This window comes from Cornus florida, unplaced genomic scaffold (genome assembly GCF_030987335.1).
Source record: "Cornus florida cultivar Cherokee Brave unplaced genomic scaffold, ASM3098733v1 CherokeeBrave_3.0.0_Hap2_Chr10, whole genome shotgun sequence".
Classification (NCBI taxonomy): domain Eukaryota; kingdom Viridiplantae; phylum Streptophyta; class Magnoliopsida; order Cornales; family Cornaceae; genus Cornus; species Cornus florida.
In genome coordinates, this window is record NW_026775580.1 from 12,960,899 (window position 1) to 13,032,987 (window position 72,089).

The following is a 72,089-nucleotide window of genomic DNA, read 5'->3' on the forward strand; positions in this document are numbered from 1 at the left end:
AGTTTTCTTGGGAGGGCATTTTGGGCATTTCACTTTGCGTATTTTTCAATTTTCCTCTTGAGTCACGTAGAAAACTCGATTTTGAGGGGGTTTCTTCTTTGAGTTTTTCCAGAAAATGTCATCTTGGCCCTCAAATTTCCATTTTTCCCGAAAAAACCCCGGTTGCCAGGTTTTTGAGCTGCCCATTCTGCCTCCTTCACATGTAAACGGTTACGAGGGGTTTCGTAATTGGTTACATGTGCATGGGCAGTGTTTTCCTCGTGATTTTTGGCCTCCTAACCGGTTAGGAAGGTCTCCTAACCGGTTAGATGACCTAGGGTTTGCACTTTTTGACCGTTTTGCCCCTTCTTCTTCCGTAAGCCATATCTTCTTCATCCGGACTCCGAATCAAGTGATTCTTGAGTCTAAATTCATTAATTTTTCGTTGTCTTTCCAATGGTGTGCTTAGTGGCACCCACTTTTAAGCTATAAATTACATTTTTTCCCCTAGGTTCATTCTCGTTTGTTTTTGAAACGTTGCTTCCGCATTTGATTCCTTTGGGTTCCGTGACCTCGTTGAAGGTCACATTGGCATCTTAGAGTCATGTTGTATCTCTAGAGACCGTTGTTTATCTTTTACTTTCGTATTTCGGATCCGTTATTGGGTCATCTTTTGGTTCATCACTGACGCACCGGGTTAAAAAACTTGGGCCATCACATGCATTGTTATCCACAATACTATACAACTACGGATGCGATGTAATGACCCGAGTTTTTATTCAACCTGGTGTGTCATTGATGACTCGAAATTTACCCCAGTAACGGATCCAAAGTGCTGAAGAAAAAGATAAAATAATGGTCTCAAGAGACACAACACGTCCCTAAGACACTAATGTGACCCTCAATGAGGTCACGGAACCCCAAGAAAATAAATGCGGAAGCGACGTTTCAAAAAGGGACAAGAATGAACCTAGGGGTAAAATGGTCATTTCTAAAATGAAATTGGGTGCTACCGAGCACACCATTGGAAAGACAACGAAAAATTAATCAAGATGAACTCAAGAATCGTATGATTCGGAGTTCGGACGAAGGAGAAACGGTAAGACGAAGAAAAACGAGCACTTAAGGCTAAAAGGATAAAATGGTAATTATCCAGGAATATCTAGATGCAACCGAGTACTCCGTTGGATAGACGATGAATAATTAGTCAAGTTCAAAAAAAAATTCACTCAATTTAAAGTCCGGACGAAGGAGATATGGCTAACGGAAGAAAAAGGGCAAAACGGTCAAAAGTAGCCAACCCAAGAACATCTAACCAGTTACCAAACCTTCTTAACCGGTTAGGAGGCCAAAAATGAAGACCACAACACTGCCCACGCTCATGTAACCGGTTACGAGGAAGCCACTACTCGATCACTTGTGCTACAACTCAGCAAAAACCTGGCAACAGGGGTTTTTCGGTAAAAAATGGGTTTTTGAGGGCTAAGATTACATTTTTTGGAAAAACACAAAGAAGTAACCCCCCTCAAAATTGAGTTTTCTACATAACCTTGCAAAAGGAATTGAAAAAAACTCACTGTAAAATGCCCAAAATGCCCTCTATGAAATCTGGTCATGAAGGTCAAAAAGCTGCTAAATTGAAAAACAGAATGCTGAACTTTGCGATGGATTTCCGGTACCAATATGACATTTTCTAGAAAAACATGAAGAATAAACCCCTCCTAAAATCACATTTTCTAAGTGAACATGTGAAGATCGGAATTTATTTCCTAAAGGAAAATCTCATAATGCCCTTAAACCGGATTATGCAATAAAAATACAAAATGAGTCCATAGGAGGCTCAAATCACCAAGGATGGGGTTTTTCTTGAAAACGATTATGCACGCAAACGTAACTTACCTATTAGGACGTGCTACAATGGTCCATGGCTTAAAAATACCATCGATGCAAAATTCGACCCCCCAATAGCCAAAAAGGTGAAAATGGACATAAAATGGAAAACATGAAATCCAAAAATATAAAATGGAGTCAAATAACCGTTTGACCCTTGGCCACACTTCATACATGATTAATGAAACCCTATGAAAGAATAATAATGGAATTCCTACACCCGATGCAACCATGGTGAGACAATGACTTGGCATTTTTCAATAATTTTATAATTTTTCATGAAGTTTAAAAGTTACATAGAATACAAGATACATGTCATTAGCCTCTAGCCTCATCTCATACATGTCAAATACATTGTAAAGAGTGTACTTATGTACACATTACACAAATGGAATCAAATATACACATTTTGACAAATAAGGCTACAAGTGGCATTTCAAGCTTCAAATCTACAATCATCCAAGCAATGATGAACATCACGAACTAAGTCTTCGGAACTGAACAAAACCTCAGTAACTTCGGGGTGAGTAAACAAGTTTACTTATAGAGAATAAGCATGCATAGACTCAATTTCTTTGCAGATTTTTACATTAACTTGAAACAATTCAAAAAGGTCATGCCACCTAACATCTGTGTCAAAGTGAAACTCAAGGATCATCCTAAGCTCCTCATGCAATTGAAATGAGATATACGACATGCAAGCATACCGGTTACAAGTGTATTAAACAAAGATGAAAACATGCGAGGTAAGTATACAAAACACAGGTATACTAAACGAGATCGGAAACACACAAAGCAAGTATACAAGACACGAGTATACTAATTGGAATTCTAGATACAAGAAGCAAGTAAACAGTTTCAAGTATGCCGAATGAGGTCTAGATACACGAAGTAAGCATAATGTCTATGCAATTTAAACAAGGTAGGAAATATTCCACATATCACGACAAGGTTTTTAGATCTTCAAGAGATAACACTTGAAATCTAAGGGTTTAAAGATTTTGCATGTTGATATAAATCATTACATGTTGTAATACCCCTAATTTCAGAAGGATAGTCCTGGTATTTAATTTATTATTTTAATTAAATTTTTAATTATTTAAATTGTTTAGTTGCTTGTGTGTTAGACTTAATTAATTATTTGATTGTTAATCAATTACATACTTGTTTGTCTTGTGTTGTTTAAATTACTTGTGGATTGGTTTATTTAAATGGTGTTTTATTTTCTTTTATTATTATGGTTTTAATGGAATTATTTTAATTGGTTATTTAAATTGTGTTTTGTTTTTTAACTTAATTATATTCTAGCGTTTTAATTATTTATGTGGCTTTGTGATTTAAATGTAATTTAGCTGCTTCATTATTAGGGTTTTATGTTATACATTGTAGTTGGGTTAGAGCCGACTTGTTGTTGGTTTAGGATTTAATGTAGGGTTTAGATTAAAACCTATAAATACATAAGCATACGTCTGCCAAGGGTTACAAAACAAACCCTATTCAGCCTATTCACGAATACTGTGAAACGGAGAATTACAGAGAGGAATATAGAGAGCAACAGAGAGGGAACTTTGAGGGTTTAATAGAGAGGCTCAAGGAGGAAGGAGTGGGTTGCTTCTGGGTTAGCCAAGAGTAACAGAGGCGTGGAACAAAGTTGGAAGTTCAGAGACGTGGATTAGAGTTTCAAATTTGAAACTCAAAGGCAAGTTTCTGTTCTTGCTCTTTCCCATTAATTCGTGTTATGTGCATGCCTAGCTAGACTCCAGGGGTTTAAATACATGCTAAAACTGATTTAATCATGCATGCTTAACTGGATTAAAACATAGGGTATATATTTTTAGTTTCAGTTTCTTATTTTGAATGGTTGTGGAAGTTTTGATGCATAATTGTTGTTTAAGATAAATCTTTGCATGTTAAAATACCTATAATAATTTAGTATGGACGTATGGGACGTAGGTTGAAGCTTAGAGGCCTTAACAATGGAGTTCTGGGGCTTACAGGGGCTGAACGGACGAAGAAGACGGCTTCAGCATCAACTTAGCCGACTCAGTTGGGAACTGAGTTGACTAAGTTAGGAACTTAGCTGACTCAGTTGGCAATTGAGCCGACTAAGTTGGGCCGCGACTTGGATTTTAGTTTTAATTGCCCAGAATTATGTTGGAACCTATTTTGATTAATCTAAATGGGTTAAATGGACTTTGGAGGGTTCTAGGAAGCATAATACACTTCTTATATTAAAGGAATTGAGCAATATGGATTTATAAATAATTTTTATAAATTATTTAAGGGATAGTTTGTTGTTTAATTATTTAACAGTTGTGTTAAATTGTTCTAAATGATGTATATTATTGTTTTAAACCTTTAAGATTATAGGTAAACAGTGATTCATAAATGGATTAAGTTATGGACAGTGTACAGTTAGGGGCGGATCCTACATGTTGAGCTTTGCAAATGCTAATCAGTTTACACTTTAGAACTTGGAGGATTATTTTTTATGAATTAATTTTAATTAATCATATTTGGATAGGATTATAAGTAACATGGATTACCTGAATTTAACCATGCTTGTGTTGGATCAAATTAATATTCACTTTGCTATTCAACTGCATCAGTTTATGGATATTTTGGAGGATGTGAACGCTTATACTTGTTTAGCTGTTTACATTATTGGAATTAGATTTTTATGCTCTCTAATGACTGCCTAGTATTAATATACATGTGTTAATTTATATTGATGCATGTTTTAAAGGATGGTTGTTGGATGTATATAATAGTGTCATTTATTTAACTATGCTATCTGGAGGATTATATGTACCAGTATGGGACGGTGACATACTAGGTATGGACTAGCTCAAACACTGTGTTCTACCTAACTTCGATTGAGTTATGGACTAACCATAAAGGTTAAGTACATCTCATATTTGAGTCATATCAATTGTGAATTGAATGACCTACTATGGTTTCAGGGTGGATTTGTTATACATATATTAGACCACTACACAGATGGATGGTATTTTGTATTAGGAGGAGTACGGACTTTATATATATATTATATATATGCCATGGTATGAGCCTGAGTCTCAGGACCATGGTTAGGGCGCGTATATCACCTAGGATGGATAACTGGACATAATTGTTGTTCCCTGGTAGGTCTAGGTACTCATACCCACCTTAAGGTGCGTATTCGCATGTTGCCTTCTATTCAGGCTAAGACAGACCTATTGGACTAGCGAGCGTCCTATAGTATGTATTGTATATACATATATGGACTACTCTAGAAATTGTTGAGTCTATTTAGGATGTATCTGCGTATCGGATTACTGTATGGGTCGTAGTAGAATAGGACTTGCATGTGGGCCTAACCCACTCTCTTATTTTTCAGGTGTTCGTCAGTTCCAGAGTTAGAGCTTGGATGTGCGGCACAGATACAGATCTTCATTCATCCAACTATGTAGGAATCTTTTCTATGTTTAGCTTTAGATTCTTTCTCAGTATTTTATTTACTTTCAGTTTGGGATTTTTATTAGGGGTCCACTAGAGATGGATTCCCAAGTTGTTAAATTATTGGAGGGTTCTATTTTAAGGAAGTTTTGGATTGTTAGATCTTAAGTATTCAAATTTTTAAGGATTATGTTTTAGTATTCTTTTCAGCTTTTAAACTTTTATTTCTTAAATTCCTTTTACATTCTGTGTTCATTTTAAAGTATTAATTGTTTGATATCCCTCGGGTTTGGGCCTGGGCCTGATCAACCCGTGTCTTGGAACCGAGGGGTATCACACATGTGGTCCACGCCACCTAGAATCTAAGTCAAGTTACATGTATAGGATCATTCCTAAGTCACGATAGCTTAAAGTAACATGAAACGAGATAACTAAGAAAATTAACAATATTGAAATAATTCAATTAACATGACAAGGACAAGGAGTGAAATCAAGGATAATGCATAATATCTATGCAATTAAATAAGAATGGAACATTCCACACAACATAACAAGTTTAATACATGAAATCAAGAACAAGACATAATATTTATGCAAGTAAACAAGATTGGAACATCCCAATTGACACGAAAAGGTCTTAAATCTTCAAGGAATACATTTGAAATTAAAGGAGTGAAATCATGGATGAAGCATAAAATCTATGCAATTTACAAGATTGGAGCATTTCACATAACATGACAAGTTTTAAATCTTCAAGGAATAACAACTTGAAAATTAAAGAATGAAATCAACCAATGTGGAAACTCGGATATCTCCCGGATTAAAACCGTACTCTTGGAATCACTTTAGGGCTACTAACCCATTGGTACCTTCCCCTAGTGCGCACTATAATGTAGGGAGCTCTCTATCTCCCTTACTAGAACCAAGTCCTAGCCATGTCAATTCTTGATTGATATCCCAAGTTCCAAAATCAATAAGTTATACAACCAAAAGTGTATCAAGATACAATTAATGCATTAAACCACATTCCATGCATAACCAAGATTTTGGAACACACGAGTCATGCCCTAAGTTCTCAACTATGATGGCATGTGAAATGTTAAGAAATTATGGTATGCATCTACATAGATTATAAACTAGTATTTATAGCACAAGGAACCCATTGTTATAAATATACCTCTAGTATAAGATTAATGATTTAATTATTTATTTAACAACTCTTGAACAATTAAATCATTACAATGTAAGGGTGCAAGTTCATTAACTACATTAATGGAGCTAAGTTGCAACAAGTCATAATACATGATAAAAAAGTAAAAGCCCCATGAAATAGATGTCCAATTCATTAGAACACTAAGTAGAAATTAATTAACCTAATTAATTAATTTCTCTAAAAATCAAAGTTATCCAAAAATTCTCAAAATAATATATGTAAATGTCCATTCAATGGTGATTGCAAATATCACATCAATTTCACAAAGTGAGCAAGATAACATCATGTGGAATTTAATTAATTTAAAATTAATTAAATCTCTAGATTTCAAAAGTTGTTCAAATGATCCAAAATTAATATATGTTAAGGATTAAGTCATGGTCATGTCATATATCAAGTCAAAAATGGAAAACAAGCAAGGTACAATGAAGTAGAATTTAAATCAAATTTAAGTTAATTTCTAAAACTTGAAAAAAAGCAAGCATACAAGTTGTATAAGCATCAATAACATGTAAGACAATAAGAATATAAACTATAACACCCCCTACCTCAATTTGAGATGAAAATCTCAAATCCCCACCGAAATGAAACCACTCCAAATCCGACGAAACTTCGAGGTTTTGTCAGGCACAACACGGTGAACAAGAATTCCAAGGAAGCCCCATAAAAATCACGACTTGACTTCAACCCCAAACTTGAAAAATGGTCAGAAATGGGTTCTAATAAGGGGGAAAGATATAATACGACGAGGCTTACGATAAATGTTAAGGCGGAAGACTTTTCACCAAGGAAATCAAGTAGAGGAGAAGAAAGAGTAAAGGCAGCCCCTTGGGCTCCCATGGCTGCCGGCCAAGAGGGGAAGTAAGATAGTGAAAAGGTAACTTTTCACCTTAAGACATTCTATTTATAGGAAAACCCTAAAAGTGCCCCGAAAGGGTCCCGCCGGGTCCGGAAAAGTGGAATTTGAGCAAACGCACTCAAACGGCAAAACTCCGTGAATGAAAAAGAGCCAAGATGAGAAAATATGAACAATAGAGGAAACAGCGTAAAAAACTAAGTCCCGAGCAGAGAGATATGCCCCCAACAAGTTCGGCGACAACCGGGGTCAAAAATCCTTAAAACTGGGGAAAACGACCGAGAGGAAATTCTTAGAGTTGATGAAAAGGATCCAGGCTCAAAACGAGACATTTTTGCAATAACTTTCATTAATTGCACAACGGCCCCTCCAAAAAGGGTTAACTGCACAACTGGCCCAGATTGAAAATATCTTCCAAAAATATTTTCTTAAAAAAGCCCTGAAATAAAATATCTTCAAAAGATATTTATAAAAAATATCCCAAGAGAAGAAAAAGATTCTGAAAAACTATGCATCCATACCTCTACGAACACCGAGAGCAACCAGAGTACTTTTCTACAATAATAAAGATACGTATTTTGTGAAAACCACTTAAGATGGAGATACGTAAAGTCAAAAACCAACTCTAAGTATGAAAAGTGAGGTTGTGCCAAAAAGTGACAAATGGGGAAAAGATAGAATAGGGAAAATGACGAAAAGTGAATAGTATCCAAAAAGTGAAAATGTGGAAACGACTCAGTCCTTAAAGGAAGTTGTCAATCCAAACGAGGGAGTCTCGGAAACCATTTCCAAGCACTCGAGATGATACCCAGTGACAAGAAACAGAACTCGGAAAAGAAAATTAAACGGAAAAAAATTTATTTGTAAAATTGGAGAAAAGGGAAAGGGAGAAAAATTACTAAGTCATTACACGCGAATCCTCTGAAGTGTAATTTCTATGCGATTCCTTACAGTGTCTTGTAAGTGGTCTATATTTGACCATATGTTTCTTCATTTAATAGCTCCTGATATTGTGTTTGCAATTGCACCACCATTTATAAGTAACATTTCACCACCATTTATAAGTATTGTAATGACCCGGTCATTTCCCTTCTTTTCTTTTTTCGATAAATTTCTTTTTTCTTCTTTTTCCTATTTCGTCCTTTAGTCATTTTCCATTTTTCCTTGCATAACCTCACTTTTTGTGCTTGGATTTGATTCCGGCTTTGCATAGATCCATGATATTTCATTTTCATGATATCTACATTTTCACTTTTGTAGAAAAGTATGTTAAATATTTACTTTTCTTGTAAAGGACATAAACGTAAACCTTTTGGTAATTACTCTAAACTTGAGGGGTTTTTGCGTAATTAAATAAAGTAATTATTTTTCGTCTTAGGGACCATTTTGCAATTTAATTTGGAAGATATTTTCAAAAATGACCTTCTTGCAATTTTTAGAAAATGTGACAAGTGTCACATTCCTAAGGTGCCACTTATTGACATTATGGAGGAACCACTTGGAGGCTTAATCTCATGACACATGGAGGGTGGAAATTCACCCATTTGTTGACCTAGGATTGAAGCACTTGTTGGCATGGATGGTTGACAAGTGTAGGTTGGATATTTAATCTTAGAAGTTTACTTAGATTCATGACAAATGTAGGCTTCACAATAGGTTTTGCATTAGTGTGTGTGTGAGAGGTAGTGCAAGAGCACCTAGTGAGTGGAGAATCCCACCATTTTAACTTAGGGTTTTCACTTTCAATTCAATTATCTCTTTCTTCTCAAGAACCCTAACTTAGCCACCATTGGAGCAAAGCTTGACTTAGAGCTTAGACTTCATTTTTGACACCCTTCCCCTCACCTTAAACCATTAAGCTTGGAATACAAAAGCCTTGCCTCATCTTCCTCTTCATAACCCTAGAAGGAAAACTTAAAATTCCTTTGTTTCCCTTGGATTCAAGAGGAACAATCCTCTTGTGAGGTAAGGGTGGTTGTATGTTTATCCTCTTTGGGTTTTATATATATTGGAGCTTGATATATATTGATTACATGCTATTTAAATTCTTGTAATTGCATATAATTATTATGCTTGACTTAGGATTTATGAATTTAAAACATGTATATGACTTTTAAATGGAATAGGTAAATTATTGTTTAATGACTTACCTAATACTTGTGGCTTCATTGAGGGTTTATTATGGATTTCTTGGAGTTGGTACTTATATTGTTAAGTAATAGAAATTTCATTGAAGATTTAGTGTAAAGACCTTGTATGTAGCACTTGTATTTACTTGTAGATAAATTACTATATTGCATGATTAGTAATTATGGCCTACATTGATGGTAAATTGCTTTAGTGTAATGTGTAGTATCATTAACTTGTCATTTTAGACATGTAACCTTGGGGCATGGTTTGTGTGGTTTCACCCTATTTGTGCTTGTGCTTAGTAGATAGTTTCATGCATTGAGATTGCATAAATGTCATGAACTTGTTGATTTTTGGAAGCTTGTAAGGATATGAAATGTTTGATGGCTAGGGTTTGTCTCTAGTACGGAGGATAAGAATTCTCCTAAGTCATAGTGCGCACTAGGTAGTACCTTGTGGGTCGTAATTACCCAAAATAACTTGTATGGTCTCGTGGCCACATATCCTAGTCTTTCCATTATTTGATTTCGTATTACTTTTCAAGTTGTAAATCATGGATTTCTTGTAGCTTGTGATTTGGTAATCTTAGTTTTAATGTGGTTAGTGTACTTGTCTTGTATACTTGGATGCTATGTGTTTATCGTTTCAAACATTTGTATAGCTTGATATGATCCCTTACAGTACCATGGAAATATAGACGTTAGGTGGAATGCACCCTTGTGATGGTCTATGTTTGGTTCACATTATACTTAAAACTATAGGGTATGCACATGCACCACATCCTACAAGTAACTTGATTACTCACCCTAGTTGTTTGGGTTATTTTGCAAGTAAAGAAACCTTATTTTGGGATGCATCACATCCTTAAGTTGCTTTGAAGTCTTGATGTATTTTGTTGTATTTTTTAAAACATGCAAGTGTTAGCATGTAGTATCATTTTGGTGTAAAATGCTATTTTCGTCTTGAAATATGTAATGTGTACCTAAGTACACTTTTTAATGCTTAAATAACATGTATGTATTGAGGCAAAGGGCCAAGCATATTTAATTTAGCACTTGTAGTCATTTGGTAGCATTTTTTGCTTTAAGAATGTATTTAAACAAACTTTGGAGGTTTTGCATGTGAGATTCGTGTAAATGATATGTATGAGGCCATAAGCCGTTTTTCTATGTATAAATAATTCATATTAAGGTTGTTGGCATGTCCACACATCCATATCTCATTGAAAATCAGTTTTAAAACGTTCAATTTTAAACCAAATCATCATGGGATTTAAAGCATAGGTTGAACCTTAACACTTTAGGCTTATAACAGGCCTTATAGCTGCTTTTGAGGTGTTTCGGTCGATCGATGGCCTATTTCAGCGATGCCTCAACTCGGTCTACCGAACCAACCAACCCTCAAAAACATGATTTTAGAAAAGTTTCTTTGAGTTTCGGTCGACCGAAACAGCCCTCACATGCCAACCTTCCAGGTTAGGTTTCAGCACTGAAGTTCCAACTTCAAATGATCATAACTTCATCATTTCTAATCCAAGTGGGGTGATTCTTAAGCCTAAACTCAATGATTTTGAGTCATCTTTCCAATGGTACCTATGCTATTCTCAGATTCAAATCAAAATGGGAGTTATTAATGTTTTAGTGGGACAGTATTAGTTTTTGCTTAAACCGGGAAAAGGCAATTTGTGGGATTCTTGGCCAATGTTCTTGGAACCTCTTGGAATATTGTGAAATAATTAGATTAGGTTTTATTAACCTTATTTGACTTGTTTAGAGTCAAATTTCCCTTCTCAATTGTAAATTGACCATTTTGCCCTTGATTGATGAATTTTACCCGTTTTGACTCCTAATTCTTTTCTTTGCTCTCTTTGACTTTCGTGGCTTCATGGAATGTCACGTTAGTGTCTTAGAGATGATTTATGTCTCAAAGGACTTTAGTTTCATCTTTTGCTTCCGCATTTTGAATCCGTTATCGGGTTAACTTTCAGGTCATCACTGACGCACCGGGTTGAAAAATTTGGGTCACAACAAGTGGTATCAGAGCACCTAGCTTCGAAAACCTTAGGACGATAGGTTTTAGGTGCATATCATACTTTTGTTGACATGCTTTGATATGTTTACGTGTTCCTTGATAACATGTTTTGATTTAATAACCTGTTTACGTGTTTATATGGTAGTATGTTTTGGAGTATACCTTAAATGTTTTAATATGTTGTATATGCTTGTATGCCTTAGCATTTTGTATATGCTTGTTGGGTGTTAGCATGTTGTATATACTTGTATATTTAGCATGATTGTATGTTGCATACATTTCTTGCTTGTATTATATGCTACTTGCTTCGTGCATTCATGCCGTGAGCTGCATTAGGTCTTAATGACTAACATTATTGTTGACCTTGTCCCTTATGTGTGTAGCACCATGGTCTTAACTTGCGGAGAGTCTTATCATCACGTTGGAGTGGATGAGCAAGTTGAGGAGCACGCTGCAGACACCGAACTCGCACATGGTCCAGGGAGGCCTAGGGCTCGACCTCGTGGTGTGGATCCTAATCCACCACGAGCCCCGACTTATAAGGAGCAGATTGCGTAGGGAGTGGCTCTGGGGATGTCAGAGTCCCTTTAGTAGATGTTTCGTCAGCATATGGTAGGGATGCAGATTCCGGTACTGGCACCAGTTGCTAATGAGGCATTGGACCACTTCATGAAGTTACAGCGGGTTAAAATCAACCAGTTTGCAGGGACTATAGATCCGCTTGCCTCAGAGGCATGGCTTAATCTCATGGTACGCAAGCTCGATAGCATGGCAGTACCTACGGATCGATTGAAGATCTCCTTGACTGCCTCTATGTTCTTGGGGGATGCCGATATCTGGTGGAGGTCCATAATCAATATCCACGATGTGAAGGTGATGACATGGGAGGAGTTTAGGACATTATTCTTTGACCATTTCTTTCCGAGGGCTATGAGGCAGGACATAAGAGTGCAGTTCACAAGTCTCTATTAAGGCAGGATGAGTGTCATTGAGTATGAGACATGCTTCACTTCTCTTTCCCACTATGCACCGGAGATGGTAGCTACCGAGGAGCTCAGGACGAGGAAGTTTCAAGATAGGTTACATTTTGATATTAGGCTACGGATTTTAGTATTGGAATTGAGGACCTACGGGGAGGTAGTATAGAAAGCTATGTTGGTTGAGGCAGAGGACCGAGATCAGCTCAGGATCAAGGGTTCATATGAGCAGTCTCATGGAGAGGCTTCATCAGTATCTATTGGGGGTCAGTGGAAAAAGGCTAAGGCAGGGGACAGTTCACGTACTCAAGGACAGTCACAGCAGGCTCGGTCTATACCTGCAGCTCCAGTATCTTCGGGGTCAGCCCGAGGAGTGATTTGTCACCACTATCAGCAACCGGGGCATATCAAGCCTCGCTGCCCACAGCTTCAGCCATAGGCCAATTAATCATAGGCTAGTAAGCCTACAGCTTCAACGAAGGGGGTTCAGGAAGCTTGTCATTATTACAAATAACCAGGTCACTTCAGGAGAGAGTGCCCAAAATTACAAGGCGGGACACAGAGTGGCATAGGTTCACAGGTCGCACCGGCACAGTCAGCAGTTGTGCAGTCAGGTTTCAGGGTGCCTCAGGCACCGCAGTCAGCAGCACCACCAGTTGGTTCTTATCCGGTCAGAGGCTCTACACCTACTACTTTAGGACATCAGTCGGGCCACTAGGGCAGTTTACAGCAGTCTGGGGCTCAAGGACGAGCTTACGCACTGCCACAGGCCGATACCTCTGCTGGGACTTCTACAGTTCGAGGTATCTTTCCAATTTTTAGTTCTTGGGCTCGAGTTCTTGTTGACACAGGTGCATCACATTCATTCATATCTGCTTCATTTGTACATTCATTGGGTCTGGAAGTCACGCAGCAGGATGGTTTCTTTTGTGTTGACACACCAGTTGGGGTCCGGTGTTTTTGGACAGTGTTTGTCAGGGTTGTGCTATCGAGATAGCTGGGCGGACTTTAGAGTTTGATTTTGTTGCTTTCGACATGACGGGCTTTGACATCATTCTCGGGATGGATTGGTTATCCTTCTTTCGTGCTACGATCGATTGCTTCCGCGGGAGGGTGACTGTTTGCACTCCCAAAGGAGATTGTTTTCACTTCATGGGAGATTAGAGTGATTCCCACTCAACGATGATTTTTAGTATCGGTGACTGGAGTCACCACAGGTCCTATTTGGCTAGCCTATTAGCTGACGAGGATAGCAGTTCAGGACGCATTTACCCAGCAGTTGTTGTGAAGCTCTTGGATGTTTTTCCAGAGGAGTTGACGGAGCTTCCTCCTTTTTGGGAAGTTGTCTTTGTCATCGATGTCATTCCTGGTACTACTCCTATCTCTATGGCACCGTACTGCATGGCACCAGCAGAGCTTGACGAGTTGAAGGCTCAATTGGAGGATTTAAAAGCTAAAGGCTTTATTCGTCCTAATGCTTCACCCTGGGGAGTATCGGTTCTTTTTACAAAGAAGAAGGATGGGTCTTTAAGACTTTGCATCGATTATCGTAAGCTGAACCACGTCACAATTAAGAACAGGTATCCTTTGCCTATGATTGATGACTTATTTGATCAGTTGAAGGGAGCCACTTATTTTTCAAAGATTGATTTAAGATCAGGTTACTATTAGTTGAGGGTTAAGGATGAGGATATATCCAAGACCGCTTTTCATACATGGTATGGCCATTATGAGTTTCTGGTGATGCCATTTGGTTTGACCAATGAAGTGATCATCTTGATCAGTTCATTATGGTTTTTGTTGATGACATTCTCGTATACTCAACTTCGGTGGAGGAACGTGAGCATCATTTGAGGATAGTATTGCAGATCCTTAGGGATAATCAGTTGTACGCCAAGTTTGAGAAATGTGAATTTTGGCTATTAGGAGTGAAGTTCCTTGGACATGTTGTGTCAGGGGGCGGAGTTGCAGTAGATCCGTCAAAGATTGAATCGATGATGGATTGGGAACGTCCGAAGATAGTGTTTAAGATTCGGAGTTTTCTTGGCCTAGCCGGCTATTACCAGAGATTTTTTCGGGATTTCTCTCGTCTAGCGGCACCTATGACTCGACTTACCCGCAAGGGGGTCAAGTTCGTATGAAACGAGGCCTGTGAGTTTGCTTTTCAGGAGTTGAAGGTCAGGTTGACATCAGCTCTAGTGTTGATGATTCCTGAACGTGGTTTGGGTTATATGATCTTTTGTGATGCTTCGCGGGAAGGTTTGGGTTGTGTCTTGATGCAGACAGAACAGGTGGTTGCTTATGGGTCTCGACAGTTGAAGACTCACGAGTTAAACTATCTGACACATGATTTGAAGCTGGCAACAGTTATCTTTGCCCTGAAGGAGTGGAGACACTATTTGTCTGGAGAGAAGTTTGAGGTTTTCTCTGACCACAAGAGTCTCAAGTATCTTTTCTCACAGAAGGATTTGAACTTAAGACAGCACAGATGGGTTGAGTTCATGGAAGACTATGACTTTGAGTTGTAGTATCATCCAGGTAAGGCCAATGTGGTGGCCGACGCGTTGAGTAGGAAGTCACGGGGGACTCTTGCTAGCATTTCCACTCACAGATGGAGGATGCTGGAAGAACTTGCTGATCTTGGTTTACAGTCTTGTAAGGATGTCTTACCTGCTATTTTGTTTAGTCTTGTGGCTCAACCGGCTCTTGTTAGCAGAGTTATTGAGGCACAGTTGGAGGATAGGGAGATAAAGGCCATCCATGTTCGGATTTCAGGTGGTGAGAATGTAGAGGGTTAGACCTTACATTCAGACGGTGGTCTCAGGTACAAGGGGAAGATGTTTATTCCTTTGTCTTGTCGTGAAGACGTTCTTCGGGATTTTCACCACTCTCGACTCGTAGTTCATCCTGGTGGTACAAAGATGTATCACAATCTACGATGACAATTTTGGTGGCAGGGCATGAAATGGGATATTTCACAGTTCGTGGCTCGATGCCTTACTTGTCAGCATGTGAAGGCAGAACATCAGCGACCGGCAAGATTGTTGCAACCATTACTAGTAGCTGAGTGGAAATGGGAGCATATCACCATGGATTTCGTAATGGGACTTCCGAGGTCTCAAGCAGGGAATGATGTTGTTTGGGTCATAGTTGACAGGTTGATTAAGACAGCTCACTTCTTGCCCATGGCAGTGATAGATAGTGCAAAGAGACTGAGTGGACTGTATGTGAGGCAGATTGTCAGGCTTCACAGGGTTCTTGTATCTATTGTTTCGGATAGGGATCCGCGGTTCACGTCTCATTTTTGGCAGAGTTTTCAAGAGGCTCTTGATATGGGGCTTCACTTCAGCACAGCATTCCATCCTCAGACTGATGGCCAGTCAGAGTGCACCATTCAGATACTGGAGGATATGCTACGGGCTTGTATCTTGGATTTTAGAGGTAATTGGGAGGACTACTTACCTTTAGTTAAATTTGCTTACAACAACAGTTACCAGACCATTATTGGCATGGCACCTTTTGAGGCATTGTATGGCAGACCTTGTAGATCTCCAGTTTGTTGGACGGAGGTCGGTGATACCGTTGCCTTGGGTCCCGACATTGTCATTGAAACTAAAGAGAAAATCAAGTTGATTCGACAACGGTTGGCTACCGCACAGAGCAGACAGAAGAGTTATGTTGACAGGAGGAGGTGATCCTTGTCTTTTGAGTTAGGGGACCGTGTCTTTCTTAAGATTTCTCCGCACAAGGGACTTCTGAGATTTCGACAGATTGGCAAGTTGTCTCCTAGGTTCATTGGACCATTTGAGATTTTGGAGCGCGTCGGTGAAGTTGCTTATCGTTTGGCGTTGCCGCCAGACCTGGATAGGGTTCACGACATCTTTCATGTCTCTATGTTGAGGAAATACGAGCCAGATCCATCACATGTTTTACGGTGGATGGATGTTGTTGTTGATGAGGATGTGACCTATGAGGAGGGTTCGGTCCAGATTCTTGAGGAGGGAGTAGGTCTTACGGACCAAGACCATCCCATTGGTTAAGGTGTTATGGAGACACCACGGCGTTGAGGAGGCTACCTGGAAGCTCGAGCAGGAGGTTCGCTCTCGGTATCCCTATTTGTTCTCTCTTTCAGGTACGATTCAATTTCGGGGACGAAATCCTTTTAACGAGGGTAGGTTGTAATGACTCGGTCATTTCCCTTCTTTTCTCTTTTCGGTAAATTTCTTTTTTCGTCTTTTCCCTATTTCGTTCTCTAGTCGTTTTTCATTTTTCCTTACATAACCTCACTTTTTGTGCTCAGATTTGATTCCGGCTTTGCATAGATCCATGATATTTCATTTCCATGATATCTACATTTTCACTTTTGTAGAAAAACATGTTAAATGTTTACTTTCTTTGTAAAGGACATAAATACATAACTTTTGGTAATTACTCTAAACTTGAGGGGTTTTGCGTAATTAAATAAAATAATTATTTTTCATCTTAGGGATTATTTTGTAATTTAATTTGGAAAATATTTTCAAAAATGACCTTTTAGCAATTTTCGGAAAATGTGACAAGTGTCACATTCCTAAGGTGCCACTTGTTGATATTGTTGAGGAACCACTTGAAGGCTTAATCTCATGACACATGAAGGGTGGAGATTCACTCATTTGTTGACCTAGGATTAGAGCACATGTTGGCATGGATGGTTGACAAGTGTAGGTTGGATATTTAATCTTGAAAGCTTACTTAGATTCATGATAAGTGTAGGCTTCACAATTGGTCTTGCATTAGTGTGTGTGTGAGAGGTAGTGCAAGAGCACCTAGTGAGTGGAGAATCCCACTATTTTAACTTAGGGTTTGCACTTTCAATTCAATTATCTCTTTCCTTTCAAGAACCCTAACTTAGCCACCATTGGAGCAAGGCTTGATTTAAAGCTTTGACTTCATTTTTGACACCCTTCCACTCACCTTAGACCATTAAGATTGGAATACAAAAGCCTTACCTCATCTTCCTCTTCATAACCCTAGAAGGAAAACTTGAAATTCCTTTGTTTCCCTTGGATTCAAGAGGAACAATCCTCTTGTGAGGTAGGGGTGGTTGTATGTTTATCCTATTTGGGTTTTATATATATTGGAGCTTGATATATATTGATTACATGCTTTTTAAATTCTTGTAATTGCATATAAATAGAGATTTATTATGCTTGACTTAGGATTTGTGAATTTAAAGCATGTATATGACTATTAAATGGAATAGGTAAATTATTATTTAATGACTTGCCTAATACTTGTGACTTCATTGAGGGTTTATTATGAATTTCTTGGAGTTGGTACTTATATTGTTAAGTAATAGAAATTTCATTGAAGATTTAGTGTAAAGACCTTGTATGTAGCACTTGTATTTACTTGTAGATAAATTACTATATTGCATGATTAGTAATTATGGCCTACATTGATGGTAAATTGCTTTAGTGTAATGTGTAGTATCATTAACTTACTATTTTAGACATGTAACCTTGGGGCATGGTTTGTGTGGTTTGACCCTACTTGTGCTTGTGCTTGGTAGGTAGTTTCATGCACTGAGATTGCATAAATGTCATGAACTTGTTGATTTTTGGAAGCTTGTAAGGATATGAAATGTTTGATGGCTAGGATTTGGCTCTAGTACGGAGGATAGGAATTCTTATAAGTTATAGTGCTCACTAGGTAGTACCTTGTGGGTCATAATTACCCAAAATAACTTGTATGGTCTCGTGGCCACATATCCTAGTCTTTCCATTATTTGATTTCGTATTACTTTTCAAGTTGTAAATCATGGATTTCTTGTAGCTTGTGATTTGGTAATCTTAGTTTTAATGTGGTTAGTGTACTTGTCTTGTATACTTGGATGCTACGTGTTTATCGTTTCAAACATTTGTATAGCTTGATATGATCCCTTACAGTACCATGGAAACATAGACGTTAGGTGGAATGCACACCCTTGTGATGGTCTATGTTTGGCTCACATTATACTTGAAACTATAAGGTATGCGCATGCACCACATCCTACGAGTAACTTGATTACTCACCCTAGTTGTTTGGGTTATTTTGCAGGTAAAGAAACCTTATTTTGGGATGCATCACATCCTTAAGTTACTTTGAAGTCTTGATGTATTTTGTTGTATTTTTGAAAACATGCAAGTGTTAGAATGTAGTATCATTTTGGTGTAAAATGCTATTTTCGTCTTGAAATATGTAATGTGTACCTAAGTACACTTTTTAATGCTTAAATAACATATTTGTATTGAGGGCAAGGGCCAAGCATGTTTAATTTAGCACTTGTAGTCATTTGGTAGCATTTTTTGCTTTAAGAATGTATTTAAACAAACTTTAGAGGTTTAACATGTGAGATTCTTGTAAATGATGTGTATGAGGCCATGAGCCGTTGTTCTGTATATAAATAATTCATATTAAGGTTGTTGGCATGTCCACACATCCATATCTCATTGAAAATCAGTTTAAAAATATTCAATTTTGAACCAAATTATCATGGGATTCAAAGCATAGGTTGAACCTTAACACCTTAGGCTTATAACAGGCTTTACAGAAGCTTTTGAGGTGTTTCAGTCGACTGATGGCCTATTTCGGTAGACCGATGCCTCAATTCAGTCTACCGAACCAACCAACCAACCCTCAAAAACATGATTTTAGAAAAGTTTCTGTGAGTTTCGGTCGACTAAAACTCTATTTTGGTCGACTGAAACAGCCCTTACATGCCAACCTTCCAGGTTAGGTTTCAGCACTGAAGTTCCAACTTCAAATGATCATAACTTCTTCATTTCTAATCCAAATGGGGTGATTCTTGAGCCTAAATTCAAGGATTTTGAGTCAGTTTTTCAATGGTACCTATGCCATTCTCAAATTCAAATCACAGTATTCTTGGCCAATGTTCTTGGAACCTCTTGGAATGTTGTGAAATGATTAGATTAGGTTGTATTAACCTTATTTGACTTGTTTAGAGTCAAATTTTCCTCCTCAATTGTAAATTAACCATTTTGCCCTTGATTGATGAATTTTGCTCGTTTTGACTCCTAATTCTTTTTTTTGCTCTCTTTGACTTCCGTGGCTTCATGGAATGTCACGTTGGTGTCTTAGAGATAATTTATGTCTCAAAGGACTTTAGTTTCATCTTTTGTTTCCGTATTTTGAATCCGTTATCGGGTTAACTTTCAGGTCATCACTGACGCACCGGATTGAAAATTTTGGGTCACGACAAGTATCATAGAAGTCTAAAAAGTAACATCATCATTTGTAAAAGGGTAACATCACTACTTAGGTAATATATAAGTGTGTGTATATATATATATGTATATGTATATATAAGAACGCTTTGAGACCAAGGCACTAAATATATATAAGTATATATATAACATCGCCATGTTGAATTGAGTTAGTTTTATGTGTGACTATTAGTTTTTCAGCACTATGTGAACCATAAGAGTATTCAATTAAGCACCATGCCTTGACCATCACTAGATTAACAACATTAACACACATAAACATACATCAATTTCATTAAATCTAGAGCAAAGCATATGAACATTCATTCTAGCATACATAGACATATGGATAGAACTAAATGATCAATTGAAAGCATTAGTTCATATAAATCATGTAAAAATCACAAGATCTATATTTATTTATAGTCAAAACATCAATTACAACTAAAATCCCCAAAAATACACAAAAGCTAGGTTTAGGAAACAAGCTTATGGGCTATCTCTAGCTCTAAGAGAAGGATTTAGCCACTCATTGTAGTGGTCATGGAACCCTCAAGGGCTAGCTTAGAGGTTGGCATCTTCATCTTCATCCTTGCTTTCTTCCTAAAATCCTAGTTCTAGAGAGAGAAACTATTTCTATAATTAGTAAAATATCTATTCTATCAATGATACATTTTTTTTATGGAGGTGGTGAGTGTGACAATTAATATTAAATTTTATCAAATTTTTTCTTTTAATGGTGAAGGTGGTGAGTGTGGCAATTAATATTAAACTTTGCCAATTTTTTTCAAAGATATGTTAAATAATTTATATCTAAGTATATGTTTTTTTTAATATTTGGAAGAAAAAAAAAAAAAAAAAAAAAAAGACGTGGCTCTATTCTTTATTTTTGAAAATATCAAGCGTTTTGTTTGTTATCTAAAATTAATCCAAGTGACTTTAATTTTAGTTTAAATTCTTTAAATTAACATGTTGAAGTGTTTTTAAAATACTTTAATTTCAAAAAATAACATAAATGATATGTTCAATTGAGTTACGTTTATATGTTACATTACTTAGTGTGCATTATGTGCATACCTTATTTTAAGGGTAAAGATTGTTTTCACTTTATGAGGTATTTGATTGTCAACAACTTTTATTTTAAGTGGTGATGTTATTCTATTATAAATAATGGTATTACTTTTTAGACTTTTATGATGTTACTTATAAATGGTGATGAAATGTTACTCATAAATGATAATATAATTGCCAAACACAATCTTAGAAACTATTAAATGAAGAAACGCATGGTGAAATATCGACCACTTACAAGACACTGTAGGGGACCGTATACAAATTGCACTTTAGAGGTTTTGGGCCCATGGGCGTAAATCCTCTGCAGTCTGTTTTTCCTGCAGTCCCCTGCAGTTTACATTGTTAAGGCCTTGCTTTGGCCACGTATTTCATTTTAACAATTAAAATCACTTCCTCCAGGTTTACATTGTTGAGGCCTTGCTTTGGCCACATATTCCATTTTAACAATTAAAATCACTTTCTCCGTTAAGGGAACTTTATATTAAAAAAAAGAAAAAAAAGAAAAAAGGAAAAAGAAATAACAAGAGTCAATACATTAGTGACATTAGTTAATGAGCACTATGTCAATACTTAGTTTTAATAGTGAAGGTGATCAGTGTGCCTATTTATTAAACTTCACAATGTTTTTTCTCTCATAAATATCAAATAATAACCTCTGGAATGTATAATTGCCGCATACATTTAATACAAAATTTTTTGGGTAAGACATTGGTTCCTAATGAGGCCTACTCAATTCAAACAATCAATTATGCAAGATTTTACATTCACTATAATGCTTATTGAAGATTATAGAAGAAAACTCTACAATTATCCTAGATTTCAAAAACACTAGAATGCCTAACCAATGTCAATTTCAACTAAAAAAAAAATCATAATTTAGACTAACAGATGACAAATGAAAGAATTAAAAATTCTTAAATTTATTTGTGCCATTACTTATTCAGCACTGTGTCAATACTTAATTTTGATGGTGAAGGTAATCAGTGTGCTTATTTATTAAATTTCATAATGTTTTTTCTATCATAAATATCAAATAATAACTTCTGAAATGTGTAATTGCCGCATACATTTAATACCAAAAATTTTGAATAATACATTGGTACCTAATGAAGCCAACTCAGTTAAAAAAAAAAAAAAAAATTATACAAGATTTTACATTCACTACAATGCTTATTGAAGATTATAGAAGAAAACCCTACAATTATCCAAGATTTCAGATAAACTAGAATGCCTAATCAATGTCAATTTCAAATAAAAAATATCATAATTTAGACTAACAGATGGAAAATGAAAGAATTAAAAATTCATAAATTTATGTGTGACATTAGTTAATTAACACTGTGTCAATACTTAATTTAGATGGTGAAGGTGATTAGTGTGCCTATTTATTAAACTTCACAATGTTTTTTCTCTCTCAAATATCAAATAATAACATCTGGAATGTGTAATTGTCGCATACATTAATACCAAATTTTTTGGATAACACATTGGTACCTAATGAAGCCAACTCAATTCAAACAATCAATTATGTAAGATTTTACATTCACTATAATACTTATTGAAGATTATAGAAGAAAACGCTACAATTATCCAAGATTTTAGATACCCTACAATGCATAACCAATGCCAATTTCAACTAAAAAAGATCATAATTTAAACTAACAGATGACAAATGAATGAATTAAAAATTCATAAATTTATGTGTGACATTAGTTAATGAGCACTGTGTCAATACCTAGTTTTGATGGTGAAGTTCACTACAATGCACAATATTAATAACAGGTATTAAGACTTACCAACCATGAAGCATTAATTAGGTCAATTGTAGATACCAGCTTAGGTCAATTTTTAATTCTTTCATTTGTTAGTGTGCCTATTTTGGTATTAAATGTATGCGGCAATTACACATTTTAGAGGTTATTATTTGATATTTAAATAAGAAAAAATATTGTGAAGTTTAATAAATAGGCACACTGATCACCTTCACCATCCAAATTAGGTATTGACACAATGCTGAATAACTAATGTCACACATAAATTTATGAATTTTTAATTCTTTCATTTGTCATCTGTTAGTCTAAATTATGATATTTTTTAGTGGAAATTGACATTGGTTAGGCATTCTAGTGTTTCTAAAATTTTGGATAATTGTAGGGTTTTCTTCTATAATCTTCAATAAGCATTATAGTGAATGTAAAATCTTGCATAATTGATTGTTTGAACTGAGTTGGCCTCATTAGGAACCAATGTCTTACCCAAAAATTTTTGTATTAAATGTATGTGGTAATTACACATTCTAGAGGTTATTATTTGATATTTATGAGAGAAAAAACATTATGAAGTTTAATAAATAGGCACACTGATCACTTTCACCATTAAAACTAAGTATGACACAGTGCTTGTTAACTAATGTCACTAATATGTTGACTCTTGTTATTTCTTTTTTTTTTTAATATAAAGTTTCCTTAACGGAGAAAGCGATTTTAATTGCTAAAATGGAATACCTGGCCATTGTAAGGCCTCAACAATGTAAGTCCGGATAAAGTGATTTTAATTGTTAAAATGGAATACGTGGCCAAAGTACGTCCTCGACAATGTAAACTGAGGAAAAACAGACTGCAGAGAATTTACGCCCTGGGCCCATACAACTACTTCCATTTCGGCTAAAAACAGAATCGGAAAACTAAAACGGCACCAAAAAGGACCAAATTGATTTTGGTTCCAAAGAAGTGCTAGGCGCGTACGCTTGTACTCGCACAATTTTCCTTTCCTTTCCGGGCAGGTCGATTCAAAACTCGCGCAATTCATTCCAGTAGAGAGGATTGTGTGTGTTTTTCTTCTACTAGAGGGCGTCAAATTTTAAGGCCCATAGGGGATGGAGACCAAAAATATAATAATAATAAATAAATAAGTTAGGGTAAGTTTTTCAGACGACACAATCTGCTTCGACACTCCGCCGGACGCAGCCTCCGCTATCGCCTCAGGCTCAGGTGACAGCGTGACAAGGTATGTTCATCCTCTCTCCCTCTTCTCTCTCCTTTTGCATGAATCGATCCTTTTTTTTTTTTTTTTTTCCCCCTCCCTAAGTCCACTCCAGTCTCACAACAGCAGCAACCATACCCCTTTTCCTCATAATTTTTTGCATTTTCACATTCAATCCTACGAAAATAAAGGATCCCTTCTAGTGGGTTGAGGACGTGAGGTAATAATTAACTTTTTCGATCTCTAAATTATGCTCATACTTAAAAGTGCCAAATTAAGGGGTTTTTTTTTTTACTTTTATTTTATTTTTATATGAAGAAGATACATACCACCATTATTGATGTTATTTGAAGTTGGCTCAGCTAGAATTTCAGTTAATAATACTGTCAAAGGCTCAAAGCACTTGCCATCAGAATGTACAGACACAGGGAAATCAAGAGCAGGCTTTAACAAAACAAAAGTTAGTGGTTTTTTCTATTAATTTGCACAGGTTTTCTGTAGCAATGATCAATCAATCACTGCTACTAAATTTGATTCCTCATCCTGAAATCAAGAAAGGGGTAATTGGGTCCCAAAAAAAACACACAAAAAGCTCCAGTGGAAACTCCTGCCAGGAGATCATTCGACCAAACTGCTTGATTTTAGATTTTTTTTATTATATTATATTTATCGTATGATCGGCAATGCTTAGTTATTATTGTTTCCGTTTGATTCTCCATCCGTTTTATGTTAATTGTGATCTATTTCACATGCTAGCAGGACACTCTTCTTAGGGTCTCGTGAGGTTATTTGCCTTGAACTTGAATCAAATCATTGCATATTGAGGACACTCTTCTTAGGATCTCATGAGGTTATCTGCCTTGAACATTTACTTTGATATTAAGTTTAATTTTGATTTTTGTGACTAAGTTATGTTGAATATTCATTTTAATTTTTTTATGTAAACTGGATCATGCCCTTTTTAAAGCACCAAGACCGGGTTTCTTTTTAAAGCACCAAGACTGGGTTTTCTTCTGTGTGTTTTCAACATTAATATATTTTATGTACTTATCATCCCATATTAATGAAAATTCCGCATTCTTATAAACTTTTTTTGCCTATGAAAATTTCGTACTCTTTAATTGATGGATTTATTGTTATTAGTTACTTATCTTATGCACACTGTATAGGCGCACAATTATTTATTGGTGGTGATAGATTTGTAGTTATTAGTTAGTTGTCTTATGCAAACTGAACATGTGCACAATTATTTATTGGTGCTGATAAAAATTTAATGTTCTTAGTTAGTTGTCTTAAGCACACTGCACAGGCGCACAATTATTTATTGGTGGTGATAGATTTATAGTTATTAGTTAATTGTCTTATGCACAATGCACATGCACACAATTATTTGTTGGTGGTGATAAATTTATAGTTATTAGTTAGTTGTCTTATGCACAATGCACACACGCACAATTATATTAGCTATAGAATTTGAAAACATCGTGTTAAAATTCCGCACTCTTATAATTTTTTTTGCGCATGTGAAACTTAAGGGCCTCACATTTGAAAGTTCGCCTAGGGCCTCTCAAAATATTTGAAATCTTAGGGCTGGCCCTGTACTAGAGCTGTCTTCAATTTACAGTTCCGATGGATTCATTATCATGTGTAAAGGGGGATGAGAAGTTGGGGCCAGAATACAACAGCAACAACGTGAAGAAGGCCAAGTTGCATTCGACTCTCGCCGCTCTCCTCGACGATCCTTTGCTCGCTGATGTGCCAACGAAACCCACCTTGTCTGATGTCGAAATCCTCATCAGCTTGGAACTCGGCAGCGCAATGCGCATCTCTGTCCTCAAATTGGATCGCACTTCCTTCGGTACGTTCTAAATCATTATTATACTCTCATCTAGTCATTTTCACAAACATTTACCCTACATATATTAACAATCTTTTGGGTTTTCAATGGTAAAGATGTGGTCGTGATGAATTCTGCCACTTTAAAGGATTTGAAATTGGCCATCAGGAAAAAGGTTAACGATATGGAGCAGTCCAAGATGGGTCATCGTCAAATTTCTTGGTATAACTCCCCCTTCTTTTTAATCATGAACATATGGAGTCACTTTGCAATCTTTTTGAATTGATTTTGATAACTCTCTCTGGATAATGTTTTACTGCAATTTGGTTGACTGGGCCCTCACTTTCTCATTAAAAGGTAGATTGTGCTTTAAATGACCATGGTAAAGAATGAGTTCTAAAGCTGTATATATGCATATATAAAAATATTGATAGGTAAAGGTGTTTGAACCCTGTCATCTGCTCTTTAGTAGCATCTAAATCAACACCAGGCAAGGCATCATTTCACGGTTTATAGTTTTTTCCTCCCCTTTTAGTTGGAACAATTTAAATTAAACTTATTCCATTCAATTCAATAAGTTGGAGTAACTCTGGAATATTTAATGAAAGATTTCATTCATTCAATGATTTGGTCCTTAGGATTATCAATTTATCAGGTACTTATCAAAAAAAAAAAAATATCAGGTACTGCTTAAAAGTTTAATGACGTCTATACTTTCCCTAATATTAGGTAATCATGATTTTTGATGATTTATTTATTTATTTTTAAATTTTATTGCATTTCTTCACCACAACTATCATTCGAAATTTTATTTTTCTTTCTTTTGTTCTTTCTTTCTTTTTTATTTTATTATTTTATTTTTTTTATGACATTTATCCTCGGTCAAATGATTCCAAATAAAAGTTAGTACTTGGTGTAGTCACATTCCGCAAATTATGTCCAATGTTACATGGAAGTAAGTTATGTTGAGTAGACCGTATGGTTGTGTCTCCAAGAGTCAAATACATCAAATATTCGAATAGATTGATACAAGGACACTGCTAAATGTGTCAGACACATGTTCCATAATCATGCCTGAATGTCATGATTCCTACACGGGTATTTCATGTATTCTTGAAGAGTCCATGTAGCATATTAGACTTGTGTCTGGTCTATCACTTCTAACACACTCAAGTAATAGGGACCTCTCGCAACATCCTGAATTAATGAGGAACAAAAATGGATAGTGGCTTTTGCTAAATGATTTAAAATATTGAATTCATTAATATGGTTTATGTATATCTCTATATATTTTCCCCTAAACACATATATCTCTATCTTTTACCTATGATGTGAAACTAAAGTATTTAGGCATGTAACTCTTGAAATATGTGCATCTTTTACACTCAAATATTGCTTCAGTGTAATCAAAGCCAACTTAATGACCAATTAAATTTAACAAACTCTTATCTCAACTATGTTGTGTGGAAATCTAAGACAGATTGAATGTATTTTGTTTTATATTCTGCTTTGTATTGTTAGCCAATAACATTTTCACCTTCTTTTTTATTTTAAACTATTGTTTGCAGGAAGCATGTTTGGGCGAATTTTTGCCTTTCATACCATAATGAGAAGTTACTTGATGACAACTCTTCGCTTCAGGATCATGGCATACGTAATAATTCTCAGGTATGATTTCCTGCCATTACATATCATTTGATTAGAGTAAGGAAAGAGTAAAGAGAAATCGTGAAATTCTCCTTCATAACTAGGAGAGAAAAGATTGGAGGGACTAGGATGGAAAATATTTACTTTTTGGTCCAAAAAAATTAACACCTCAAAAATGTTTTGATTTGATTGATTTGAAGAGAAGTACAATATTCAGTACAAATTGCTAGTAGATGAAAAAAATCGTATGTAAGTGCCATTATTTCTCTTCCCATCCTCTCTACACTCGTTGTCTCTAACCAAAAAAGTGGAAAATGTTTAACTTTTTCTTCTATTCTTCTATATATATATATATATTCGTAAGCAGGTATTGTATTGACGTCAAAAAATATGGCAATCAGTACAGAGAAGATCAGAGGGGGCATACCCCCATACTACAGACTCCAAGAGATCAGACAAGTACCACTTCCAGTACATAACAAAAGTAAGAACAACATTTATGAAATTACAGCAAATAATAAAGTATCTAGTAACCTAAGGCCAGCAGCATCCAAACATTGGAACCGTGTTTTCCTTTCTCTTCTTCGATCTTCCTTACTCCTTGTTTTCCTTTCTCTTCTTCTCTTAATTATCAAACAAAAGGTGCTTTAATATTCTAACTATAAGTTATCTCTATTTGCTAAAAAAGCTGTTACTGATGTTGCTTCCCGTTAATCAGTGGTGATAGGAGGGATATATTGGGTATTGAGGGTTGTAGGACCAAAACACAAGGCCGTGATATAGACCTAGAGGGGCTGTGAATAGGTCTTTGATGAGCTAGTTCATGGATTTTAACTAATTTTTGAATCTTAACTAAATGAACAACTTTTCAAAAACTAAACTAACTTTCTACTAAGAAATCCAATCAATCTATCATGCAATCAAGTAGATAGAGCACAATCAGTTAATAGGCACAGAGATTCTTACATGGAAACCCTTGAAAGACCACGGGACCTAGTCCAGATAGATCAAATCCACCATACGAGAAACAAATATTAAAATTAGGTTAACAATTTTTCAAACTTTGGCAACCTCTAGTTACCTCTTGACTATAAACCAATCACCAATTCTTCACTCGAGTTCAGAGCCTTCAGTCCACTCCATCAATAGATATGATACTCGCAAGATGTGCTTCTTCACTACTTTGATCTCCAAGATAGTTGTATAATCTGAGTGATCTGTATGACTATTGCTTGCTTGGTGTTGAATTGGTTGTAGTCTTAGAAACAACAGATGATCAACACCCTATATGCATGCCCATCGGTCTATGTGGGACGCGTTCCCCAGTTGAACGCTTTTCTTTCTTAATTGAATTTGCTTATAAAAAAAAATCCCTCTATTTGCCCTAGTGTGCTCTAAGAGATCAATCTGTAGCATGCATGCATAGGCTTTCTGAACGTTTTGGGGCTTTATATAGAGTTTAGAGTAATGAGAATCTCAAGACATATAGAAAAAAATAATAATAAAACAAAAACAAAAACAAAGAGTAATGAAAATCTTAGGGTTTTAAGAAATTCAATTCAAAAAGGAAATTGCAATCTGCATAGCTTAATGTCGATCGATCGACACCAGTTCAGTTCTACCCTCAATTGATCCTACCATTGAATGGAGTGCCCTGTCCTATATTTAAAGAAGTTTCCAAGAACATTTATATGTGTTGAAATATATATATATATAGTTCAACAATGCATCATCAAAAAGGTTTTTAATGCTCCAGCTGATTCTAACAAACGCTAAAATTTTTATCTAAACATAAAAATAAAGTTACAGACTCTAGTTGTTGACACAAAATTTGCCAACCCAATTCGTATCTTGTAATAAAACTTTAGAAACTGAACATAACATTTTTTTTTTTGATAAGTAATAATAAATTAAAAAAGGCGTTCAACAGGGGAACGCGTCCCAAAGACGTAAAAGAAACCGGGATCTAAGGCCCCAAGGAATCGAAAAAAGAAATTAAATCAACAGAAGAGGAACAATAACTTCTGTTCACATAACTGTAGAGAGAACGAATAATAAAAAGTTTCAGTGTCGCTGTAGACGACTCCTTTCCTTCAAACATTCTACTATTTCTTTCCCTCCAAATGCACCACCAAATACAATGTGGTACAGATCTCCAATAGTCACGAACACTCCTACTCACATGACAACCTCTCCAAGCATGAATCAGCTCCTTAGTAGAACGTGGCATTACCCAATACATGCCAAATAGCCCAAGAATAAGATTCTAGCAGTCGTGCGCTACAGAGCAATGCATTAGGAGATGATTGACTGACTCCCCATCCTGCTTACATATGCAACACCAATTAACAAAATAATTTCCCCTTTCCTCAAATTATCAATCGTCAGAATCTTACCCCAAATGGCGATCCATACAAAAAAAGCTACCCTAGTAGGAGCCATAGAGCGCCATATAGTCTTCCATGGAAAATCATAGGGTGCAAAATTAGACAAACATAAGAACAAAGACCTTACTTCAAAATGACCGTGAGAAGAGGGAATCCAAATCAAGTTGTCATAACCTCTACCTACTCCTTCCTGCCGATACAAATGATCCAAGAAAATGCTCACATCTTCCAACTCCCAATCCTGAAAAAAACGTCGAAAAAGAACATTCCACGTAATTCCACTATTATCAAGCTGATAACAGTTAGCTACGATGGCATGTTTATCAACTGCAATACAATATAATCTGGGAAAAGTACCAACATAAAGGCTGATTCCCACACCAAAGATCTTCCCAAAAACGAACGCAACTACCATCACGAACTCTGAATCTAACATGAGAAGAAAAGGCATCCCATCCTTTCCGAATGGATTTCCAAGCCCTAACTCCTCCCGCAATAGAAACCGGACGTGTAGTCCATCCGCCAACATCATCCCTATACCTGCAGGAAACTAATCTACGCCAAGGGCGATGTCTTTCCTTCCCATATCTCCACAACCATTTACCCAGAAGAGCTTGATTAAATGGAATCAATCGTCTAATACCGAGACCCTCCAATTTTATAGGCTTGCAAACTTGCTCCCATCTAACAAGGTGATACTTGAACTTTTGTCCTCTTCCTCCCCAAAGGAAATTCCTTTGAATTTGTTCAATTCTATCAGCAACGGAGCTTGGAATTTGGAACATAGAAAGAAAATAAATGGAAAGGCTTGATAAAGTTCTCTTGATAAGAGTAACTTTACCCCCTTTTGACAAATATTGCTTCTTCCAACCTTCCAACCTCTTTGCATACCTATCAATCACAGAATCCTAACTCCCCACTAATCTGGGAGAAACCCCTAGGGGCAATCCCAAATAAGGGATAGGAAAGGAACTCACCCTACACCCAAGAATTGTAGCTAGAGAAGAGATGTCCTGAACATTCCTGATCGGAACAAGCACACTCTTGGGCCACGTTAACCTTTAGCCCGGAAACTGCCTGAAAGCAAGCCAGAATGCATCTCAAATATATAAGTTGAAACACATCTACATCATAAAAAACCAGAGTGTCATCTGCAAATAACAAATGAGAAATCTCCACCTGATTTGCAATATCTCTTCCCACCTGAAATCCCTTGATGAGACCAAGATTCTCTGCTCGATGCATAAGTCTGCTTATGCCCTCCATAACAATAAGAAAAAGAAAAGATGACAATGGATCACCTTGTCTTATGCCCCGAGAGCACCCAAAGAAACCGGATGGAGAACCATTCACAAGAATTGAGAACTTAACAGACGAAAGACATGTCTTAATCCATGTCCTCCATCTACTTCCAAACCCCATTCTTTGAAGCAAATAGAGAAGGAAATTCCAATTTACATGATCATAAGCTTTCTCAATATCAAGTTTACACGGAACTCCAGGAACACCATTACGCAACCTTGAATCCACACATTCACCAGCGATAAGAACTGAATCAAGAATTTGCCTTCCTCCAACAAAGGCATTCTGGGAATCTGAAATAATTCCATCCATAACTTCTCGCATTCTTTGAGCAAACACCTTAGCTATGATTTTGTAAATACAACCCACTAAGCTAATAGGGCGAAAATCCTTAATATCTGAAGCGTTTCCCTTCTTAGGGATGAGGGCAATAAATGATGCATTAAGCGATTTCTCAAAAACACCTATAGAATGAAACTCCTGAAAATTACTCATCACTTCATTTCTCACAACCGCCCAACTTTCCATCAAAAAATGCATAGTAAACCCATCAGGCCCTGGGGCTTTATCCCCATTGCAACTGGATAAGGCCTTTAGAACTTCTTCTTCAGTAAAAGGAAGCTCTAACCCATCTCTCTCCATCTCAGAAATAGCCTCAAAAGGAAGACCATCAAGCTTGGGTCGCCAACCTAAAGGTTCTGTATAAAGTTTCTGATAAAAAGAAACGATCCCACTACGCACCTCTTCCTCCCTCCACAACTCCACGCCTTCTACTCGTATACGTCCTATGTGATTACTCCTTCTATGGGCATTAGCAAGTCTGTGGAAAAATTTTGTATTACGGTCTCCCTCTTTTAGCCAAAGAGCCCGGGATTTTTGTTGCCACCAAATCTTCTCCATACAAGCAATTTCAGTAAGAACTGCCTGACAGGAAGCTCTCCTAGTACAAAGAGACTCCACATTCCCACCCGCCTCTAACCGATCAATCTCAGAAAAATCAGCAAAGACTCTATTCTTCCTCCATTCAAGGTTCCCAAAAACATCCTTATTCTACTGCTTAAGAGCGAGTTTGAGAGCTCTTAATTTCTGTGTTAATATGAAGCTGGGCGTACCTGTAACGATCGCTCCCTCCCACCATGAACGAACTGCCCCTTGGAAGTCCTCCACTCTCAGTCACATATTCTCAAAACGGAATGGGGTTTTCCGACAACACAAACTCCCACAATCCAAAACTAAAGGAACGTGATTAGAGGTAACCCTTTCTAATACCGCCTGAACAACATCTGGGAATTTTTCTTCCCACTCCCCAGAGATCAAAAATCTATCCAATCTTGAGAGAGTAATTGGGTCTTTACCATTAGACCAAGTATAGGTTGCACCTTCCATTGGTAGATCAATGAGAAGGTGCTCATCAATAAAGTCAGAAAACTGATCCATGTCTATGGACCTTCTTCCCCTAGACCTCTCTGACAGGAATCTGACTGAATTGAAATCCCCACCCAAACACCAAGGTAAAGAGCATAGACCTTGAACGTGGCTTAGTTCCTCCCATAAAATAGGTCTCTCATTATCAATGACCGGTCCATAGACCCCAGAACAGACCTATCTGAAATTATCCTTTACCATCTGAAACTCACAGGAAACAGAAAATCTCCCCTTCCACACATTCATTCTGGACGACCACCTACTGTCCCACATAACTAAAATACCACCCGAAGAGCCTATAGCATCCAAAGCCTCCCATTCCACAAACCTTCCTTCTAACAACCCCGTTAGTAATGGATGTCATCTTGGTTTCTTGCAAACAAACAACCTGGGCCCCCTTAAAGCTACCTTCACCACCCTCCTTCTATTTGGGTCATTGAGACCACGAACATTCCATGTAATGATTCTTAGCTTCATTAAAAACCAGTTGAGATGAACTCCCCTCCCCCTTTCTTCAAACTCTTGCTCCTAGTCCTACCCCTTTCCATCACCACGTCTTTCTTCTTATCGTAGTTGACGTCAGAGATGAGATTCTTAATCTCGTGAATCCCTTTCCAAGAAGATATGGGCTTCGTGTTTATAACTTCATTAGTGACTGCTATCTCAGTTCCGGTCACAATTGCTTGAAGAAGAGATAAAGTCTGAGCGTTCTTACCTTCTGAAGATACTCCTAACAACTCACTAGTAGCTCTAATGTTATCGACCACCCAATCCCTCCCCAAATCAGTAACCTCATCACCAGGTCTCACCACTGCCAGGGATTCCACCACTGATATGTTAGAGTCATCCTTCAGCCAGGGTTGAAGCTCATTAGAACAGACCTTTTGGGTAGACCCCAAGTCATCAGCCAACTCCTCTTTAATTTTTCTGTCATACTCATAAACAGAATCTGAATTTGTAACAAAATCACCCAACCCAACAAAACTGCCAACGTCATTCTCCTCATTCGTTGCAGAAGGCATACATTTGAGACCTTGCAACGCAACATTTAATCGTAGCTCTTTGAAAAGAGCTACAACCTCATCATTGGACAACTTAAACTGCAAATCTCTTCCCACACAAACCGTTACTCCTTCAGAGAGATCATTGACTTCACTGCCAACGGTGACCAATTGGCCAGGAGAAACAGACTTACAACATTCCTTGCCATTTAACTCAGAGTTCAAAAGCGACAGCCCATCCATCTTCTTTGTAACAGCTACATCACCCCTCATCACCTCACAGGAAGGGGTAGAAGAAGAGGGTGGTGGATCATAAGAGGGACTCTGAAGATCTAAAGACATACCTGTACTGTTAGAAGAAACCCACTTATGCTTTTCTTTTCTTGACCACCGATCTCCATGAGAGCCCTGAGACAGAGATCTAGTGCTTCCCCTCGGCTGTGGATTAACAGAAGTGTCAGCACAACAGTGAGAATGACTAAACCCCTTTTTAGCAGGTCTTACACCAGTCTTGGCAACAGAAAGTTCCATCCACCTCTTCTTCGCCGGCGAGTTCCAGACAGTTCCGGAAAAGCCATTGAAGCGTGGGCTCTGTGAAGTACTTATGACATGAGAGTGAGGTGGGCTAGGCTTTGATTTAAGAAAAGAAATGGGCCCCCGTGTAACCTTGGTCATTGGGTTACTCAAATGGTGCCCATTACGCTTGGGCTTTGTCAAGATAAGAGAAGTGGACTTCTCATTAGGACTGATATTGATAACTGATTGCTGGGTCCCCAATTAATTGCCCTTTTAAACTTCTGCTGTGGGTGAGCCCATTAGACAAAGAAAGCCCACGACGTGCATCGGGCCCAAACTTAAGCCCATTAGTGGCTAATGCATGAGTGGCTCCATTAATGCCACGATCGTTGCCACGTGTTTGATGATTTTTGAAACGGGCGAACCGAGACGGTGGGCGCTGATCAAGGGCGTGAATGATACGACTCCTGGACCTACCCTTTATATGCGCTTTAGGCGTGTGGGCATGCAATCGGCTATTTCCTTTAAGGCCTTGACCTGTAAATTCCGGCGACCTCCTTTGATGATCGTTTCAACACGCGGCATGTGAGAACTCTCCCTGGCGCCATAGTTAGACTTCGGGAGGATACGAGGTGTAACTTCCTCGATCAAAATAACCTTAAAGGCCACTCTTTGATCCTCAACAAAAACATGCTCCGACATCGTTTTTCCGGCAGAAACGTAGAGAAGGATTCTCTCTCCGCTCACCGCCACATCCGCCTCAACACCTCTAAATCCGCCACATAAATTTCCAATTTCTTCAAATAACTTATGACACCATAGGTGGAGGGGCAAGCCAAATAACATTACCCTCCGTATGCTACGATCTTTCACTGCAGAACATCTAACTGCAAAATACCAGATGTCGATGGATAGCAATGCATCACCCTATCTTTTCCTTCCTTCATCCAGAACCCTTAAAGCCTCATGCTCCGACGGAAACTTGAACAAAAAAAGATCGTCGGGAAGGGAAGAAACTTTCACTCCGCTTGAAACCTTCCAAACTTTTGTCGCCCACGCCTCAATCCCTTCAATACACCCCACATCTCTATCAAAGCGACCAACCAAGCATGATCGCAAGACAGATTCACGTTCCTTGATGCTTTGATGATCAACCCTAAAGACCGAATCACCGCCAACGGAACAACTTTTGATATCACCATTGAAGTTGAGACGAGGTAAGGTCGCAACACTGAGATAGGAGCGATGCATAACAGAAATCCTTGCCAAAGAGCCAAGATCCAACAACAAAGAACATAAATGAAAACGGCAAATGCTGGAGTGAAAGACTCCGACATCAAAAAAAGAAGAGAGAGAATAGAGAAGAGTCAAACATGGTCAAACATTAAACTTACTCTTCCATCCGCTTATAAAAAACAATGAAATAAAAAAACATGACATTGAAATTATAAATTAAAATAAAAGACTCATTAACTTTTAAGTCTTCTACATTTTTCACACTTGTATCATGTTTGCTTAGACATTTTTTATTTTATCCTTTTTCTTTTGTGTCTAAGTAGCTTCGGCCACATGTATTTTTTCCGCTTGACTGTTTTTCATGCATTTTATTTATATATTTATTTATTTTATCTTAAATACCCATGAACATCTAATTCAACGAGTTACTCTTCGCATATATCTCAGTTCGTATTTCAAACTTAAGTACATTTATGTGCAAGTTAGTTTGTGAGTGATACAAGTGTGTAACATTGAAAGCACCACTAACTGAAAATGGGTAAACAAACTCCTACTTAGATTTTATTAACCAAATATAAGTGTTTAACATTCAATCAAGAAATTACATGTACATGTCCCCCATAAATTCAGTTAGACTCTGGATGTTCTTTTGATTATCATATCAAAACTCAAGGCATGGTCAAACTGATTATAAATAAATACATAAACTCCTATAGTTATACCACGTATAGCATATGGTATTAAGATTAAATAATTTTACCATTCAACTTCCCTAAGACTGCGTAGTTTTCTTTTGGATTATCCCAATAGATTTTGGTTTTGATTCCCCAAGGAATCCAATGGAATCCTCACAAACTTTGTTAAGTCTTCCTTGCTTACCAACACAACATTTATCTTCACTAAAGTATATGACGAATTATCTTTTTGTGTGTTTGTGGATTTTTTGGTAACTGGACATTCTTCTTCTCATTTTTCTTATTTTGCTTATTGAAATGCTTTCTACTGCTTCTTTGCTTAGCGGGTTGGTTCTTTATATCCATCGAATTTATCCAGTAACATATTTCCTCAAGAACTCTTCTATGTTGATAACACAAAAACTTAGTGTCACTAATTCTATCACAGTATGAGCAGCAGTAGAGAGTAGGTGATTGATATGTCGAATCCTACTGTGAATGGGACTTTTGAAAAACATTGTTTAAAATGTTTTTAAAGGACCTAAAATGGTTTGGACTCTTTCATTGTTCATAAATATAAGTTTAGGTCAGATTAAACATAAGACTTTGAAAAATCTTTTAGGGTTTAGCATACTTGCACATTTTTGATAGATTTGCGAGGAAATCAAGAATGGGATACTCAATCTAGGAATCATATATAGTTTATGTTTGGGTGATTGAATACACAAGAAGGAAGCCGAGAATTCAACTTTACTATAATCAACTGATGATTCAACAGAGTATAGAGATGCTGATTTTTTTTTTGATAAGTATAGAGATGCTGAATGAGATAGAAAAGCAGGTTTGAGTGTACTGAATGCTGTAGACAAATCAATTGATGACCTCTGCATCTTGAAGGGTACTGAAGATTTGGTATTAGTTGTGTCAAGAGATCAATTAGGAGTTTTCTCTCTTCTCTCTCTTCTTTTTTTGATGTCGGAGTCTTTCACTCCGGCGTCCATCATTAATTTCTATGTTCTTTGCAGTTGTATCCTGGTTTTTAGGCTAGGATTTCTGTTATGCATCGCTCTTATCTCAGTGTTGCGACTTTACCTCGTCTCAATTTCAATGGTGATATTAAATGTTGCTCTGTTGGTGGTGATTCGGTCTTTAGGGTGGATCATCAAAGCATCAAGGAACGTGAATCTGTATTGCGATCATGCTTGGTTGGTCAATTTGATAGAGATGTGGGGATTATTGAAGGGATTGAGGCATGGGCGACAAAAGCTTGGTAGGTTTCAAGCGGTGTGAAAGATTCGTCCCTTTCCGACGATCTTTTTCTGTTCAAGTTTCCGTCGGAGCATGAGGCTTTAAGGGTTCTGGATGAAGGAAAAGATGGGGTGATGCATTGCTATCCATAGATATCTGGTATTTCGCAGTTGGTTGCTCTGTAGTGAGAGATCGTAGCATACGGAGGGTAATGTTATTTGGCTTGCCCCTTCACTTGTGGTGTCACAAGTTGTTTGAAGAAATCGGAAATCTATGTGGTGGATTTAGAGGCGTTGAGGCGGATGTGGCGGTGAGTGGAGAGAGAATCCTTCTCTATGTCTCCGCCGAAAAAATGATGCCGGAGTATGTTTTTGTTGAGGATCAAAGAGTGGCCTTTAAGGTCATTTTGGTTGAGGAAGTTTCACCTCGTATCCTTCCGAAGTCTCACTATGGCGCTGGGGAGAGTTTTCATATACTGCATGTTGAAACGAACATCAAAGGAAATCGCCGGAATTTACAGTTCCGGCAGGGCCTTAAAGGTAGTAGGAGATTGCAAGCACACGCGCTTGCAGAGAGTAGAAAGGGTAGGTACAGGAGTCGTATCAATCCTGTCCTTGTTCAGCGGCCACAATCTCGATTCGCCAGCTTCACAAAGATTCACACACGTGGCACTGATCGTGGCATTAATGGAGTCACTAATGCATCAGACGCTAATGGGCTTAATTTTGGGCCTGATGTACACTCTGGGCTCTCTTTGTCTAATGGGCTCACCCATAGCACTCATAAATTTAAAACGGCCGTTAATTGGGGACCCAGCAATCAGTTATCAATATCTGTACTCAACGAGAAGCCCAATTCTATAAAGCCCAAACATAATGGACAACACTTGAGCAATCCAATGACCAAGACAACGCGGGAGCCAATTTCTATTCTTAAATCAAAGCCCAGCCCACCTCAGTCTCATTCTTCGCAGAGTCCACGTTTCAATGGCTCCTCCGGAATTGTTTGGACTTCGCCGGCGAAGAAGAGGTGGATAAAACTTTCTGCTGCCGAGTCTGGTGCAAGACCTGCTGAAAAAGAGTTTCGGCATTCTCAGTGTTGCGCCAACATCTCTGTCAATCCACAGCTGAAGGGAAGCACTAGATCTCTGTCTCAAGGTCCTCATGGAGTTCGATGGTCAAGAAAAGAAAAGCAGAAGTGGGTTTCTTCTAATTGTCCAGGTACATTCTCAGATTTTCATAATCCCTCTTCTGACCCACCCTTTTCTTCTACCCCTTCCTGCGAGATGATGAGGGATGACGCAGTTGTTACGGTGAAGATGGATGGGCTGCCTTTTTCGAATTCTGAGTTAAATGGTAAGGAATCTGTTTCTCCTGGCCAATTGGTTATTGTAGGCAGTGAAGTCAATGATCCATTTGAAGGAGTGACGGTTTGTGTGGGATAAGATCTGCAGTTTAAATTGTCCAGTGATGAGGCTGTAACTTTGTTCAAAGAGTTACGATTAAATGTTGCATTGCAAGGTCTCAAATGTATGCCTTCTGCAACGGACGAGGAGAATGCGGTTGGCAGTATTGTTGGGTTGGGTGATGATGTTACAGACTCAGATTATGCTTACGAGTATGACAGAATAATTGAAGAGGAGTTGGTTGATGAATTGGGGCCTACTCAACAGGTCTGTTCTAACGAGATTCAACCCTGGTTGAAGGATGATTTTAACATATCAGTGGTGGAACCCCTGGCAGTGGTGAGACCTGATGATGAGGTTACTGATTTGGGGAAGAATTGGGTGTTTGATAACATTGGTTACTAGTGAGCTATTGGGAGTATCTTCAGAAGGTAATAATGCTCAGACTTTGTCTCTTGTTCAAGCAATTGTGACTGTAATCGAGATAGCAGTCATTAATGAAGTCATAAATATGAAGCCCATATCGTCTTGGAAAGGGATTCACGAGATTAAGAATCTCATCTTTGACGTTAACTACGATAAGAAGAAAGGCGTGGTGATGGAAAGGGGTAGGACTGGAAGCAAGAGTTTGAAGAAGGGGGGAGGGGAGTTAATCTTAACTGGTTTTTAATAAAGCTACGAATCATTATATGGAATGTTCGTGGTCTCAATGACCTGAATAAGAGAAGCGTGGTGAAGGTAGCTTTAAGGAAATGGGGGGCTCAGGTTGTTTGTTTGCAAGAAACTAAGATGGCATCCATTACTGACGGGGTGGTTAGAAGTTTGTGGGGAGGAAGGTTTGTGGAATGGGAGGCTTTGGATGCTATAGGTTCTTCGGGTGGTATCTTAGTTATGTGGTACAGTAGGTGGTTGTCCAGAATGAATGTGTGGAAGGGGAAATTTTCTGTTTCCTGTGAGTTTCAGTTGGAAGAGGATAATTTCAGGTGGCTCTTTTTTGGGGTTTATAGACCGGTTGTTGATACTGACAGGCCCATTTTATGGGAGGAATTAAGCCACGTTCAAGGTCTATGCTCTTTACCTTGGTGTTTAGGTAGGGATTTCAATTTAGTCAGGTTCCCGTCAGAGAGGTCTACTGGGGGAAGAAGGTCACTAGACATGGATCAGTTTTCTGACTTCATTGATGAGCACCTTCTTATTGATTTACCAATGGAAGGTGCAACCTATACTTGGTCTAATGGTAGAGACCCAGTTACTTTTTCAAGATTGGATAGATTTTTTATCTCTGGGGTGTGGGAAGAAAAATTCCCGGATGTTGTTCAGGCAGTATTAGAAAGGTTTACCTCTGATCATGTTCCTTTAGTGTTGGATTGTGGGGATTTGTGTTCTCGGAAAACCCCATTCCGTTTTGAGAATATGTGGTTGAGAGCGGAGGACTTCCAAGGGACAGTTCGTTCATGGTGGGAGGGAGCGATTGTTTCAGGTGCACCCAGCTTCATATTAACACAGAAACTAAGAGCTCTCAAACTCACTCTTAAGCAGTGGAATAAGGATGTTTTGGGAATCTTGAATGGAGGAAAAATAGAATCTTTGCTGATATTTTTGAGATTGATTGGCTAGAGGAGGCGGGTGGGAATATGGAGTCTCTTTGTTCTAGGAGAGCTTCCTGTCAGACAGCTCTAGCTGAGATTGTTTGTATGGAGGAGATTTCGTGGCGACAAAAGTCCCGGGCTCTTTGGCTGAAAAAGGGAGACCGTAATACAAATTTTTTCCACAAACTTGCTAACGCCCACAGAAGGAGTAATCACATAGGATGTATACGGGTGGAAGGTGTGGATTGTGGAGGGAGGAAGAGGTGCGTAGCGGGATCGTTTCTTTTTATCAGAAACTTTATACAGAACCTTTAGGTTGGCGACCCAAGCTTGATGGTCTTCCTTTTGAGGCTATTTCTGAGATGGAGAGAGATGAACTAGAGCTTCCTTTTATTAAAGAAGAAGTCCTAAAGGCATTATCCAGTTGCAATGGGGATAAAGCCCCGGGGCCTGATGGGTTTACTATGCGTTTCTTGTTGGAAAGTTGGGTGGTTGTGAAAAATGAAGTGATGAGCACCTTTCAGGAGTTTCATTCTACAGGATCGTTTATTGCCCTCATCCCTAAGAAGGGAAATGCTTTAGATATTAAGGATTTTCGTCCTATTAGCTTAGTGGTTGTATTTACAAACTCATAGCTAAGGTGCTTGCTCAAAGAATGCGAGGAGTTATCGATGGGATTATTTCAGATTCCCAGAATGCCTTTGTTGGAGGTAGGCAAATTCTTGATTCAGTTCTTATCGCCGGTGAATGTGTGGATTCAAGGTTGCATAATGGTGTTCCTGGACTTCTGTGTAAACTTGATATTAAGAAAGCTTATGATCATGTTAATTGGAATTTCCTTCTCTACTTGCTTCAAAGAATGGGGTTTAGAAGTAGATGGAGGACATGGATTCAGACATGTTTGTCGTCTGTTAAGTTCTCAATTCTTGTGAATGGTTCTCCAGCCGGCTTTTTTGGGTGCTCTCGAGGTATAAGACAAGGTGATCCTTTGTCCTCTTTTCTTTTCCTTATTGTTATGGAGGGTTTAAGCAGACTTATGCGCCGGGCAGAGTATCTTGGTCTCATCAAAGGATTTCGGGTGGGAAGAGATATTGCAAATCAGGTGGAGATTTCTCATTTGTTATTTGCAGATGACACTCTGGTTTTTTGTGATGCAGAAGTGTCTCAACTTAGATATTTGAGATGTATTCTGGTTGCTTTCAGGCAGTTTCCGGGCTTAAGGTTAACGTGGCCAAGAGTGTGCTTGTTTCGGTTGGGAATGTACAGGACATCTCTTCTCTTGCTACAGTTCTTGGGTGTAGGGTGAGTTCCTTTCCTATTCCTTATTTGGGTTTGCCCCTAGGGGTTTCTCCCAAATTAGTGGGGAGTTGGGATTCTGTGATTGATAGGTATGGAAAGAGGTTGGCAGGTTGGAAGAAGCAATATTTGTCAAAGTGGGGTAAAGTTACTCTTATCAAGAGCACTTTATCTAGCCTTCCCACTTATTTTCTTTCTATGTTCCAAATCCCATGTTCCGTTGCTGATAGAATTGAACAAATTCAACGGAATTTCCTTTGGGGAGGAAGGGGAGAAGAGTTCAAGTATCACCTTGTTCGATGGGAGCAAGTCTGCAAGCCTATAAAACTGGGGGGTCTCGGTATTAGACGATTGATTCCTTTTAATCAAGCCCTTTTGGGTAAATGGTTGTGGAGATACGGGAAGGAAATACATCGCCCTTGGCGTAGATTAGTTTCCTGCAGGTATGGGGATGATGTTGGAGGATAGACTACACGTCCGGTTTCTATTGTGGGAGGAGTTGGGGCTTGGAAATCCATTCAGAAAGGATGGAATGCCTTTTCTCCTCATGTTAGATTTAGAGTTCGTGATGGTAGTCGCGTTCGTTTTTGGGAAGATCTTTGGTGTGGACATCACCCTTTATGTCGTATTTTCCCAAGTTTATTCATTATTGCAGTTGATAGACATGCCATCGTAGCTAACTGTTATCAGATTGATAATAGTGGAATGTTCTTTTTCGGCGTTCTTTTCAGGATTGGGAGTTAGATGATGTGAGCATTTTTTTGGATTAATTGTATCGGCAGGAAGGAATTGGCAGAGGTTATGACAATTTGATTTGGATTCCCTCTTCTCACGGTCGTTTTGAAGTAAGGTCTTTGTTCTTATGTTTGTCTAATTTTGCACCCTCTGATTTTCCATGGAAGACTATTTGGCGTTTTATGGCTCTTACTAGGGTGGCTTTTTTTGTATGGATCGCCGTTTGAAGTAAGATTCTGACGATCGATAATTTGAGGAAAAGGGGAAATTATTTTGTTAATTGGTGTTGCATATGTAAGCAGAATGGGGAGTCAGTTGATCATCTCTTAATGCATTGTTCTGTAGTGCACGACTGTTGGAATCTTATTCTTGGGCTTTTTGGCATGTATTGGGTAATGCCACGTTCTACTAAGGAGCTGATTCATGTTTGAAGAGGTTGTCGTGTGAGTAGAAGTGTTCGTGATTATTGGAGATCTGCACCACATTGTATTTGGTGGTGCATTTGGAGGGAGAGAAATAGTAGAATGTTTGAAGGAAAGGAGTCGTTTACAGCGACACTGAAACTTTTATTATTCGTTCTCTCTTCAATTTTGTGAACAGAAGTTCCTATTCCTCTTCTGTTGATTTAATTTCTTTTTTGGATTCTTTGGGGCCTTAGTTCCCGGTTTCTTTTATGTCTATGGGACGCGTTCCCCTATTGAACGCCTTTTTTTAATTTATTATTACTTGTCAAAAAAAAAAAAAAGAGATCAATTAGGAGTTGGAGGGTATGGAGTTGTGACCTGGTTATAAATCTCTTTCTCTATAGTGGATTGTTCCTAGCCTTGTGAGGTCCCATGGTTTTTATACTCTCTCTTGAGGGTTTTCCATGAAAATTGGGTGTATTTCATACTCTCTCTTCACTTTACTTTGTTTATTTATTGTGCATATTAAATTTGTGAATTGGAATTGGATTGCAAACTATTATTTTCACAAGTATAATGGTAATTGATTAATTGGTAAATTGAGCAGAATTTAAAAGGGCTGAAAAATTATCTATAAGAATTCACAAGACATATTCATTCACTATATTTGATTGTTACCATATTGTTTCAATTGAATCCCAGCAATTTTTACATGGAAATCCCAAATTTATAAATCATGGGACCTTGTCTAGGCAGATCAAATCCACCGTACGAGAATGAGATATTACAACTAGGTTAACAATTTTCTAAACTTTAGAAACTCCTAGTTACATTGACACAGACCGATTGTCAAACTCAAATCCACCGTACGAGAACGAGATATTACAACTAGGCTAACAATTTTCTAAACTTTAGAAACTCCTAGTTACATTGACACAGGCCGATTGTCAAACTCACCAATCGAGTTTCCAACACCCTCCGTTAAGTGAAGAGCACAAGATTTGTTTGTCCACCAGTACTTTGATCTCCAATGTAATCATCTAATCTGAGCAATCTGTGTGATTATTGCTTGTTTGGGTGTTGCATTCATTGTAGTCTCAAAAACAACAGATGAAAAACACCTTTTATGCATATCCACTGGTCTAGATGAATGATGAATATAAAAGATAACAGAATTCTAGCAGAGATTTGCTAGAGATCACTCCTAAATCACTCTATATTCCCAAGTATGCTCTGTGTGATCAATTTGTAACAAGCATAAGTTTCTGAACTATGTAGGCTTTTATACAAAGCTTAGAGTCATGAAAACCTTGGGGTTTAGATTCAATTCAAAAAGGAAACTGCAAACCACGAAGCTCGATTGATTGATCCAAGTGTCAATTGATTGACACAAGGCTAGTAGCCCTATTTTTAACCCTTGATCGATGGAACTACGCTATCCTACTAGAGTTAGGATTTTAATGTTATAAATTTCCGAACATATTTATATGCATTATCAAACAAAGATTTTAATGCGTCAAAACATGAAATTTATGAAACTCAAATTGATGAATGTATAAATCCTAATATGTGAGTGCATGTGTAAGTGTTAAATTTTTCCTTTTGCCCCTGGGTATGAAGTTTGCCTTTTTTCCCCTTTAGTGTAAATTTAAATTTCAGCTCTACCCTTGGACGAGTGGTAACCAACTAACTTTAACTAACACCTAGAATTTATCTAAAAATAAAAACAAAATTACAGACTCGAAGTTTTTGATATCTCCTACCAAGTCCTATTGACCCAACAGATAAAGAAACTTCCATATGGCCTATTTAGACAAAAATGGCCCCTTAACTCAAATTCATGTTCTCACACATTGTACCGCAACCATTAGACCTGGGCCACCTGGCAATGAACCCTAAGATATCATTTTTTTTCTAAAACGCGTAACATGATTTAATTAGAGGATGGTTTTGAATGCAGCACATTACATGAAGTGACTCAAAGTGCCTTTGAGTCACTTCAGGTAATGTGCCTTTAAGTCACTTCAGGGTGTGGATAAGCTTGTTTGGGGCCTTTCTAAGGATGGGTCGTTTAATGTGGTCTGCCTACCAATTAACCTTGCAGCTTGGGTGGACGAATCATAGCAGAGCATTTGATAATGCGGCCAGTAGTCATCATAATATCAACCATACATTATGGTCCAACTTATGGCACATCAGAGCAAAATCCAAAATTCTTCATTTTCTTTGGAGATGCAGTCTGGGAAGCTCCCTGTTCTTACACAGATAAATCAAAGGGGCATTAGAGGATTATCTTTGTTGCCAATGCGGTTTGAATCCTGACACAATCGATCGCGTTCTTTTTAGAATGTTCCCTCGCTCGGAAGGTTTGGAAATTCAGTCCACTTTGGTTGGAGATGGACGGATCCAACTCCCATTCCTGGATTTGTTGGTTCCATTCCCTTTTCTCTCATTGGGATGGGTGCAATCAGAAGGAGGATGCTTAAAGCCTGCTTGCATACATTTGTTGGTGCTTGTGGAAAAATCATAATCAAGAATATATATTTTATGGAAAAGGGTCCTCTGAGAAGGAATTACTCTCGACTGCATTGTTTCATTGGGATGAATTTATGCAAGTTTGCACCGGCCAACATTTTCTGATAGCCTCCCTCTGTCTTCCCCTAGTAACATTTGGTCAGCCCCAGAGGAGGGACAGATTAAAATTAATTTGGATGCTGCTTTCAATGGAGATACTCATGAAGCAGGGGGTGTTCTAGTGGTGCACCACCAGAAAGGACATATCATTAAAGTTAGACTGTTTTCTTCTCCTATGTTGATTTTGCTCTTGTAGCTGAGGCGTTGGCTAGACAAGCCATCTCTTGAGACATTTTACAATGAAAAACTTGTCTAGCTAGCAGATGGGCAACTTGGTTGCCCTCCCTCCTCACCCACTACAAGTGAAAATGAGGCTGCTGAGCTATCTGACAATATTCTTTCTGTGGCTGCCAAAGATTGTATTTCTGTTTGATGCTTTTAATGAAATTGAGTTGATTGCTTTGATCAAAATAAAATAATAATAAAAAAATATTATTACAAGGTAGGAATCCTTTGAAGCAAGGCAACCGTGTCAGATGATGTTAAAAAGTTGAAAACAATAAGGGTCATGCATAACATTTATTGAGCTAAATCAACATTAGTGATTTTAAGGATAAGAATCTGGAACCTACGGTTGTACTTATCTGTTTTAGTTAATTGTTTGGCAACGAGAAAGAGTCCCCATTATATTCCTTTTTCGGTTTTCCAAGTAAATCTGTGGCCCTTGTTTACTTTCCTGTGGTTTGTTTTGTTTTAGTTGCTTTATGATTGACTATGCTGAATGATTAATTTATTTGGAAATCTGACTATGCAATCTATTAAAAATTTAAGGCATCTATAAAAAGAGAGATTTATTTACCCTCTCTCTCTCTCTTCCCCTTCTAGGTTTTTGACAATGTTTACAAATGCATTTGGTTCTTCTTTGTGTGGATTCACAAAGTCTATGAAATTACATTCTTTCGTCATATGCAAGGTATCCAGTTTTGCATAATTATTGTTATACTAAAATGGTGATATTATGCAGGTGCATTTTATCCCGTTTGTCATGTCAAGGGCTTCTCAGAGGCATTCTAGAAGGAAAAAGCACCGTTTCTTTCATGGTCTAAGCAAAAGTGCATGAACACACAGTACTTGGTTCACCTCATAGTACTGGCTGGATCTTGCTCATTGATTTTATCTCCACATATGTAGCCAAAATTTCTTTTGACTAGTTTTTTATTTGTGTGGTACATAAAGTAGAATTGTATGATTAGTCGTTAAACATTACTTCATTATAGATTTTTTTACCTGTTCAGTAGAAATGGAAATTTTGTTTCTCATGGTGTTTGAAGGCTACATCTTGTCTCCAAGGATGGATTTCTTAGATGCTCATGACATTACAGAAGTCATTTTAAGATATTTCTTAAATGAAATTGGTTTAAGGAAGGTGGCCTTGGTTTAAGGAAGTTGGTGGATATCCAGTCTGCTTCTAAGGTTGTTCTAGCTTGGGACTTTTTGACAAGCAAGGATAGGTTATGGGTTTCATGGTTTAAAAATAAATATACTCCTTATTACTCTTTTTGGACTGCTATTACTAAGATTACTCACTCTGTCATTTGGAAATCTGTTGTGGAGACACGAGATAGTATGTTACAACATGTTGGTTTTTATATAGGGGATGGAAGATCAGTCTCTCTTTAAGATCCTTGGTGTGATGGTTTGACACATAGGATTTTTCGATCTTTAAATGTTCCTAGAACTGCTACTTTGGATATTTTTATGGCAAATGGTAGCTGGGATCTTAATCTCTTACATGGACAAGAGTTACACCAGCTGAAGGATTATCTGGTGTTGCGGCCTATTCATAATTCTGCAGACAAACTTCTATGGAACAATGGTAAATTCTCATACAAGGAAGCTTGGAAAATATGAAGATTTCAGGCAGAGGAAGTCAATTGGTATAAATTTTGTTGGGGTAAAGCTAGACCTCGATGGTCTGTAACAGCAGTTTTTGTGATGTTAAACAGAATTCCTTCTTATGGTGAATCTCCAAAGAAGGAAGCTCTGTTTGGTGCCTAGATGTTCATTGTGTCAGAATGCAAGTGACTCAACAGATCACATATTTATTGAATGTAGGTTTTCTCAAGAATTTGGCGATGGCTGGGAGAGACTCTGAAGTGGAATATGCATCAGTTTGCTGAAGTTGAGTCTTTAGTTGATCTGTTTACTAGGTTCCAGACTGTTTCAACTGTGGGTTTTCGTAAAACCTTATTTGCTGCCGTGCTTTGGGGAATTTGGCATGAGCGAAATGCTAGACTATATGGTAATGCTACTGCTCCAGCGATTGTGGCAAAGAATGTGTTGTTTGAGGTGTTGGATATTCATAGTATCCTTCTCTCTGATATTGTTGTTTGAATTGGTGAGTTGTCTGTGATTTTACACTGATCTTTTTCCTTAATTTGCTGAATGTTGAAGGCTGTGACAAGGAGCTGTCAGTGTTGGTCTATGGTTCTTTTGCTTTGTTTTGGAGATGGATTTTTCCATTTTTCCTTGTTTTGATTTTCTTTTAGTTTGGTGAGTTTGGATGTTTGTATTCAACTCTCATTGGTGCTTTACATTCTAAGGGTATGCCTTCTGTGATTTTTGTACATATTTTCTTTTCTTTTATACAACCACAATTATGAAAAAAAAGAAATTGATTCATGTTTTTGTGATTTATAGATGCTAATTAAATTCCAATGAAACATTTTGATGAAATTAATTAAATTAAATTCATATATTTTTTTAGTATCTTCAAAGTTGATTTGATTTTAGGGATGATGGGAGTCATTTATTTGTTTGTAACAACTGGGACAAATAAGTATGATAAGAAAGGTTGGAGTTCAGGGGTACTTGGTTAAGATTTGCATCTCTCCATTATTTTTTCACTTTGATACTGTGATGGATAGTCATTAACTTTTATTTTAATTTTTTCAATATATTTAAGAACTGCGGAATATCGAAGAGAAAAGAAAAAGAGAATAGCATTTTTTTTTTTTCCTCTTTGTATTTATATTTCTTGTTTTTCATCTTTGTGTTTCTTGCTCATCCATATATTCCATCGATTTCAGATGGCAATTGAGGGGATGAATATATTAAGTACGGTGTTTCGAAGACATGATAACCAGCCAATCAGATACCCATGTTCTATCTATCACACCCATTGCTAACTAATTTTCGCAGTCCACATATGGTGATGAAATTGAATTCTCAATCTACATCTCCATTTCCATGGAAAATATTGTTAATTGGAGAGAAGAAATTACAGGGTATGTATTAAATTGCATCAAAACTTTCTCAATAAATAAGGCGGGAAAAATCCTCACCAACCGGAGCATGACACCTATATAGGAGAAGCACCAATCACTAACAGACATTGTCAAAATCAAAAGCCCGTGAAGGAGGAAAACAAAATTGGCCCGCTCCGTGAAGATGGACAGGTCACCCTAACAAGCACGAGCCTGACCCAAGTTTGTGGGCTTTGAAATTATGGAAAGCAGTAAGATGGGCCCATCAGGTCCAACCCGGATCCTTGTCCTAATAAGGGAAGGATTTAGAAGGATAAGAAATGAAGGAGAACAATAAGGATGATTTGTATAACAAGGAAGTCCTAAAGAGACTCTCTTAGGGTTATACCTATATAAATAAGGCCGAGGCGCCCAATAAAAGATATTTAACTTTCCTTTACCAAAAGACTGGTTTTCCTCCTTTTTTTATTTTATTTATTTATTTATTTATTTTGTCATCTTCTTCTGGGGACTTCCTGGGCAACAGAGTTTTCTGCACCTACACTTTGGAGTCATCTATGGAAAATGACTAAGTTTTTTCACCTAGTTTATGGTACACCTATGGTCAGGGATGGTAACTGGAGAAGAAGATTCACGGAGGCAAGATGAAGCCATGCAAATAGCTCGGCAAGAGCTACAACTGCATATTAAGGCTTTTCTGTTAGGAGGACACATAACTCTGAGTAAGGGATAAGCGTTCGGAAAGTCATATAATGCAAGGCCTGCCGAGGGAAGAACCTATAGAATCTAGTCACCACATCTAGCCATGGTAGAGGGTGCGATTCGACCAGCTGAACGACCAAGAGAATAGACCAAGGACAAAGGGACCCTCCGAAGAACAATCTAGAGGATGTGGAGTCAAGCCACCACACTAATAGAGGATCCTTGGAAAATTATGCATTTGGGATAAAACCCTGCTCCAAATATCATAGTAGCACAAGTGTAGAAGTGTGACGCCCCGAATCCAATAATTTGATGCATCAACGAGTAACCCGAAAACTGACCCGATATCGAGTCCAAAATACGAAAGTGAAAATAAATAAATAAAAATAAAGGCCACTAAAGGTAAATACCACCTTTAGGATGGCAAGAGATTCTTAGAAGAAGTCATAAGATTATACTCAAAGACAAAAGCGTAAGCTAAGGTCAAAACGAACAAAATATGAAATTAGGTTAACATGGTCATTTCATGACAAAACTGGATAATGAGGTGCATACCATTGGATAGCCAACGAAAAATCAATAAACTTAGGCTCAAGAACAATCTAATTCGGATTTGAAATGAGGGAGCTATGAACAAATAAAGTTTACTTGCAAATGTAGAAAATCTAGCTAAGGCATGGAGCTATGACCAGACGTAGACCGATCGTAGGGTATCCTGACTCCCTCAGCGCATTCATGTTGGCATGTGTTGGCACCCTCCTTGACAAGCTACAACCAGTCGTAGGATCCTGAACCTACTGGTGAATAGTGCTTTTGGCCAAAATGTTAAAAATCCAATTTTTGTATCTTAATTCCCTTTGCTCCAAAATGAACCCTAAGACCTCTAAGGTCAATCCCAAGTGAAATAAAGCATGGAATGATATAAAAACACATCAAAGTGCATGAAAAAAACGTAAATGCCCCCGAATGCATTGAATACCAAAATCAAACATTTGGATGCAAAAATTGAACATTAAACAAGCATAGAAAGAAAAGTGGCCCTTGGCTTCATTGGCATTGTTTTGAAATAATATGAACATACATTCTTAAGGTTAAAGTATTGGCTTACAATTACAAGAAAATAAAACACATCATTGAGTACATAATTCTACATAATTCCAAATTATATATTGAATTACATATATGACAAAATCAAAATGCAAATGGATCAAAGCATGTCATCAACTTCGATTGTAGTCCCAAACGACTCAGTGATGAAGAGACACAAATAAATAGTTGTGTCCAGTGATGAAGAGACCCATACAAATGGTTGTATCAAATGATGAAGAGACACACCCAATCTGAAAAGGCGCTTCTATTTCTATAAATACCCCATTGGGCTGCCATTTGCAATTCGTTCAATTCATTTTTTCTCTTTCCCTCTCTAAACTTAAACCCAACCCAAGTGGGTTCAAACTATAGGTCAAGCGGTCTAAGCCACTTAGATCCTAATCCAAATTTGTTAAGCCATTTTAAGATAGGTCCGAACCATTTGGTTCGGATTGCACCCAATTTAGCATTTATATAATATAGATGCATTTTTGGTCAGGGAGAGTATTACATGGAGGAGGTTCACCGTATAGACGAGTTTGTAATGCTGCTACTGGTGGATGTAGACCGTTGTATCTTGGGAGACAAGCGCCATAAAGTCCGTCAGTACCATGCGGGGCATAAATTGTCTTAAGGGCATAATATCCAATACTAGCCTCGGTACAAGTTCTTCATTTATTATTATTATTTTATTGCTTTAATTTGCATGTTTAATTAAATATTGAGTTGAATATTTAATTAATTATATTTTGGCATATTATTAATTATCTCATGGCATATTAGTATAAGGTTAGTTATATTTTAAATATCATTTGAAGCATATATTTCTCAACAATCTTAAGACAATTTAATCCTTGCGTAAATTTTATTATATGCTTCTATTTAAGATATAAATAAGAGAGAGTATACTAATAATTGAGATATAATAAAATAATGTTATATACATTATTATATGATAATATGCTAATTATTCATGTGTTCAATATTATGTGAAATCGAAGCATGCTATATAAGTAGATTATTGAATTATTTCTATAATTCAATATTGGTTGAGTTATTTTTGTAAAATGATATTATGCCGTATATTATATTTGTGCCAACTAGAGGTGGAAAAAAGGGCACTTCTTTACTATCAATGATTGCACAAGATATTTTTATGTATATTTGCCACGAAACAAAGATAAAACCTTAAAAATGTTTAAACATTACAAAAATGAGGTTGAGAATCAACTTGGCAAAAAGATCAAGGTGTTAACAAATGACAGAGGTGGTGAATACAAAACACCATGTGCTTATATTTGTTCAGAACATGGTATCATTCACGAAGAAGTGATGAATGTTATGTTTATAAGTTCTGGTTTAACTCATAATTTGTGGGGGGAAGTTTTGCTTTCCGGGAATTATGTTTTCAATAAAATACCTCTAAAGAAAACTAATGTGACACCGTATAAATTATTGAAAGGTCAAAAACCTTCCTATAAATTCTTTAAAATGTGGGAGTGTCTAACTAAGGTTGCAAATCCAACTCCTAAGAAAGCTAAAGTGTAACCTAAAATGTGGCGACCTTGTGGATGGGTGTGCCTGTTGGAAAAAATATATACTTCATGTGACATTTAAGATATAACAACCCTTATACTTATATGCTATGAGATAATTAACAATATGCTAAGAAATGATTAATTAAAGATGCAACTATATATTTAATTAAATATGCAAAATAAAACAATAAATTAATAAATAATAAATAATAAATAAAAATCATGGACCGAGGCTAGTATTGAATACCATATTCTTAAGACAATTTACGTCCCGCATGGTGCTAACAAACTCTATGACATTTGTCTCCCAGGATACAATGGTTTACATCCAACAGTAGCAGCACTTCAAACTTGTGGATACGGTGAACCTCCTCCGTGTTGTGAAGACCGTCTCTTCTTTTTCCTTTTTCTCCTTTTTTCGGCATTCATTTTATTTTTATTTTTATTTTTATCTTTATTTTCTTTATTTATTTGTTTGTTTTATTCTTTTTTTTCCGCGTTGCCTTAGGTTTTTGTAGAACCCGAGGTAGGGTTCGGTGTCCGGAAGTGATTTCCGGTATCTCGCACATTGCATTATTTTTATCTTTTTATTGTCAAAGCATGATTTAATTTGATAGAAAAACATGCTCGTTTAATTTTAAATTTTGAGGGTATGAATGCATAGTTTTTTCGAAAATATTTTCTTTTTTTGGGGTTAATTGCTTAATTAAGTTTTTGAGATATTTTGTCTTAGGGACCTTTTTGCAATTATTCTTTGAGATATTTTGAAGAAGGACTCTTTCACAATTTTGAGAAAGTGTGACAACTTTCATTGGTTCACTTGTTGACTTTTCGTTAGGACACTTGTTAGCTTAGGATGATGACAAGTGTAAGGCTTAGATTTAGCCTTGTGAGGAGGCCTAGAATGATGACAAGTGGAGGGTGGATGTGTGTGCGTGTTAGAAAGGTAGTGTTAGTATAGTATATGTGACTAACAAATGCATTTTAGGTTAGGGGAAAATCTAGTAAAGTGTTGTCTTCTTTATTTTTCATACCTAAGCCACCATTGTTGACATGGAACCCTAGCCTCCATTGCTCATTTTCAAGCCTCTTTCCTTTGGCTTTTGGTCTTCCACCTTAAAAACAAAAGCTTTCGCTTATCCATCTCTACCACACATTTGCTTGGTTTCACATTTTGCTTCCATTTCTTTAAGGTTTCTAGAGATACAATTCTCTAGTGAGGTAGGGGTTGCCTTATTTTTATATTCTTTGTGTATCTTGTGTTCTTTGAGGTTGATATACATTGTATACATGTTATATGAAGTTCTGGGGTTGTATTTAGATGAATGTTGTTATATCTAACCTTGGGTTTCATGTTGTGCAAGACTTGTATATGATTAATCTCTTGTGTAGTTGTTGTTTCATTTAGTAGAGAATTAAATTCTAGTATTATTTTGTTGATATAACTATAATATTCTAGGATTATTCTTGTCATTGATTATGTGTGAAATTAAACTATGTTGTTGTCTAAAATTAAGAGTTTAAGCTTACTTTGATAGCATGAATAAATTGCCTATGTTGACAACCTTGTAGTAGTGCAGTTGTATCTACATTGTAAACTTGATATTGCAAATGCCATTGTAGCTTGAGGACTTAGGGCATGGCTTGTGTGGATTTCGAATTTGATGTGCATAGAAAGTGGTTAAATGCATTGTGTAACTATGTTATTGTTACACACTATTGTTGATTTTGGAAATACTTGGGTCAATGAAACTTTAACATGGCTAGGGTAAGGCCCTAGTGCAGGAGGTACGAGTTCTCCCCAATATAGTGCGCACTTAGGTGGTTCCTTGCAGGTGAATAGCCCAAAACAACTAATTGTCTTGCATTGTGAAGTTTATAACCGAACGCCACTTCCAAGTTTTCCCTATTGTTGATTTCACATTTCAATTTACAAGTTGACATTACTTTGGATTTGTAACTTGGTGTATTTCATTGGAGATTCCAATATTGTTAAATACATTACCTATTGTGGATTGCTTTCAAAATGTTTCAAATATAGCTTAGGATGATCCCTTAGCTCCCCCCTTGAAACTAGGTGTTAGGAGGCATGATCCACATGTGTTTGGTTTATATTACACTTACAAAAACTATTGAAACTTTAGGGTATACGCATACGCTTCATTCTTCTGAGTAACTCGTTTACTTACTCTAGTTGATATTTGTTTTCAGGCAAAGAAACTCTCTTTTTAGATGCACAACATCCCTAACTTGGCTTGAGTTTCATTTGGATACCTTTTGTATATTTTTGACATGCAAGTGTTGACATGATTTTACTCTTTTGAAGTTGTTAATGTATAACTTGTTTATAAGCATGCCTTACTTCTTTTGGATGTGTAATATGAACTTAAGTACTCTATTTTGATGCTAATTTAATTTTTATATAATGAGGCCAAGGGCAATAACTTTCTATGTATGTAAAGGATGTCATTTTTTAGCATGTTTTTATCTTCTTGACATACCTTGCACTCGGGGGCATTTAGGTCATTTTACATTGCTTTTCATTTTTGGTTTGGACTATAGTGGATCATAGGACTCATTTATAAGGGGGCTTACTTCATAAACTTTTTCCAAAAAGTCTCGTTTTAGCCCTGAAAATCAAGCGTTTTCGAAAAATGACTGCTCGCAGCTAAATGCTTTTTCTCTTGACATACCTTCCACTCGGGGGGATTTTGGTCATTTTACGTTACTTTTTATTCTTGGTTTGGACCATGGTTGATCAAAAGACTCATTTATAGGGGGGTTTCTTCACAAACTTTTTCCAAAAAGTCCTGTTTTAGCCTTAAAAATCACGTGTTTTAAAAAAAATGACTGCTCGCAGCCAAATCGATTTATCGGGCACATTTTGGCAATGTTTTTGTAAAATTTCAGAAATTCATATCTTCTTCGTGATAACTCCAAATCAAGTGATTTTTGATTCAAAGTTTATTAAGTTTTTGTTGTCTATCCAATGGTATCCACAGTAGCATCCATTTCTATTTGAAATGACCATTTTACCCTTAGTGGCATCTTTAACCGTTTTAAACCCTAACTTCCGCATTTGCTTCTTTTTTAGTCTTGTGATCTCTTAGGAGGTCACTTTTCCATCTTAGAGGTGGTTTCCATCTTTAGAGACCTATTTTTTGTTGCTTCAGTGTTTTAAACTCGTTATCGGGTCAGTTTTTGGGTTACTCGCTGACGCACCGAATTCTTTGAAATTTGAGCTGTCACAAGTGGTATCAGAGCTTGAGGTTCGAAAACCTTAAGGCGATAGGTTTGGGTTCATTTCATGCTTCTCGTTGACATGTTTGATGTGTTCACATGTTTACGTGCTTACGCGCTTAAGTGTTTAAAAGCATCTTTTATATGAAATGTATGCTTATGTGCTAAATTAATTGTTTAGCATTTTTACTATATAACTTAACATGATTGGAGTGCTTATGTGTTTAAAGCATTGACTATGTGATATCATATGATCAAGGTGTCCTTGTGTGTATTTCCGTATTTCATTTATGCATTCATGGGATGAGTTACATGTTGTCACGAGTACTTGGAAGTGATTGATTATCCTTCCTCGTCTTTTATCGTATCTCTGAGTTAGATGGTTAATAGGATGTTTGAGGGGCAAGGAGCTTTTCATTTCGAGTTTCATGCATTTTTAGGTGCGCATATGTTCTTTGGAGCATGTTAGTTGTTATGTTTACGTATATGCTATGTAATAAGTACGAGTATGTTCAGCTTGATATGATACCTTCTGATAAAGCACTTATGACATTAAGTTGTTATTTATATGAGTATGCTATTTGGTAACTTAATGGTTGCATGTTATACGTTTATGCCTTATGATGTATGCTAACTGTTAAGCATGATTAAGTGTTAAGTGTTTATGTAGACCTTGTGTTAGGTTGTGAGCATACTAGTTACTACTTACGTTATTTTTTTTTATTTTTATCTACTTGTTATGTGATAGAACATGTTTTATATTGGTTGTTTAATACTTTTATAAGTATGAAGTCTTGTTACTGTATTATATGCTAAGTGTTTAGTGTTCTTATGTGTGCAAATGAAAGTATTCTACGTGTTTATCATGGTTGTAGTAACAGCGTGAAATTTTTCTATGTGATGCGTAAGACCTTAATAGTTTCATGTTTACTATGTATCTTATTTTGACTTTATGCGTTGTTCATGCTCGATTGGGTGAGATTAATGCTAGGGCATTGTCTCTTGGAGTCCATAGTATTATTAGACACGTCCTTGTCGTATAGGACTTATTCCTTGGGTAGAAGGGATTCATTTTGTAAGGTCTCCACGATGTGAGCTTTTTTGTCCGTTTTAACGGTTTAATAGTTTTGAGATTTTGGGTTTACGGTTGATTTTAGTGAGGCTCATATGATCATAGGGTTGTAGTATTTGTTTGACGAGATGAGGTGTGAGCCATTGAGGCACCGTTTCATCTCATTTTTCCTTGTTGCTTTATGACGTGGTCGTGATTGTGTTTGGAGTGTTGGTATCATCTCTTGGGGCCTTGTGGTGGCCTTGCTGTGATGACATCATTGGGGTTTCATTTCTAGTGTCATGGAACGGTGAGTCAGGATTGTGTTTGGAGTGTTGGTATCATCACATGTTCACACTTGCATGTATTCTGTAGGGTATAAACTTGAAGTCTTGTTCTATTTTGTGTTAAACTGATATGAGCAGGTGAATTTGATTATTTTGAAAACTAAGGTATGTGACGACCCTGGTTCTTCAAGCCAGCGCGTCTTGTGATGAACCGGAGATTGACTCGATAGCGGATCCAGTTGCGGAAGCAAGAAATAAGACAACGGTCTCCCAAGGCACAACATGCCTCTAAGACACTTTGATGACCTTCCATGAGTTCTGGAACTCAATAAGAACTGACACGGAAACAAAAGATCGGAAAAGTAACAATTTAGCCCCCAGGGGCAAAATGGTCATTTTTGAAAATATAGATTCGGGTGCCACCGAGCACACTGCTAGAAAGACAACGAAAAACTAATCAAGATGGACTCAAGAATCACATGATTCAGAGTCCGGACGAAGGAGAAACGACATGACGAAAAAAAAACGAGCCCTTAAGGCTAAAAGGGTAAACTGGTAATTATTCAGGAAGATCCAGGTACAACTGAGCACATCGTCGGAAAGACAGTGAAAAATTAATCAAATTAAAAAAAAAAGTTCACTCGATTTGACGAAGGAGAACGAGCGAAAACAAAAGTCGACGTCACGACGTCAAGACGAGCACCCCGACAAGCACCATGACATGTTAGGGGAAGAAAAGTTCCAGCCAGAACTGAGAGCCGAAACGAGGTCCGAAACGAATTTTTCTGGAAAAATACGAAGAAACACCCCCCTCCAAAATCAAGTTTTCTACCCAACAACGCAGATGAAAACACAAAAAACTCACTGTGAAATACCTAAATTGCCCCAAGATCAGAAGAGGTCAAGAGGGTCAAAAAGCTGCTACAGCATCTGTCCGCGACTGAGAGCAAAAATAGGCCATCAAACAAATTTTTCTAGAAAAGCACGAAGAAGAAACCCCCCCCCCCCCAAATCAAGTTTTATACCCGACAGCGTGGACGGAAACAAAGAAAATGCATTGTAAAATGCCCAGAATATCCCTAAAGAAAATCAGGTCAAGAAGTTTAAAATCTTTCCGACCTGCTGCCAAAGGAAAGGAAATGGGGCTTCGAGAGGTTTTTAAATTGTCTAAATTGAAAATGCAATCTTAAAATACATCCACAAGACCCCAGGAAGTTTCGGATCAGTCGACACATTTTTTTTTTTAAAAAAGTCGATGAATAGTACCAAGTACTAAAATCTCAAGTTTTTTTTTAAAAATATATTGTAAACCTTAGAATTAATGGCCATTGGCCTCATGTCATATATACAAAATAAGCATCCAAAAAGTGTACTTAGGTACACATTACATATTTGCAATCAATGATACAAGTTTTAACATATAAGGCTACAAAATGACATTTCATGCTAACATTTGCATGAAATGGAAACTTAAAAGCTACAAGTCATCCAAGGAATGATGAGCATCACGAACCAAGCCTTCGTACCTGAAACAAATCCCCAGTATCTTCAGGGTGAGTAACATAAAGCTACTCATAGGAAATGAACATGCATCGATCTAGCTGTGACGGCTCAAATTTTTTAACTCGGTGCGTCAGTAATGAACCGAAAGATGACCCGATAATGGATCCGAAATGCGGAAGCAAAAGAAAAAACAATGATCTCTAGATATACAACGTGACTCTAAGACAACAATGTGACACTCAATGAGGTCACGGAACCCAAAGGAAACAAATAAGGAAACAACGTTTCAAAAACGGACAAAAATGCACCCAGGAGCAAAAACGTCATTTCCAGCTTAAAAGTGGGTGCCACCAAGCACACCATTGGAAAGAAAACGAAAAATTAATGAATTTAGACTCAAGAATCACTTGATTCGGAGTCCGGATGAAGAAGATATGGCTAACGGAAGAAACAGGGGCAAAACGGTCAAAAAGTACCAACCCAAGAACATCTAACCGGTTAGGAGATCATTCTAACCGGTTAGAAAGCAAAAATCAGTGACCAACTCACTGCCCACACTCATCTAACCGGTTACGAGATTTATCACCCGTACACTTGTACTACAACTTAGCAAAAACCTGGCAGCAAGGGTTTTTTCGGAAAAAATGGGATTTTGAGGCTTTAGATGACATTTTCTGGAAAAACACAAAGAAAAAACCCCACTCAAAATTGAGTTTTCTACGTGACTCATGTGAAAAATTGAAAAATACTCACTGTGAAATGCCCAAAATGCCCTCCCAAGAAATCTTGTCCAGAGGGTCGAAAAAGCTGCTAAATGGAAAACAGAAAGCTGAACTTTGCGATGGATTTCCGATACAAAGATGACATTTTTCAGAAAAACCTCCCCTAAAATCACATTTTCTAAGTGACCATGTAAAGAACGGAATTTATTTCCCAAAGAAAATTTCCAAAATACCCTTAGATTAGATTATGCAACAAAAGTGTAAAATGAGTCCGTAGGAAGCTCATTTCACCAAAGAAGAAGCTTTGCCCGGAAACGACCATGCACGCAAACGTAACTTACCTAATAAGATGTGCTACAATGGTCCATGGCTCAAAAATATGGCCGACACAAAATATAACCCCCCAATGGCCAAAATGACAAAAATGAAGTTTGGAATGAAAACTTGGAATTCAAAATCATGAAATGTTTTCAAAAAGCCGTTTGGCCCTTGGCCACACTTCATGCATGATGAATGAATGCTAATGGATGAGTTTCATACACAATACACACCCTGGTACAAAATAGCAAACTAAAATGCATGATTTTTCATATATTCTCATTAAGACAAAAATTAATATCCATGATATAAATGTGATTCCAACAGAAGTTTGGCCCTTGACCTCATGTCATATACACAAAATGAGAATCAAAAAGTGTTCTTAGGCACACATTACAAGTTTAGAATCAAATATACACATTTAATAAATAAGGCTACAATTGTCATTCTAAGCCAACCTTCACAAAAATGGAAGTCTCCAAGTCCACAAACCATCCAGGCATGATGAGAATCTCAACTTTGATTCTTATACCTGAAAATAAGCCCCAGTAACTTTGGGGTGAGCAACTTAAAGCTACTCGTAGGAAATGAGCATGCATCGATCTACATTTTACAATTTTGCATGATTTATTTATTGTGGTTCATTCCACCTAACGTCTATGTCAAAGGTGAGACTCAAGGAGCATCCTAACTACCTAAGATCATTTTTAGCATCAATCACCTCATTCATGCAATTTTAGCAACATAGGGCCATGCTTACACAAAACAACATCATAGAAGCATGCTTACACAAAACAACAACATAGGAGCATGCTTACACAAAGCAACAACATAGAGGTTCTCAAGGTTATCAACTTGAAGTCTAAAATGCAACATCAACTAAATATAACAATTTAGCATAATCAGAATCTCTAATACCACACATCAAGACATAAATTCTCTAGGTTATCAACTAGAAATCTAAAAGTGTGAAATCAACTAAATATAACAATTTAGTATAGATGTACTTAACAACATCAAAATCGCCAATAGCCAAAACCACAAGTCAACAAGGTAAACATGATTGTTAACTTGGAATTGAATACGAAAACAAATAGTGGAAGACTTGGACATCACACTCGGAATTCTGCCGAGACCTCAATGGTTATTCCGAGTACTAACCCGCACAGAAGACCACCCTAAGTGCGCACTATCTCAATGACTTAGAGGACTCACGTACCCATACTAGAGCCAAACCCTAGCCATCTCAACTCAACAATGTTCCAAGATTCCAAAATAATCCAAATTAGTTCACAACTTATACATATTACTACTACATAGTAACAAGTTAGCAATTTAACTCCCAATAGTGCATAATAAGCATTTCATATCCATAATGCTATGAAATCACAAGCCAACAATATATTCATATTAGAAACATACTTTCATGAATATAAATTTGACAACAATGCTCTTCAATGCATATAACACAATCAAGTGAATACATCACAAGTCTAAATCCATGCTCTTAAAATAGAAACAACTTCCAAACACATGACTAGATCCGTGGATAAACAAGATAGAATTTAATTACATCAAAATAATTGAACTCTCTAGATTTCAAATTATTTCCAAATGGCCTCAATTTAATATATGATAAAAGACATATCATTGTCATTACATATATTCACACAAAAGCTTAATTAAGCCCATGAAACCACAAAAATAGATTTTAATTAATTCTCTTAATTAAAGTCTTTAGATTTCCAAACTTAACCAAATGCTCTCAAATTAAAGTATGTTAAAGAACATGCCATGACTTAATTTAAAAGCATATTACAACTCAATTTCAAGCAAGGTACGGTCATGAATTTTAATCTTTCACAAAAGATAATTATTAATTAAAAAGAGCAATTCTTATTTAATTAAGTCCAAGTTAATATATGTTAAGCAACATAGTAAAACAAGATTTTCTACCATGCCACAATTCAAGTCCAAATTACACATCATCATGAAAATTTAATCTTACACAAAGAATTAAATATTTCAATTTTCCTAGATTTGATACAAGGCATACATATAGGTTGTATAAACATGGAAAACACACAATACAACACTTATAAAATCCTAAAACATTCCCTACCTCCATTTGAGATGAAGTCTCAAACCCCCACCAAAATAAATCGGCTCCGAATCCGACGAAACTCCTAAGTTTTGTAAGGGACAACACCACGAACATGAATCCCAAGGAAGCCCCATCAAAAACACAACTTGACTTCAAACCCGAACTCAAGAAATGGCCAAAACGAGATTCCAATCGGTTGGAATCGAAGGCCTCGCCAACACGAATACAAAACACTAAGGCATGATAACTTTTCATTGAAGGGAAGATGCTCAAAAGAGGAGAGAGAAGATGGCAGCCATGGGAGGAGCTTGGACTGGCCATGAGAGAGGAGAGAGAGAGAAAAATCTGATTTTTCATCTATAAACCCCCTATTTATAGAAAAACTCAAAAAGTGCCCCGAACGGGCCGGGCCGGGTCCGAAAAAGTAAAATTTGAGCAGACGCGCTCAAACGGCAAAACTCCATCAACAAAAAAGATTCAAAATGATAAAATATGAACAACGGAAGAAACGATATCAAAAAACGAGTCCCGAGCAGAGAGTTATGCCCCAAACAAGTTTGGTGCAAACCGGGACCAGAAACCCTGAAACTGGAAAATATCGTCCAAGAGGAAATTCTAAGAGTCCACGACTCGACGAAATGTGAAAACGAATCCCGTACGAGGATCCAGGCTCAAAACAAGGCATTGAGCAATAATTTTCATTAATTGCATAATGGCCCCTCCAAAAAGTAAAAACCGCAAAAACTACCCCAGAATGAAAATATCTTCCAAAAGATATTTTCTTAGATACCCCTAAAATAAAATATCTTCAAAAGATATTTACGAAAAACACCCCAAGAAAGGGAAATGTTTCCAAAGAACTATGCATCCGTACCCCTATGGGTACTGGGAGCAACCAGAGTACTTTGTCACAAAAGTAAAGATACGTATCTCATGGAAACCATTGAGAATGAAGATACATGAAGTCAGAAACCAACTCCGAACACAAGAAGTGTCGTTATGCAAACAGAGTGACAAACGAGGAAAAGACGAAATAGGGAAAAAGACAAAATAGGGAAAAGACAAAAAGTGAATAGTGTCGAAAAACGAAAAATGCGAAATTGACTCGGTCCTCAAAGGAAGTTGTCAATCCACAGAAAAGAGTCTCAGAAATCACTCCCGAGCACTTGTAACGACCCGGTCATTTGCCTCCCTTTCATTGTTCTTGAAATTTTACGAATGAATTTTTTTCGTTTAATTTTCTTTTCTGAGCTCTATTTCAGCTTAGTGTCATCTCGAGTGCTCATAATTGGTTTCTGAGACTCTTTCATGTGAATTGACAACTTCATTTGAGGACTGAGTCATTTTCGCATTTTCACTTTTCGGACACTATGCGCCTTTCGTCCTTTTTCCTGTTTCGTTTTTTCCCTATTTGTCACATTGTTGGCACAACCTCACTTCTCATACTCGGAGTTGGTTTTTGACTTTACGTGCCTTCATCTTGAGTGGTTTTCTTGAAATACGTATCTTTACTTTTGCAAGAAAGTACTCTGGTTGCTCCTGGTGTCCATAGGGGCATAGATGCACAATTCTTCTGAATCTTTTTCATTTCTTGGAGTGTTTTTCATAAATATCTTTTGAATGTATTTTATTTTAGGCGTATCTAAGAAAATATCTTCCAAAAGATATTTTCATTCTGGGGCAGTTTCGTAGTTAACCCTTTTTATAGGAGCCATTATGTAATAAACGAAAGTTATTGCAAAAATGTCTCGTCTAGAGCTTGGATCCTTGTACGGGATTCATTTTCACATTTCGTCGAGTCATGGACTCTTGGAATTTCGGTTGCCGCCGAACTTGTTCGGGGTTGAACTTTCTGTTCGGGACTCGGTTTTCGACGCCGTTTCTTCCGTTGTTCATATTTTCTCATTTTGAATCTTTTTAGTTCATGGCGTTTTGCCATTTGAGCGCGTTTGCTCAAAATCCACTATTCCGGACTTGGCGGGGCCCTTTCGGGGCAGTTTTTGAGACTTACTATAAATAGGATGCCCTAAATTGAAAAATCAGATTTTCACTCATCTTCGCCACTCTCTTGGCCGGCAGCCATGGGAGCTCCTTAGCTGCCACCCTTTCTCCATCACCTCCACTTGATTTCCTTGGTAGAAATCCTTCGGCCTTTACATTTATTGTTCCCCTCGACGTGTTCTATCATTCCCCCTTTTTAGAATTCATTTCGGACCATTTCTTGAGTTTGGGTTTGAGGTCAAGTTGTGATTTTCATGGGGCTTCCTTCGGATTCATGTAGATTGTGTTGTCCCCGACAAAACCCTTCGGTTGCGGCAAATTCGGAACACTTTTTTTTCAGTGGGAATTTGAGGTTTTCATCTCAAATTGAGGTAGGGGGTGTTATAATTTAAATTCTTGCTATATTACATGCTTGTGATGCTTATACAACTTGATTACATGCTTGGATGTAAAATCTAAAGATTTTATTATTTATTTTTCTGGTGAAGGATTTAATTTTCCAGGTATTCCATAACTTTGTTTAATCATGTGGCATAAAAGAATATTACCCCTTGATATGTAGATTGACATATATTAAATCTAGATTATTTTGACAAGTAATAAAGATTTTATTTAATATTTATCTTGAATAAAATATTAAATCATGTGGCCTTATCTAGCATTAAATCAACATGTGATAGCATATTATATTATGCCTTAGCATGCTCTCCAACATATATTAATTTGAGAGTAATCGGAGAAGTTTTGAAATCTAGTAATATTTAATTAATTAGATTAATTAAATTGCTCCAAATGTATTATTCACTCCATTAGAATTCCGACTTGATATTCATGATATGCATGCCTTATAGTTTCACATATATTAAATCTAGAATATTTGATTAAGTTTTGAAACCTTTCATTTATTATTTTTCATGTATTAAAGTTTAATACTCAAGGCCGTAACTTGCAAGAAATGTACTTGTAATGTGTTCTTAAATCAAGTTATGACATATTGTATAACATATATTAAATTGAGGTCATTTAGATGACTTTCAAAATCTAGAGATTTTAATTAAATGAAATAATTAAAATCCATTCAATGGTTCTATGCACTTGATTAAGTTTCTAACCTTGTATTCATGATTTTCTTGATAAGTTCCTTCACGTGTATTACATTGAGCATAATCGGATAAGTTTTGAAACTTATATTTATTCATTTTCTTTGTATGGAACTTAACTCACATGGCAGTGTCGTGTATGAAATGAACTTGAAACTTAACATTGAACTTGGCCTTGACATGATCCTTGACATGCCTTGTTCGTAGAACATTTGGACTTGCCATGTAACCTTGATAATTTAATCCCTTAAGTAGATTAAATTTCCTTTTATGTCTCCCTCCAGTTAATCATGCCTTGATATCACGTATCTAGACTTTTTGTATCTTGGTTTCATTAATGTGTTTAATGAACATGTTCATTTGTCTTGGAATGGTTTATGTACACATGTGTTGTTTAGTATGCAACTGATATTATGTACCTTATACTTGTTGTATATTTTCTTCGTTGGATTCCATGTGCTATTTATCTTGGTTGTGGTCTATATAAATGCACACTTTGATTTCTTGACATTTTACATGCCATCATAGTTGAGAACTTAGGGCATGACTTGTGTGTTCCAAAATCTTGGTTGTGTATGATATGTGGTTAATGCATTTCTTGTATTTTAATATAATCTTGACTTGCACAACTTGTTGATTTAAGAACTTGGGATATCAATCAAGAATTGACCTGGCTAGGACTTGGTTCTAGTACGGGGGATTGTCCCTCTAAACTATAGTGCGCACTAGGGGAAATGTACCCATGCGTTAGTAGCCCTAAAGTGATCTCAAGAGTACAGTTTTAATCCGGGCGATATCCAAGTTTCCATGTTGGTTGATTTCACTCTTTAAATTTCAAGTTGCTATTCCTTGAAGATTTAAACTTGTCGTGTATGTGAAATGCTCCAATCTTGTCTCATTGCATAGATTTTATGCTTCATTCGTGATTTAATTCCTTAAATTTCAAGTGTTGTATTCCTTGAAGATTTAAGACTCCTTTCGTGTTGTATGGAAGATTCCATCCTTATTAAATTGTATATATGTTATGCCTTGTTCTTGGCTTCATGTATAATTTCTTACCTTATTAATTGGAATGCCCCAATCTTGTTTTATTGCATTAATACTATATATTATCTATGATTCTATGTACTATTCTTGTCTTATTAATTGGAATGCCCAAACCTTGTTAAATTGCATAGATATTATGACATGTTCTTGACTTCGTGTATTAATCCTATCGTGTTAATTGGAATGCTCCAACCATGATAATTGCATTGAAAATGAAATCCTTGTATTCTAGTTTCTTTTTGTCGTGTTGTATGGAATCATTCTAAATCTTGCTTAATTGTATTTGATAATGCAATTCATGTTAACCTATGTTCTAGTATCCTTCTTGTCATGATCTTGGATTATCCCAACTATGACTTGTTTCATGTGTGTATATATATCATGATTCTTGTTGCTATTACTCCATGGTAGCTTAAGATGATCCCTGAGTCTAATCTTTGACATAGACGTTAGGTGGCATGATCCCTTTTGAACTATATCATGTTAGTCCTAAAAATCTCTAAAGAAATCGAGTTGATGCATGCTCATCCCCTACGAATAAACTTGTCAGTCTTGTTTATTCACCCAGAAGTTACTGGGTGTTTTGCAGGTAAAGAAGCTTTGTTGTGGGATACACAACACTTTTAGACATGCTAGAAGTCTTGAAGTATTTTTAATGACATTGAATATGCACATGTTTGCTTTTGTTTATTTTGACAAAGCTTGTATCTTTCGATTGCATGCATGTAATGTGTACCTAAGTACACTCTTTACAATGTATTTGATGTGTATGAGGTGAGGTCGGAGGCCATTGACATGTATATTGAATTCTATGTATGTTTTAATTTCATGAAATATTATGAAAACATTGAAAAATGCAAAGTCATTGTCTCACCATGGTTGCATCGGGTTTGGGAATTCAATTTTTATTCTTTCATAGGGTCTTATAAATCATGTTTGAAGTGTGGCCAAGGGCCAAACGGTAATTTGAAATCATTTGTTAATTTTGGTTTTCAAATTTCCCTTTTCTTGTTCATTTTTGCCTTTTTGCCCGTTGGGGGGTCGAATTTTGCATCCGTGGTATTTTTAAGCCATGGACAATTGTAGCACGTCCTAATAGGTAAGTTATGTTTACGTGCATGGTTGTTTTCGGGCAAACCTTCTTCTTTGGTGAAATGAGCCTCTTATAGACTCATTTTAAAATTTTGTTGCATAATCTCATCTAGGGGCTTTGTAGACTTTTCGCATCAGTTTTATTTTCTTCTTTTGACATGGTCACTTAGAAAATGTGATTTTAGGGGGGGTTTCTTCTTCGTGTTTTTCTAGAAAATGTCGTCTTGATACCGAAAATTCATTGCAAATTTCAGCTTCCAGTTTTACATTTAGCAGCTTTATGACCCTCATGACCAGATTTCATGGAGGGGCATTTTGGGCATTCTACATTGAGTTTTTTTTTTTTATTTCTCTGCGAGTCATGTAGAAAACTCGATTTTGGGAGGGGTTTCTTTTTCGTATTTTTCCAGAAAAATTCATTTGATAGCCCGTTTTTGCTCTCAGTTGTGGACTGATCCTGAAGAAATTTCATGTAGCAGCTTTTTGGATCCCTCTTGACCTAGGCTGATCTAAGGGCATTTTAGGGATCTTACAGCGTGTTTTTCTCCGTTCCTTTTGCAATGCCGGGTAGAAAACGTGATTTTAAGGGGGGTCTCTTCTTCGTATTTTTCCAGAAAAACTCGTTTAAGGGTCCGTTTTTAGCCTCAGTTTCGAGAAAAAAATCAAATGTTGCTTGCTGTAAAAACACTATTCCTGCCCAGATTTCTTACCCGGAAAATAAGTTGATTTTTTTGAAACCTTGAGGCTTCATATCTTCTTCGTCCCAACTCCAAATCAAGTGATTTTTGAGTCTAAGTTTATTAGTTTTTGCTTGTCTATCCCACGGTATACACGGTTGCATCCAATTCTATCTAAAAAGACTACTTTAACCCTTGTAAAGTACCCTTGCCGCACTGATTTTAAACTCAAAAGTTGGTTTTTTTTAAACTTTGACGTTTCATGTCTTCTTCATCCGGACTCTGAATCAAGTGATTCTTGAGTCTAGATTCATTAATTTTTCCTAGTCTATCTATCAGTATATTTAGTTGTATCCAGTTTTGTCTAAAAAAAACAATTTTACCCCTTGTAAAGTACCCTTCCCGCATTGATTTCAAACCCAAAAGTTTGATTTTATGAAACTTTGGAGTTTCGTATCTTCTTCATCCGGACTCCGAATCAAGTGATTCTTGAGTCCATCTTGATTAGTTTTTTGTTGTCCTTCCAGCGGTGTGCTCGGTGGCACCCGAGTCCACAGTTTCCAGAAATGACTATTTTACCCCTAGGGGTTTATTTGTCATATTTTCGATCTTTGCTTCCGCATCAATTCTCATTGAGTTCTACGACCTCATGGAAGGTCACTTTGACTTCTTAGAATCTTGTTTTCTATTTTCGCTTTCGCATATCGGATCCGTTATCGGGTCAATCTTTGATTCATCACAAAACACACTGGCTTAAAAACCAGGGTCGTCGCAGGTGGTATCAGAGCGTCCGGGTTCGAAAACCTTAGGACGACGGGTTTTGGATGCATATCATGCTTTTGTTGGTGTACCTTGATTTATTTATATGCCTATGATAATATGTTTTGGTATTATAACATGTTTACGTGCTTCGTTTGATAACATACTCGGTGTGATGACATGTTTTCTATACTTATATGCTTATGTGTTTAAAAGTATCTTTGTTTGACATGTTTGTTTATGTGGCACCTTGAGTAGATAGTCCATTGCTATGATGTATGCTAGTTGTTTACTTTTATGTCTGATTTTGGCATTGCCTCTTAAGATCTATCATATCCCTTGGATGCCTTCTTGTTTCACGAGTTTCTTCCTTGGATAGGAGAAATTCATTCCGTAAGGACCCATGTAGGGAACCCTCTTGTCTGTTCTGTCAATCGATGCGAGTAAAGCTCATATGAGTGTAGAATCGCAGTTCTTGTTGGGTGGAGTGAGACGTGGGCCAAGGAGGCACCGTTTCATTTCCTTTTCCTTTGTGGCTTCTAGATCTAAGGCCTTAAACGTAATGGTGCCAGTGTCATTGTTGTCAGAGTTTTGGGATTAGCTACCCCAACTCTCACAGATGCCTGGTTTCCATAGTGCCTTTGGTAATGATCATTTTCGACATTGATGTCATTTGTATCGAAAAGTTCCATTCTGGGGCATGTTACGAACTAGTGCCTTATACTGTCATACTACCTTGCTGACGAGTAAGTGTGGGCGGGTTCTGGTCACTGTTTGTACTGCCTTGTTACTCTCTTCTTCTATTATGTTTCGACGTTTCGTTGTCTTGGGATTCTCTCGATAGTTGACGTTGAGTTAACGTGCCGATTCGTATGAGGTGTTGCCTCAGTTCTTGGTTTCGCGTTCCTTCAGTTGATCGTTAGACTTCAGGATTTGTCCTTCAGTGCGTTGTGAGCTGTCTTTTGATTTGACCTTTTGTTTGGTCATTATTCTATTCTCTCTGTTATGTTCCTAATTTCGGGGACGAAATTCCTTTAAGGAGGGTAGGTTGTAACGACCTGGTCATTTGACTCCCTTTCCTTTTTCCTGAAATTTTACGAATGAATTTTTTTCGTTTAATTTTATTTTCTGAGATATAATTCGTGTCGCTTAGTGTCATCTCGAGTGCTCAAAATTAGTTTCTGAAACTCTTTCATGTGAATTGACAACTTCCTTTGAGGACCGAGTCAGTTTCGCATTTTTACTTTTCAGACACTATGCGTCTTTCATCCTTTTCCTTGTTTCGTCTTTTCCCCATTTGTCACATTGTTGGCACAACCTCACTTCTCATGCTCGGAGTTGGTTTTTGACTTTATGTGCCTTCATCTTGAGTGGTTTCCTCGAAATACGTATCTTTACTTTTGCAAGAAAGTACCCTGGCTACTCCCGTTGTCCATAGGGGCATGGATGCACAATTTTTCAGAATCTTTTTCATTTCTTGGGGTATTTTTCATAAATATCTTTTGAAGATATTTTATTTCACGGGTATCTAAGAAAATATCTTTTGGAAGATATTTTCATTCTGGGGCAGTTTCGCAGCAAACCCTTTTTGTAGGGGCTATTGTGTAATTAACGAAAGTTATTGCAAAAATGTCTCGTCTGGAGCATGGATCCTCGTACGGGATTCATTTTCACATTTCGTCGAGTCATGGACTCTTAGAATTCCGTTCTGGTCATTTTTCTCCAGTTTTAAAGTTTCTGGACCCGGTTGCCGCCGAACTTGTTCGAGCATAACTTTCTGCTCGGGACTCGATTTTCAATACCGTTTCTTCCGTTGTTCATATTTTCTCATTTTAAACTTTTTCGTTCACGGAGTTTTGCCATTTAAGCGCGTTTTCTCAAAATTCACTTTTCCGGACCCTTTCGGGGCAGTTTTTGAGACTTACTATAAATAGGATGCCCTAAAGTGAAAAATCAGATTTTCACTCATCTTCTCCACTCTCTTGGCTGGCAGCCATGGAAGCTCCTTGGATGCCACCCTTTCTCCTTCTCCTCCACTTGATTTCCTTGGTAGAAATCCTTCGGCCTTTACATTTATTGTTTCCCTCGACGTGTTCTATCATTCCCCCTTATTAGAATTCATTTCTAACCATTTCTTGAGTTTGGGTTTGAGGTCAAGTTGTGATTTTCATGGGGCTTCCTTCGGATTCATGTAGATCGTGTTGTCCCCGACAAAACCCTTTGGTTTCAGCGAATTCAGAACACTTTTTTTTTAGTGGGGATTTGAGGTTTTCATCTCAAATTGAGGTAGGAGGTGTTATAATTTAAATTCTTGCTATATTACATGCTTGTGATGCTTATACAACTTGACTACATGCTTGGATGTAAAATTTAGAGATTTTATAATTTTCCCGGTATTACATAGCTTTGTTTAATCATGTGGCATGATAGAATATTACCCCTTGATATGTAGATTGACATATATTAAATCTAGATAATTTGGACAAGTAATGAAGATTTTATTTAATATTTATCTTGAATAAAATATTAAATCATGTGGCCTTATCTAGCTTTAAATCAACATGTGATAGCATATTATATTAGGCCTTAGCATGCTCTCCAACATAGATTAATTTGAGAGTAATCGGAGAAGTTTTGAAATCTAGTAATATTTAATTAATTAGATTAATTAAATTGCTCCGAGTGTATTATTCACTCCATTGGAATTCCGACTTGATATTCGTGATGTGCATGCCCTATAGTTTCACATATATTAAATCTAGAATATTTGATTAAGTTTTGAAACCTTTTATTTATTATTTTTCATGTATTAAAGTTTAATACTCAAGGCCGTAACTTGCATGAAATGTACTTGTAATGTGTTCTTAAATCAAGTTATGACATATTGTATAACATATATTAAATTGAGGTCATTTGGATGACTTTCAAAATCTAGAGATTTTAATTAAATGAAATAATTAAAATCCATTCAATGGTTCTATGCACTTGATTAAGTTTCTAACTTTGTATTTATGATTTTCTTGATAAGTTCCTTCACGTGTATTACATTGAGCATAATCGGATAAGTTTTGAAACTTATATTTATTCATTTCCTTTGTATGGAACTTAACTCACATGGCAATGTCGTGTATGAAATGAACTTGAAACTTGACATTGAACTTGGCCTTGACATGATCGTTGACATGCCTTGTTCGTAGAACATTTGGACTTGCCATGTAACCTTGATAATTTAATCCCTTAAGTAGATTAAATTTCCTTTTATGTCTCCCTCGAGTTAATCATGTCTTGATATCATGTATCTAGACTTTTTGTATCTTGGTTTCATTAATGTGTTTAATGAACATGTTCATTTGTCTTGGAATGGTTTATGTACACGTGTTGTTTAGTATGCAACTGATATCATGTACCTTATACTTGTTGTATATTTGCTTCGATGGATTCCATGTGCTATTTATCTTGGTTGTGGTCTATATAAATGCACACTTTGATTTCTTGACATTTCACATGCCATCATAGTTGAGAACTTAGGGCATGACTTGTGTGTTCCAAAATCTTGGTTGTGTATGATATGTGGTTAATGCATTTATTGTATTTTGATACAATCTTGACTTGCACAACTTGTTGATTTTAGAACTTGGGATATCAATCAAGAATTGACATGGCTAGGACTTGGTTCTAGTACGGGGGATTGTCCCTCTAAACTATAGTGCACACTAGGGGAAAGGTACCCATGGGTTAGTAGCCCTAAAGTGATCCCAAGAGTACGGTTTTAATCCGGGTGATATCCAAGTTTCCACGTTGGTTGATTTCACTCTTTAAATTTCAAGTTGCTATTCCTTGAAGATTTAAACTTGTCGTGTATGTGAAATGCTCCAATCTTGTCTCATTGCATAGATTTTATGCTTCATTCGTGATTTAATTCCTTAAATTTCAAGTGTTGTATTCTTTGAAGATTTAAGACTCCTTTCGTGTTGTATAGAAGACTCCATCCTTATTAAATTGCATATATGTTATGCCTTGTTCTTGGTTTCATGTATAATTTCTTACCTTGTTAATTGGAATGCCCCAATCTTGTTTTATTGCATTGATACTATGTATTATCCATGATTTTATGTACTATTCTTGTCTTATTAATTGGAATGCCCAAACCTTGTTAAATTGCATAGATATTATGCCATGTTCTTGACTTCGTGTATTAATCCTATCGTGTTAATTGGAATGCTCCAACCATGATAATTGCATTGAAAATGAAATCCTTGTATTCTAGTATCTTTTTGTCGTGTTGTATGGAATCATTCTAAATCTTGCTTAATTGTATTTGATAATGCAATTCATGTTAACCTATGTTCTAGTATCCTTCTTGTCATGATCTTGGATTATCCCAACTATGACTTGTTTCATGTGTGTATATATATCATGATTCTTGTTGCTATTACTCCATGGTAGCTTAGGATGATCCCTGAGTCGAATATTTGACATAGACGTTAGGTGGCATGATCCCTT

General features: G+C 37.0%; 1 protein-coding gene across 6 annotated transcripts; it reads left to right on the plus strand.

Annotated features, from left to right (window-relative positions):
• The first annotated feature begins 23,478 nt into the window (after positions 1-23,478).
• On the plus strand, positions 23,479-46,425 carry LOC132279715 (U11/U12 small nuclear ribonucleoprotein 25 kDa protein). 6 transcript variants are annotated; one of them, XR_009471385.1, is made up of 6 exons: positions 23,479-23,838; positions 24,574-25,672; positions 25,768-25,873; positions 27,220-27,319; positions 27,666-27,782; positions 46,115-46,425. XR_009471385.1 is itself a non-coding variant. In XM_059781749.1 (6 exons), the coding sequence occupies exons 3-6, from the start codon at positions 25,444-25,446 to the stop codon at positions 46,208-46,210; spliced, it is 531 nt and encodes a 176-aa protein (XP_059637732.1). In that variant the 5' UTR covers positions 23,484-23,838; positions 24,571-24,664; positions 25,350-25,443; the 3' UTR covers positions 46,211-46,425. The 6 variants fall into 6 exon arrangements, 5 of the variants coding, with proteins under 5 accessions (XP_059637729.1, XP_059637727.1, XP_059637732.1 ...); XM_059781749.1 differs by lacking the exon at positions 27,666-27,782 and having other exon boundaries at positions 23,484-23,838; positions 24,571-24,664; positions 25,350-25,672; XM_059781745.1 differs by lacking the exon at positions 27,666-27,782 and having other exon boundaries at positions 23,484-23,838; positions 24,574-24,664; positions 25,350-25,672.
• The last annotated feature ends 25,664 nt before the right edge of the window (positions 46,426-72,089 follow it).

What these genes read in the sequence shown, in the direction of transcription:
- LOC132279715 (XM_059781746.1), top strand. Translation starts at nt 25,444, where the DNA reads ATGGATTCATTATCATGTGTAAAGGGGGATGAGAAGTTGGGGCCAGAA. An exon ending in ATTGGATCGCACTTCCTTCG is followed by an intron (nt 25,673 to 25,767) that starts GTACGTTCTAAA and finishes TCAATGGTAAAG; the next exon opens with ATGTGGTCGTGATGAATTCT. An exon ending in GGTCATCGTCAAATTTCTTG is followed by an intron (nt 25,874 to 27,219) that starts GTATAACTCCCC and finishes TATTGTTTGCAG; the next exon opens with GAAGCATGTTTGGGCGAATT.